Below are 72,089 nucleotides of genomic sequence, written 5' to 3' on the forward strand. Positions count from 1 at the left end.
TGTGCGCAGTGCCCCAAGGGGGACCTGTCCATGGTCCTACACAGATCGGACACATTCCCATTCTGTCGCCCCCGAAATAAACCCATGACCTACTTCTCCATCTAACCTCACAAACCGGGGCCATTTACTGCCAGTGACTCATTCCTATCTCCAGATCCCTCTGCCCTATTTAAGGACATATTTCCAAAGAGGAAGTGGTCTCTTTAGTCTTTTGACCACAGTGTACTACCTCACACATGGGTGGAGGTTAATCTTCCACAGCTTTGACTGCAATATTCCCTTAACCAAATCTTCCCAACAGTAAGTCTTCCTAAAAACAAAACTCCAATATATTAATGTACTTAATCTCATCAACTCTTTCTTATTTGAAAAGCACTAACTGTCCAGCTCAGTTTTGAACCAACATCCTCTGCCACAGTTATTAAAATGTCACAAGCTGAACTACAAACACTATTTCCATTCATATTCATTGGAGCCCAAGAATGAGAGGTGGTATCATTGAGGGTCTATAAAATGGTCAAGGGATTGACCAAGTAGATGCAGAGAAGCTGATTCAATCTACAATGAGTCGTTGTAAGTTTACAATAAAGGGAAAGTTGGAGGCATTACTTCTGTCAGAGAATGGTGAATCTTGGGAATTCACTACCTCAGAATAATGTGGATTCTGGGACATGAAGTAAATTTAAATGAGAGACACACAGGTTTTTAATTAGTAATGGGTTGAAGAGTTAAGGAGAGCTGGCAGGAAAGTGGTGTTCAAGCCAAGATGAAATTCACCATGTCTGTATCAAATGGCAGAGCAGGTACAAGGGGCTGGATTAATACTCTTGCTCCTAATTCTGATGCTCTAATGTTCTTATTTCAAAAGGAGGAAGTAAGAGGAATGGACTAATACAAGGTGTTTAATGGGCATGGTATTGGAAAGACTATGGTGAGAGGCTGTTTGATTTGGTGAGGTGAGGCACAATATCTCTACTGTAGTGTCAGCAGACCAGCTGGGCCCAGCACAGAGAAAAGACCGTGATGTCTCCTTTGCAGAATCTTTCCCCACCTATCCGTTTCTAGCCTCTACCTTACTCCCCCCTCCCTAGCTTTCAGCCTGAAGCTCCTTCACCAAAAACCTTGCAGCCTCTTTCTTCAAACCCACCATCACTGAATCCCCCACCATCAACATTCTGGGGGTTTACTATTGACTAGAAGTTGAAGTGGACTTTCCATATAACTACGGTAAGTAAACCACCCTCCAAATCTCTGAAGCCTGTCCACCATCTACAAGAATCAACTCAGGAGTACAATAGGATATTCACTACTTGGCTAGGTTTGGGTGCAGCTCCAAGGACACTCAAGAAGCTTGACAGTGTCAGGAAAAAGCAGACTGTTTGATTGGCACCACATTCACTCCTTCCTCCACTGATGCCCAGAGCAGCACTATGTACTATCTACAAGGTACATTACATCAATTCATAACACTTCAATAGCATCTTCCAAACCTATGACCAATATCAAATAAAAGGAAAAGGGAAGCAGATTCATGGGAACATCACCTACTGCAGGTTCCCTTCCAAGCCACTACCATCTGGAGTTGAAAATCTTTCAGCAGTCCTGAAGTGTCATTGAGCCAAAATTCTGGAATTCCCTCCCAACAGCACTACCGATAGGTCTACAACCCACACGGACTGCAGTGATTCAAAAAGGGCCCTCACAACCACCTTCTCAAGGGCATTAGAATGAGGCAATAAATGTTCGCACAGCCAGTGACACCCATATTCCATAAATTCATTAATTCCTTCATGCCTCCTCCTTCCTTCCACAACACCCCCACCCATAGACAGCTGCGCTGCGCAAACACAAAGCCTTGAGCAGCATGTGGTAACCCACAAGGAGGCCCAAGCTCCATTCAAGCTGTGCTCAGACAGGGGTGGTCTTGAACGAACAATCATCCCTAGCGATTCACACACCGTAGTCAACAGTGAAACTATCAGTTGCTAACATTTTCACAAAGAGATTGGTTGGGACATGGGATGAACGGCCAGAGGAAGTGGTAGATGCAAGTACAGTTACAACATTTAAAAGACATTTGCAGAGGTACATGAATAGGAAAGGTTGAGGAATATGAGCCAAATGCAGGCAAACTGCACTGGCATAGTTTGGGAAATTTGGTTGACATGGATGAGTTGGACCGAAGGGTTCATTTCCATGTTGGTGACTATGATTCTATTTTTTTCAGCCACAGTGGCTTTTTGCAATTGTCCTAAACTTTGGTGTAATTGAACAAGTTAATGGAGGCTTTTGACACCAGAGCCACAGTACTTTGTAGCTAAGGTGTTGAGTAGTAGCTGCAATTTAGTGGACATTTAATAAACAACATAATGAAGAAGTAGAGAAGGAAATTACTACAGATGGTGGCATCTGTACTGAAAACAGCAAATGCTGGAGCTGACAGCAGGTCAGAAAGCATCCATGGAGACCAAGCAAGCTAACGATGTGTCTCGATGACACGATCAGAGATCTGATGTAGAATCATCTGGACTCAAAATGTTAGCTTGGTCTCTCCATCGATTTTTTTCTTTTAAAAGGAAGTTCATTGGATGAGGGTGTCATTGGCTCAGCAGCATTCATTGCTCATCCCTAATTGCCCAATGGGCAGTTAAAAGTCAAGCTCATCGCTGTGTGTCTGGAGTCACATGTAGGACAACTAGGTAAGGATGGTAGCTACTTACTTCAAGCAAATGAGTGAACCAGATGGGTTTTTTGTAACCCAACAAAGGATTCATGGTCATGAGATTCTTAATTCCAGATATTCACTGAATTCAAATTCCACCAATTCCTGTGACACAATTCGAACCTGGTTCTCCAGAATGCAACCTGGATCTTTGGATAAACAGTCTAGCTGTAATACCACTCAGCCATCGGCTCCCTCCTGTGAGCTTCAGTATTTGTTGTTTTCAGTTCTCAAGAAATATGTTATGCATTAATTTTGAACGCTGTAAAAGCATCTACAGTGAACACAAAAAGCCCACCTCCAGTCATGATGGTTGAGTCTGGATGACTCAGACAGACTGGCTAATGAAGCAGAGTTACGCATTTTAATATCTGGCAGTTTCTCCGCAGTTTCGGCTGGCGTTGGGCTGGCGTTTGTTCCTTCTGCGATGAAACAAACAAAGAGATAACAGTCGATACTCCCCACTAAATCTCTAAATTCAATTGCACCGCAACCAAAGTAATTTATTTTAATTCAAAAATGTTTCAGTGAAAGACATTCCAGCAAGCTCACTACCACCTGTCTCAGTTTAATGGGAACTGGGATCAATTCTGTAGCGCCTACTGTCCCAGTGGAAAAGGCCACTGGTTTAAGCCCTTGAACAGGCTATCAGCTGATCTGAGTTTTCAATCTTGTTCTTTGACAGCTTGCAACATGTTTTGCACAAGGGGGCATGCAGACAGGACAAACTTCAACTATATTCAACACAAGAAAAGGGAATTCCATTTAAATGAGGCATATTAATTGAGATCAGGCCTCAGGTGAGGATACAAAACAGTCAAGTTTGGAATTTCCAGAGACCCTCAAGATTGTCCATTCAATTACTGAAGTTTGTCTCAGTATTGCTTTCCCAATCAACCTATTGCAATGCATTATGACACCTCTGGAGCAGGTGGGACAGTTCCAGGCCTTCTGGCTCAAAGTTAGAGACACTACCACAGCATCACAAGAGCACTGTGTTTTAGGCTGAATAACTGGTGGGTTAATTTGCACAATTATCTTACTAATCTGGAAGATACTGTTACCATCCTAATGCTGGGAAATAAGCAAGGTATTAATGGGAGCAAAGATGTTACAACAGTCTCTCTGACAAGGGACAAAATATCTTCCATCTGTTGTTTTGTTCATCCTTCGATAGTTTGAAATTTTTAAACCTCCTGGTCTACCATCATCTTTGCAGTTTTGTACATCTTTTCTTTCAATTTGATGTCACTCATAATTCCCTCAGCTATGCACCACTGTTCATCGTCCATTTTTTTTACAAGTTTATATATAATGTTGAGAATAATAAAATAACTGAATATATTCTTCTGCTTTAACATTCTAACTATAGTCCCATTCCAGTTTAGTGAACTACTACCTTATCCCCTTGTGACTGCCTTTAAGTTTAGATACTCGTTGAAGAACCAAATTCCTCACCCTCAAGCTAGATTCTATCATGCTGCATTGCATCTTACCAAAAGGGTCTTTTACATTGAGCTCATTAATGAATCATATTATCATGTCTAAAATAACTGTTCCATGATTGGTTCCAGAGCATCTGTTCTGTGAAATTGCACAGAGCAGTCTACCTCAAACTGCTTCAGAAGGTAATGTAAGCTGAATGTACAATACTATTTTAACTAACAGAGAACCCTCTGAATACCAGGATTCTGTTAGATCCCCAAAATTACTCAGAGCATGGAATCCCTACGTTGTGGAAACAGGCCCTTCAGCCCAACAAATCCACACCAACCCTCCAAAGAGTATCCCAACTAAACCTATTCCTCAATGTTTACCCCTGATTAATGCACCGAAACTGTGCATCGCTGGACACTATGGCAATTTAGCATGACCAATTCACCGAACCTGCAGTTCTTCGGATTGTGGGTTTGCAGACCTGGTTCGCAGTTGCTTCGTGAAGTCTGAATGTTGTTGCCTCTATTAGTCCAACAACACTGTCACTGACACAGGAGCTGTTCCCCCAAATCGGTTTGTGGCAGTCAGAGATCCTGCTACAACCTGCGCTCATGCCAACCCAGTCATCTCGATCAGAAAGAATTAGTACAGCACAGATTAGAAGACAAATTGGATCACATTGTCCTTTTGAAATCCGAGGCTTTTGAAATGTTACAACAGTCTTTGTTACAAGGGACAAAGTATTGACCAACGAATAGGACTGAAGGCAGACAGGACCTAATGGCCTGGATCAAACACTTTTAAGGCAACTGACTGCAGAGATATTCAAGGCATCGATTGGAATATTCCAGAATCAGGGGATACAGGAAGCATCCAGTGGATTGATGCGCCTGTTCAAGAAGGGAAGGGAGACAGAAATCAGGAAACTATAGACTAGTTAGTTTAATATCTGTTTTTGTAATACGGCAGAGTCGAATATTAAAGTAATAAATAGCAGGACATTGAGAAAAGCTTATCATTAAACATGGTAGACTGGATTTTGTGAAAGAGACACTATGACAAATTTGCGACAGTTCATTGAGGAGATAACAAGCAGGGCTGATAAAGGGCAATCCAATGATGTTCTGTATTTGGATTTTAGAAATGCAAATGATAAGGTGCTACAGAAAAGTTAATTGCATAATACAGGAGCTCACTGTTTCAGGGGTGACGTATTTGCATGGAGTGAGGATTGGTTAACCACACTGGCTGTTGCTGAGGCCTCACTTGGAGTACTGTACGCAATGTTAGCTCCCATATTTAATAAGGGATAAACCAGTATTGGAGACCATTCAAAAAAAGATTCAGCTAGCTGCTTCAAGGACAAAAAGGTTGACCTATCAAGAATAGCTAAACAGGTTAGGTCATTATCCAATAGAATCTCAACAAACAGATTACATACAGTGTGGAAACAGGCCCTTGGCCCAACAAGCCCACACCGATCCGCCGAAGTACAACCCACCCAGACCCATTCCCCTACATTTACCCCTTCACCTAACACTACAGGCAATTTAGCATTGCCAATTCACCTAACCTGCACTGTTTTTTGGATTGTGGGAGGATACCGGAGCACCCAGAGGAAAGCTACGCAAACAACGTGCAAACTCCACACAGAGAGTCACTTGAGGCAGGAATTAAACACAGGTCTCTGGCACTGTGAGACATCAGTGCTAACCACTGTGCCACCCACATAATATAATAGATGATCTTATAAAAACAAGATTCTGAGGAGCTTGACAGGGTAGATGTTGACTAGATCTTCGAGCACCAATGAAGTCTCAAACCAGGGGACATTACATAAGGGAACATTCATTTTGTAAAAAATGTAAAGAATTATTTTCTCTCAGTGAATGGCTAGAATTTTCTAACCCAAACAATTGTGAAATTTAAATGTGGTAGGGGAATGGATCTGGTTGGGTTACTCTTCAGAGGGTTGTGTGGCTTGTTGGGCCGAAGGGCCTGTTTCCACACAGTAGGGAATTTATGATTCTATCTCAAATTATTCTAAAAGAGGGCAGATAGATTTTTGAAGTATTGAGCAGTTGAGGGCTATGCAGATCAAGCATAAAAGAGGTGTTGAGGTCTGGGTTGGCCCACCCATGATCTGATAGAATGGGGGGAACAAGCTGGAGGAGATGAATGCCCTCCTCCTGCTCCAATACCTTGAGGCTCCATTTCATGCTTTTTTTAATCTCCAAAGAAGAGCGTGATACAATGTGCTAAAAATCTCAGATGTTGTGAAAATGGTGTGTTTATGTACTGGTTCATTCGGCATTGTTTCATCAATCACAGCTATACAGTCATGAGTAGGAAGGCAATTCCCTCCATGAATAAAGGAAATCTACTGCAGAGCTCACACAAAGGGATCCTTCCCCTCAGTAAACTCTCCCAACATATCAACAAAAGCAGGACGCACTGCGCATGTTCTAGCCAACAAGGGGACCCTGGGTGATTGATGTCGCACCGGACCAATGAAAGGACGGTGGGCGGAGCTGGAGGACCTTTTGGGAGGTTGGTCCTCCAACCAATCAAAGTGAACGAGGGGCAGAACTAGACTAAGCACGTGATCACCCTCGCGCGCGGCCTCCAGTTGCTGTAATGAATGATCGGGAAGTTATGGAGCGAAAGGATATGGTAAGGAAATAAATAAACAAACAAACAGAAGGAAACGAGAGATAAACTGTTGCTATGAGCGGAGAGTTTTTACAAACATGTTGTGCACGTCGGAAAACACAAATTTGAACAACCCAGTCCCGTGTTTGTAGTAAACGGGGCTGCAGGCCTGAGTGAGTGCTAGCATCTTTATTTGGGGCAACGATTCAGTGGACACGTGTGCGGCCGCCATCTTTGTAGGGGGCAAGGTGCAGCCAGGTGCATGTGCAGCCTTTCTCTGGGACAGAGTCATTGGGCAGGATTTACACAAATGTTTAAAGGATAATACATTTCTGCAAGCTTAAAAAATTGTTGCTTGAGAAAAGGAAGTGGGTGGTAGCATCTTAATCAACACCAATGAGGTAGCCTTGATGCTGCTTTTGCATAGATCAAAAATATTAAAAACTTAATAAATAAGCACTGCAGTTCAGTTTTTAAAAAATCTTTCCAATTAAGACAATTGGGAAAAGATGTTGAGAAGGTGATTTATGCTTCCATTATCATCTCTTAATTTGCATTGGTATCTGGTCCATGATCTTAACTTCTGATCATGAAATGATTAATATGTCATTGATTCTATGCCGCTCCACATTGCTTTGTCTTTATCCTTTTCTGGAGTTTTCTGAATTGAATTCCAGTTAGCCTTTCCCTCTTTGCCATTGTCAATAATGTATGACTTTGAACATAGAACATTGAAAATAGAACAGGACAGCACAGTACAGGGACTTTGGCCTTCAATGTTGTGCCAATCTTTTATTCTACTCTAAGGTCAAACTACATTGTACTATCATCCATGTGCCTATCCAAGAGTCACTTGAATGTCTCGAATGCATCTGATTTTACTCCCACTGCTAGCAGTGCATTCCATGCACCCATCTACCTCTGATGTCTCCCTAAACTTTCCTCCAATCACCTTAAAATTATGCCCCCTCATGATAGCCATTTCCATCTTGGGAAAAAGTCTCCAGCTGTCCACTCTTCTTATGCCTCTCAACATCTTCTATACTTCTATCAAGTCACATTCCATCCTTCTTCACTCCAATAAGAAACACAGAGCACGTTCAAACTCAGAGTAATGGATGTTTATTTCTGGATTTGTTTCATCATTCATTTAAATGACTTGCTATCGTAATTAATTTGCAGGTCATTCAAAATTGGAGGTATTGTGCATAGTGAAGAAGGTTACCTCAGGTTACAGTGAGATATTGATCAGATAGGGATTAATTTAGATAAATGTGAGGTGCTGCATTTTGGAAAAGCAAGTCAGGGCAGGACTTATACACTAGGGGAAAGTGAAGACTGCAGATGCTGGAGATCAGAGTTGAAAAACGTGTTGCTGGAAAATCACAGTAGGTCAAGCAGCATCCAAAGATCAGGAGAATCGACATTTCGGGCATGGCCGAAACGTCGATTCTCCTGATCTTTGGATGCTGCTTGACCTGCTGTGCCTTTCCAGCAACACGTTTTTCAGCCCAGGACTTATACACTGAATGGCAAGGACCTGGAGACGCTTGCGGAACAAAGAGACCTTGGACTGCAGGTTCATAGTCCTTGCGAGTCAAGTTGCAGGTAGATAGGATGATGAAGAAGGTGTTCAGTGTATTTTCCTTTATTGGTTAGAGCATTGAGTATAGGATGTGGGAGGTCATGTTGCTGTACAGGACATTCGTTAGGCCACTTTTGGAATATTGTGTGCAGTTCTGGCCTGCCTCCTATCAGAAGGGAGCTGTGAAACTTGAAAGTTTTCAAAAAAGACTTACAAGGATGTTGTTAGGGTTGGAGGATTTGAGCTACAGGGTGAGGCATAAAAGGCTGGGGCTGTTTTCCCTGGAGTACCATAGGCTGAGCGGTGATGTTATGGAGGTTTATACAATCATGAGGGGTATGAACAGGGTAAATGAACAAGGTGTTTTCCCTGGAGTAGTGGTGTCCAAAAGTAGAGGACATTGCTTTAGGGTAAACGGGGCAAAAATTCAAAGGGGCCTAAAGGAAAACTCTTTCATGTACTGAGTGGAATGAGCTGCCAGAGGAAGTGGTGGAGGCTAGTACAATTAAAACTTGTTGAAGGCATCTAACTAGACACATGATCTGATTAGGAAGCGTTTACAGGAATATGGGCCAAGTGTTGGCAAATGGGAATAGATTAGGTTCGGATACCAGGTTGGCATTGATGACTTAAACCGAAGGGTCTGTGTCGGTGCTATACGTCTCGATGACTGTGGGATCATAACAGCTTATACAGCTCTGCTTCATCCCTGGGCTCCCTAATGACCACTTTGTCAATATCTAGCTTGCTCAGTATCGAACAATGTGTGTATTTTTGGTGTGTTTAGTATTTTACGATTACTTTTACAGACATTTTTGGAAGTTAATTTTTCACTGCCGCCCAGCCCCGACCATGTGCTGCTTATTAATTTTTTTCTGAAAAATCTTTGACAGTCAAGAATTCTTTTTTCCAATAAGCAAGTGTATTTTCCTTCCATTTTGAACTATCACATTCTGCACCATTTTTATTCCCTGTAATCCGTTTTGCACTCCCTGAAACATCAACTGTGTTTCTCCTTCCACAGTTACCAGTGATTAATGCCAAAGCCCTGTTGCCTGTGGAGAGGGTGATGTTTGACTTTCTTGTACAGCAACAGTTTGTGTTGTGAAGGTGCTTTCACAATGTGGTTGGGTAAGAGACATTACAGAGTATTCATTACAGCAACAGTGATGATTTGAAGGTAATGTCCAAATCAAGAACAGTTTGTAGTTTTATCATCATGCTTATAATTTCACAAAAATATTATTGGGAACTTTAGACATAAGGTCAGAGACTGAAGATATTAGGTCAGGTGACCAAAAGCATTGCCAAATAAGCAGGTTTTGAGGAATGTCTTCAAGGAGGAAAGCAGACCTGTGAGGTTTTGGCTGCGAATTTCAGAAAATGTTGCTTTGACAACTGTAAAAGCAGCCACACAGGTGAAGTAATGAATTAACAGATCATTGGGAGTCTCGAACAGAATGGGTTGTCGAGATCTTCAAGGATGTGTGATGCGGTGAGCTAGGGATGATCACAACCAGGAATTAAATCAAGGGTGAGAACTTTAAATTGAGGGATGTGGGCCGGATGCTGGCAGGTGGGACGGAATTGGGTTGGAATATCTGGTTGGCATGGACGGGTTGGATTGAAGGGTCTGTTTCCATAATGTACATCTCTGTGGCTCTATGTTGTTGATTATGAATATGATGGATCAACAAGTTTTGGTACGAGGGAGTACTTGGGCAGCAGAGATTTAGTTTTTCTTAAGATTACAGGGAGATTGAATGTGGGAAGCTGGCCCTGAGTGTGTTTGGATACTGAAGTCTGGAGATAACACAAGGTGGATGAGAGTATATGAGCTGAGACAAGGGTGGACACAGCTAGAAATAGTGATCTTGGAGTGGGACTGGGCTGTCACCCTCACCTCACCTCTGGGATTCAGCTGGTTGTCAGGTTGTGAATCAGGGCGGTAACACAATCGGGAGCTGAGTGGCCCTGGTGGAGCCTAAAATGAGTGTCGCTCAGCTGGCTGTTGCTGAGCAGCTGCTGCTTGGTAGCCCTGTTGATGACATCTTCCATCACTTTACTGCTGATCGAGTGTGGACTGATAGATGGAAATTGCCTGGGTTGGGTTGCCCTGTGTTTTTGTGTTGAACATCCCTGGGCAATGTTCCACATTGTCGGTAGATGCCAGTGCTGGAGTGGTACTTGGCTTGGTGGGTGGCAAGTTCTGGAGCACAAACCATCAGTATTATTGCCAGAATATTGGTAGGGCCCGTAGCCTTTGCACGACTTAAGCATTTCTTGATGTTATTCAAACTGAGTCAAACTGGCTTAAAACTCGCATCTGTGATGTTAGAAACCACTGGAGAAGGCTGAGATGGATCATCCCACTTTGTACTTCTGGCTGCAGATTGCTGCAAATGCTGTTGTCTTATCTGGTGCGTGGATGTGTGAGGCTCCTCCATCAGTAAGGGTGGGGATATCTGTGATGTTTCCTCCAGTGAGCTGTTATTATCCATCACCGTTCACAACTAGGTGTGGCAGAACTGCAGAGCTCCGATCTGTTCCATTGGTTGTTGGATCGTTTAGCTCTGTTGCTTGCTGCTGATGCTGTTTGACATGAAATAGCTTCAGGAAATGGTTTAAGTAGACTCCAAAGAGATTAAACAAATATATCATAGACAAAAGATGAACTGGACCAGAGAATAGGACCCCTTAAAGATTAACGAGGCTGTCTATGGAACCACCGGGGGGTGGGAAAGATATGCGAATATTTCACGTCCTTTTTACTGGAGAAAGATATGGAAGCTCGAGAGTTTGGAGAAATAAACAGAGAGAACTTGAAACGTATCCATGTTACAGTGGAGGTGTTACTGGACGTCTTGAATCGCATCAAAGTGGATAAAGCCCTGGGACCTGATCAGATGTATCCCAGAACTTTCTGGAAATCTAGGGAAGTGATTGTTGGGGCCTCTCCTGAGGTATTTGTATCGATGATAGTGACAGGTGAGGTGCCATTATTTTAAAAAGGTGGTAAGGAGAGGCCGTGGAACAAGAGAATAGTGAGCCTGAAGTCAGTGGCAGGCAAGTTGTTGGAAGGGATTCTGAGGGACAGGATATCCATCTATTTGGAAAAGTAAGGAATAATCATTGAGTGTTGTCACTGTGGCTTTGTACGTGCACAATCGTGTCTCACTAACTTGACTGAATGTTTTGAAGTGACAAAGAAAATTGATTAAACCAGGCTGTGAACATTGGTTATATGGACATTCAACAAGGTTCCACAAAGCAGACTGGTTCGCAGGGTTAGATAACATGGAATAAAGGGAGAACAAGCCATTTGGGTACAAAGCTGTCTGAATGGTAGGAGACAGAGGATGATGATGGAGGTTTGCTTTGTGGACTGGAGGACTGTGAGCAGCAGTGTGCTACAAGGATCGATTATTGGGTCCTTAAATAAATGACTTGGATGTGAATATGAGGTATGGTTAGTAGCTTTACACAAGACACCAAAATTGGAGGTGTAGTGGACAGCGAAGAAGGTTAGTTCAGAATAGAACAGGATCTTGATCAGATGGGCCAGTGGAGCAAGGAATAGCAGATGGAGTTCAATTTAGATAAATGTTAGCTGTTGGATTTTGGAAACGCAAATCAGGGCAGGACTTATACACTGACTGGTAAGGTCCTGGGGAGTGTTGCTGAACAAAGAGACCTTGGAGTGCAGGTTCATAGTTCCTTGAAAGTAGAGTCACAGGTAGGTAAGGGAGTGAATGCAGCGTTTGTTATGCTCTCCGTCATGTTGTGGCTGTACAGGACATTGATTAAGGCTGTTATGGAATTCTGTTTTCAGTTCCAATCTCCCTGTTCCAGGAATGATGTTGTGAAATTTGAAACGTTTCAAAAAAGGTTTGCAAGGACTTTGCCAGAGTTGGACAGTTTGAGGGCAGTGCATGTTTGGAGTGAGCTGTCAGAGGAATGGGTGGAGGCTAGTACAATTACAACATTTAAAAGACGTTGATTAAGCCACTTCTCGAATTCTGTTTTCAGTCTGATTTTCCCTGTTCAGGGAAGGATGTTGTGAAACGTGAAAAGGTTCAGGCAAGAGTTACAAAAATGTTGCCAGAATTGGAGAATTTGAGCTACAGGGAGCGGCTGAATAGGCTGGGGTTAATTTCCCTGGACAGTCAAAGATTGAGAGGTGACTTCATGGAGATTTATAAAATCACGAGGGTCTGAATAAGGTGAGCAGCCGGGGTTCTTTTTCCTGATGTTGGGTGGGTCCAAAACTAGAGCACATGGTTGAGAGGGCAAAGATTTAAAAGGAATCTAAGGGCAACGTTTTCAAGCTGACTGTGGTGTGTGTATGGAATGAGCTGCCAGATGCAGTAGTGGAGGCTGATAAAATCACAACATTTAAAAGGCATCCGATTGGGTACGTGAACAGTAAGGGTTTTGATGGATACAGGCCAATAGCTGGCAAATGGGACTCCAGTAGTTTAGGATTCCTAGTTGGCATGGACGAATTGGACCGAAGTTCTGTTTCTGTGCTGTACATGTCTATGACGTTAATAAACTAAGATGTGTTCCTCTTTTGTGGAGAGCAAGCTGAAGCACAGATCATTATCCTTGGAGCTGAGAAGGTGAAGCAGTGATTTCGATCTGGTGCAGATTTGGTTCCAAGGGCTTGAATTTGCAGAGAGAGAGAGAGGAATTGTTAACACTGTCACAACTTTTAGTAACTACTTTCAAGTAATTGTCATATAATACAAAGTGAAAATGTGAACATTATTGTACTCAGTAAGTTCTGAGCATCTGGAACAGTCTGAACGACACAGATTCAGCAGGTATTCTGAAACAGACTTGGAATTTTAATTTTTAAGGAAAGATTTGGGAGGCTGTGGGCAAATAGGATGGGAATTGGGACAGATTGGCAGCATCTCCAGAGGGAGAGAGTACAGCCCCAATGGGCTGAATAGCCCCCAGGCCCTGTGCTCTGTGATACTGCCCCATTCACTGTGAATGATGAAGCTCATCCCAGGGCAGAGAGAGGGATGAGCCCTCCACTCTTATCACAATGGGGCCCAGCTGATTGACAGCAGCTCCACACCAATGGGAGGAGAGTCTGTGTGGTACTGCAGCCAATAGGAGTGAATGAGGGGTGTGGCCAGCAAGGCAACACCTGTCCATGAGCTGTGCAGGTGCCGTGTCACTGGGTGGGGTTGGGAGAGACAGCAGAGACTGGGACAGAGGCGGTGGGACCTGAATTACAAACTCCCGGGAAATAAAAACCAAAAGAACTGCGGAAGATGTAAATCAGAAACAACAACCAGGAGATTCTGGAAAAGCTCAGCAGGTCAGGCAGGATCTGTGATGAGAAATCAGAGTTAACGTTTCAGATCCGGTGTCCCTTCCTCAGAACTGATACCGAGAGAAAAAATGTTGGTTTATATGCAGCAGGTAGGGTTTAGGGGAGGATGTAAGGAGTAAAGGATAGGTGGGGATAGAGCCAGAAGAAGGGAGTGGATAACAATCTGGCTGGGGGAGGGCGACTAGCTGTTAGTGGAGACTGTTAGTGGTTAACCATTGGGAGTGTGTAATGGCAGGCTGTGAGAACAAGGCCTGGTGTGTGGGGTAGGGGGGCTAGGACATGGGGTTGTTAAACTATGGTCAGCCACTAACTGTCTCCGTTGTAAGCTGTTTCCCACAGACATCACTCCATGATTGGAGCTGCAGAGGACAGCTGCAAATGGGCGGCACGGTGGTATAGTGGTTAGCACTGCCGCCTCTCAGCGCCAGAGACCTGGGTTCTATTCCTAACTCAGGCGACTGTCTGTGTGGAGTTTGCACATTCTCCCCGTACCTGCGTGGGTTTCCTCTGGGTGCTCCGGTTTCCTCCCACAGTCCAAAAATGTACAGGTTAGGTGAATTGGCCACGCTAAATTGCCCGTAGTGTTAGATGTAGGGAAATGGGTCTGGGTGGGTTGCTCTTTAGACGGTTTGTCTGATCTAAAAACCTCTTCAATATCCTTCCCAACCCCCTCTGGACTCCTCCTCAAAGATGTATCTTAAAGTTGTTCTCTTTAATCAATGTTTCCAGCATTCGTGAAGCACTTTAGCAGAATTGTCAGTGCAAAAGGCTCCATCCAATGCAGGTCGTTGTTGTTAATGTCTGACATGAGGAGAAACAGGAATGAACACTCTCTCTATTACCTGATGAACAGCAGCAAAAGCAGGAAGCACTGAGCATGCTCCAACCCACAAAGGGCCTCTGGTGATTGATCTCAGTGCAGGACCAATAAGAGGATGGGGATGGGGCTGGAAGACAAGGTCGTGCCGGTTGGTCTGAGTGAATGAGGGGCGTGGCTACACTCACCCACGTGATAAACTTCTGGATTAGTGATGCTGGAAGAGCACAGCAGTTCAGGCAGCATCCAAGGAGCAGCGAAATCGACGTTTCGGGCAAAAGCCCTTCATCAGGAATAAAGTGATACCACGTGATAAGCTTCACTGGCAGCACTGTGATGTTGTGACCAAGGTATTGGAAATGTGTGAAGGTGCAGGGCATGGTTAAGGAAAGACATATTGACCAGGAAGATAAGGAAATTTTAATGGAACGGGCTGAGATGTTTTACAGAACTTAGTGCACATCGGAAAACACAAATTAGAAAATCCCAGGCCCGTGTTTGTGGCAAATGGCAAAATGCTTCAAATGGTGAAAGGTGTGAGTGATCACCGCCATCTTTATTGGGGGCAGTGATCCACGGGACACGTGTGTGGCCGCCAACTTTGAGAGGGGCAAGCTGTCGGGGGACGCATGCGCAGCCTTCCTTGGTAGGGAGTGATAGGGCAGGATTTACACAGTGTCAGAGTCAGGATGTTTTCAATGTCAAAGAGTGTGATGCTGGAAAAGCACAGCAGGTCAGGCAGCAGCCGATTGGTGGGAAGGAAGATGGAAACGTAGGACAGCTCAAGAGGGCAGCGCCGAGTTGGAAGGCTGGATCTGGGATAAGGTGGGGGAGTGGAAATGAGGAAACTGGTGAAATCCACATTGATCCTATGTGGTTGGAGGATCTGAACACAGATGATGAGGCGTTCTTCGTCCAGGCATCAGATGCCTGGGATTTGGCGCTGGAGGTGGCCCAGGACCTGTATATCTTTGGTGGAGCGGGAAGGGGAGTTAACGTCTTTGGGCACAGGCAGTTTGGCTTGTTTAGTGTTTTACTGTTACTTTCACAGACCTTTTGTAAGTTAATTTTCCTCTGCTGCCCAACCCCTGACAATGTGCTGCTCTCTCAACGGAGTAAATTTTCCACAGTATCTTTGCCAGTGAATAATTCTTTTTTTCAACAAAAGAGTCCATTTTCCTTCCATTTCTGACCATCAAATTCTGCAACATTCTCATTTCCTGTAATGCATTTAGCACTCCCTGAAATATCAACTATGTGTTTCTCTCTCCACAGACACCAGTGATTAATGCCAGAGTCCCATTGCCTGTGGAGAGGGTGATGTTTGACTTCCTTGTACAGCTGCAGTTCGTGTGGTGAATGTGTTCCCACAATTAACTTGGGTAAGAGATGTTGCAGATTATTCACTCAGCGACAGTGAAGAGTTGACAATGTGTGTGCAAATCAACAACGGTTTGTATTTTTATAATTTCACAGAAATTGAGAATTTCTGACATGTCCCCATTCTGATGGGGATATTGGGTCAGGTGATCAAAAGTATTGCCAAATAAGCAGGTTTTCAGGAATACCTTAAAGGAGGAAAGCAAGTCTGAGAGGGTCAGGGTGCGAATTCCAGACAGTGTTCCCTTGACCGTGTCGAAACAGCCAGACCGGTGAAGCAATGAATAAATGCATCTTTGGGAGTCTGAAAGAAAATGAGTTATCGGGGTCTCTCAGGTTGTGTGGTGCAGGGAGACAGGGATGTTCACAGCCAGGAATTACATCAAGGGAGAGAATATTAAATTGTTGCTTGTTAATAGGAGCCTTTTGATGGATCAACAAGTTTTGGTACAAGTGAGCACTTGGGCAGGAGGGTTTTAGATACTCTTGAGCTTATATGTAAGTTGAATGTGGGAGGCTGGCCAGGACTGTGTTTGGATAACGAAGTCTGGAGATAACACAAGGCTGGATGAGTATTTCAGTAAATGAGCTGAGACTAGGGTGGAGTTGGGTGATGTCACTGATGTAGAAATAGCAGTTTTGGAGTCGGGCTCCTCCCCATCACTCCCCCTCACCGATTCACAAATATTGTTCCTTGTTCTGTCTGTCTTTTCTGGTTATGTCCTTCTCTCCAATTCTGCTCAGAACTAATATTTGACCTCAAGGTTGTTGGAAAATCCTGCTCCATCTCCACTCTCCCTTTCCTTTCTGAATTCCTCATATGTGGTGTCCATCCAGGATGTATCTTTGTCCCTTCCTGTATCTCCCCTACACACTGCCAGGAGGTGACATCGTATTGATTTCACATGTACACTGACAATGCCCAGCTCTCTCTCCCCATCATCCCTCTCCATTGCTCCACTGTTACTCATTCATCAAACTGCTTACCAAACGCCTACAACTCGATTGGCTGCAATTTCCTCCAATGAAACACTGCAATGGTTAAACCCATTGCCTTCAGTTGCTATTACAAATTCCTTTCCCTTACTGCTGAGCCCCTCCCTCTTACTGGGAAATGCCTGAGGCAGAACTTCGCAATATTGCTCTCATATTCTGACCCCAAAGTGACCTTCTAATCAGACATCTACATAATCGCAAACACCAGGAATTCCAATCTCTAAAATGTTGCTTTTCTCCACCTCACCCCAGCTCCATTGCTACTGAAACCCCTTACCCATGTCTGTGTTGCATTAATGTTGACAAATCTAAAACAGAACCCTTGATTCTGTAACTGACCCAGAGACTGGTTCCAGGTTCCCTCATGATGGGACACATCCTCTCAGTATTTACCCTGTCATACCCCTTAATAAGCCTATATGTTTCAATAAGATCCCCTCTCATTCTCCCCCAAATCCAATGAGTCAAGTCCCAACTTTTTCAGCCTTATATTCAAAGAGAGTCCCTGCAAACCAGGGATCATCCCAGTCAACCTTCTCTGAATGTTTCCGATGAAGTGATGTATTTCCTTAAATAAAGGGACCAAACCTTCTCTCATTACTCCATATGTGGTCTCACTCGCACTATATAATGTGGCTCTCAGGTATATACTCCAAACTCTTATACTGCAAATCCCCTGAAATCAGGAATAATATTCCATTCCCCTTCCTGATGACCTGTTGTAACTGTGTGCTAGCTTTCTGTGTTTCCTGCACAGTTACCCCCTGGTCCCTTTTGTGTTGCAGGTTCCTACAGTTTCCACTATTTAAATAGTCCTCTGTTCTTTTATTACCTCCTCCAAAATGAACAACTTCACATTATCCCAAGTTATGCTCCATTTACCAACTTGTCCACTTCTCCGAATCCCTCTCTGTAAACTGTTTATAATCCTTTTGGAAGTTTACTGTTCTACATTTTCTAGGAGATTCCCCCTCATTCTTCTAAATCTTTCCAGGGAGCACCGGACAGTGGGAAGCATGCTGAGTTGCTGTCTTTTCAGAGAGACTCTTTGGAGTGACTGGGAGGATCTTGCTGCCCATTGGTCAGAATGGAGACAACTTGCCCATCAAGCTGCATGAGCCTTTCACCCCCCATGTCTTATTGATGAGGCACAGTGGCAGCACGGAAGGTAAGAAAAGGAAGCAAATCCTGCTGTCCGCATCTCAATGACAACAACTCAGCATGCTTCCCACTGCCCGGTGCTCCCTGGAAAGATTTAGAAGAATGAGGGGGGAATCTCCTAGAAAACGTAGAACAGTAAACTTCCAAAAGGATTATAAACAGTTTGTCCCATGTCTCAAAGATCTGCCCTGTTCAGTCACATGAAGTCCCAAGGTGGAAACTCATAGAAACCCACACAGATTTCCCCCTGAACTGATTGCTGACCTCCACAAGGGGTAATGTGTCCAGTCATCCTGGACCAGGAGGAGGGGATGGTGTGAGTTTCTAACCTGACCTGACAGTGACAGATTTTATACACTTGTATTACAGGATACTACAGGTGGATATTCAGATGGGAATCTCAGTCATTGTAACGCCAAACTCTGATTGAATTACTCCATTCATCAGGACCTGGATATTTGCACTCTGTGTGGGTATTTTGTTCCAGCTTAATTCCATTTTCTGCATAAAAATTCTCCTTTGAATCAAACCGTCCTGTCAACAGATCTCCCCAAAATCTTCAATATATATCCAGTCATCCTTTTATGATGAGTTGATGAGTGTAAGGTTTAACATCCTGATGTATATGTTTTGTAAGCACTTGTCTCTCAGCTCCCCTCAATTTCCTTTGCTACAAGAACAATCTCAGTTTTCCCAAACCCCTGCTTCCCCAATGTCTGTTTGCTCTCTATAAGGCACACATCAGGATCGTGTTGGAACATTCTCCACTTGCCTTTATCAGTGCAGCCCTCAACAGTATTAAAGAAAGCGAACAAAGCACTGTGCCTGAGTGGTGTCCCATCCACCACCTTCAGCATTCCCTCTCTCCACCCCCGAACCACAGTGGCATCACTGTGTAAAAGGTAAAGTCAGCATTGTCCTACCAGACCATAGGGCTGCTCTCTTATTAGGGAGAGATGTCTGGTGGTGGTTTAACCTGAAGGTTACCACAGCCCAGGCAAGGGGAGAGATTGAGAATGAGAGTCCATCTATTCTAGATAGATATACTTGATATGTATTAACAAGAATATCGTTGTGGTAAATAGGCAAGGGCTGAATTTTGCTTGTTGTATTCTTTAGACCCAGTTTTGTTTTAAAATAAAGGTTAGCTTTAGAGGGATGGCAGTGAAGGCAGTGCAATGTTCCTCCTGCAACATGTATGAGGTGAGGGATGCCATGGACGTCCCTGCTGATTACACTTGCAGGAAGTGCACCCATCTCCAGCTCCTCCAAGACCGTGTTGGGGAACTGAGTTGGATGAACTTCGGATCATTCGGGAGGCAGAGGGGGGGTCATAGATCGGAGCTTTTGGGAAGTAGTCACTCCAAAGATGGCAGATAGATGGGTGACAGTGAGGGGGACTGGGAGGAAGCAGCCAGTGCAGGGACCCCCTGCGGCCATTCCCCTCAAGAACAAGTATACCGTTTTGGATGCTTGTGGGGGGGACGACTTACCAGGGGTAAGTGACGGGGCTCAGGCCTCTGGCACGGAGCCTGTCCCCGCTACTCAGAAGGGAAGGGTAGAGAAGAGCAGAGCAATAATAATTGGGTACTCGATAGTTCGGGGCACAGATAGGCGGTTTTGTGGGAACGAGAGAGACTCACGTTTGGTATGTTGCCTCCCAGGTGCAAGGGTACGTGATGTCTCTGATCGTGTTTTCCGGGTCCTTAAGGGGGAGGGGGAGCAGCCTGAAGTCGTGGTCCATATTGGCACCAATGACATAGGTAGGAGGAGTGCTGAGGATGTTAGACAGGCTTTTAGGGACCTAGGTTGGAAGCTCAGAGTTAGAACGAACAGAGTTGTTGTCTCTGGTTTGTTACCCGTGCCACGTGATAGAGAGTCGAGGAATAGGGAGAGAGAACAGTTAAATGCGTGGCTACAGGGATGGTGCAGGAGGGAGGGATTTCGGTACTTGGATAACTGGGGTTCTTTCTGGGGAAGGTGGGACCTCTATAAACAGGATGGTCTGCACCTGAACCTGAGGGGCACCAGTATCCTTGGGGGGAGGTTTGCTAGTGCTCTTGGGGGGGGTTTAAACTAACTCTGCAGGGGCATGGGAACCCAGATTGTAGCTTTAGGGTGCAGGACCTGGAGTGTAAGGAGGTTAGGAATATGGCATCAATCTTAAAGGAGGGTTCCTGTAAACAGAAGATTGGCTTGAAGTGTGTATACTTTAATGCCAGAAGTATACGAAATAAGGTAGGTGAACTGGCAGCGTGGGTTGGTACCTGGGACTTCGATGTTGTGGCTATTACGGAGACATGGCTAGATCAGGGACAGGATTGGCTGTTGCAGGTTCCAGGGTTTAAATGTTTTAGTAGGGTCAGAGGTGGGAGTAAAAGAGGGGGGTGTGTGGCTTTGCTTGTCAAAGATAGTATTACAGCGGTGGAAAGGAAGATGGACGAAGATTTGCCATCTGAGGTAGTTTGGGTTGAGGTTAGGAATAGGAGAGGTGAGGTCACCCTGTAAGGAGTCTTTTACAGGCCTCCTAATAGTCCTAGAATCGTTGAAGAAAGGATAGCGAAGATGATTCAGGAGAAGAGTGACAGTAATAGGGTGGTTGTTATGTGGGACTTTAACTTTCCTGATATTGATTGGGAAAGCTATAGCTCAAGTTCGTTAGATGGCTCAGTGTTTGTCCAATGTGTGCAGGAGGGTTTCCTGACACAATATGTAGATAAGCCAACAAGAGGTGAGGCCATACTGGATTTGGTTCTGGGTAACGAACCAGGCCAGGTATTAGAACTAGAGGTAGGTGAGCACTTTGGGGACAGTGACCACAATTCGGTGATTTTTACTCTAGTGATGGAGAGGGATAAGTGTGTACTACAGGGCAAGAGTTATAGCTGGAGGCAGGGAAATTATGATGCGGTGAGGCATGACTTAGGATGTGTGGATTGGAAAAGTAGATTCCAAGGCAAGAGCGTAATTGATATGTGGAACTTGTTCAAGGAGCAACTATTGAGTGTCCTTGATAAGTACGTACCTATCAGGCAGGGAGGAAAGGGTCGTGTGAGGGAGCCGTGGTTTAATAAGGAATTGGAATCCCTTGTTAAATGGAAGAGGGCGGCCTTTGTAAAGATGAGGCGTGAAGGTTCAATAGGGGCGTTTGGGAGTTATAAGGTAGCCCGGAAGGACCTGAAGAGAGAGCTAAGAGCAGCAAGGAGGGGACATGAAAGGTCCTTAGTTGGTAGGATTAGGGAAAACCCTAAGGCTTTCTATAGGTATGTTAGGAATAAAAGAATGACTAGGGTAGGAATAGGTCCAATCAAGGATAGTAATGGGAAGTTGCGTGTGGAGGCTGAAGAGATTGGGGAGGCATTGAATGAATACTTTTCGTCAGTATTCACTCAGGAACAGGACATTGTTGTCGATATGAATACTGCGGCACGAATAAGTAGAATGGATGGCTTTGAGATATGTAGAGAAGAGGTATTGGAAATTCTGGCAAGGGTGAAAATAGATAAGTCCCCTGGGCCTGATGGCATTTATCCTAGGATTCTCTGGGAAGCAAGGGAGGAGATTGCAGAGCCATTGGCCTTGATTTTTGTGTCCTCTTTGTCGACAGGAGCAGTGCCAGAGGACTGGAGGCTAGCAAACATGGTTCCCTTGTTCAAGAAGGGGAGTAGGGATAATCTTAGTAACTATAGGCCAGTGAGTCTCACTTCTATTGTGGGCAAAGTCTTAGAGAGAATTGTAAGGGATAGGATTTATGCACATCTGGATAAGAATAATGTCATCAAGGATAGTCAGCATGGTTTTGTGAAGGGCAGGTCGTGCCTCACAAACCTTATTGAATTCTTTGAGAAGGTGACTAAGGAGGTAGATGAGGGGAAAGCGGCAGATGTGGTATACATGGATTTTAGTAAGGCGTTTGATAAGGTCCCCCATGGTAGGCTACTGCAGAAAATACAGAGATATGGCATTGAGGGTGAGTTGGAGGTTTGGATTAGGAATTGGCTGGCTGGAAGAAGACAGAGGGTAGTAGTTGATGGCAAAGGTTCATCTTGGAGTGCCGTCACTAGCGGTGTTCCGCAAGGATCTGTTTTGGGACCATTGCTGTTTGTCATTTTTATAAATGACCTGGAGGAATGGTTAGAAGGTTGGGTGAGCAAGTTTGCGGATGATACGAAAGTCGGAGGAGTTGTAGACAGTGAGGAAGGATATGGCAGGTTACAGCGGGATATAGAGAAGCTGCAGAGCTGGGCAGAAAGGTGGCAAATGGAGTTCAATGTAGCTAAGTGTGAGGTGATTCACTTTGGTAAGAGTAACAAAAAGATGGGTACTGGGCTAATGGTCGGATACTTGGTAGTGTGGAAGAGCAGAGGGATCTTGGTGTCCATGTACACAGATCTCTGAAAGTTGCCACCCAGGTAAATAGTGCAGTGAAGAAGGCATATGGCGTACTGGCTTTTATTGGTAGAGGAATTGAGTTCCGGAGTCCTGAGGTCATGCTGCAGTTGTATAAGACTCTGGTGCGGCCGCATCTGGAATATTGTGTGCAGTTTTGGTCGCCATACTATAGGAAGGATGTGGAGGCACTGGAACGGGTGCAGAGGAAGTTTACCAGGATGTTGCCTGGAATGGTAGGAAGATCCTATGAGGAAAGGCTGAGGCACTTGGGGTTGTTTTCATTGGAGAAAAGAAGGTTTAGGGGTGACTTGATAGAGGTGTACAAGATGATTAGGGGGTTAGATCGGGTTGACAGTGAGAACCTTTTTCCACGTATGGAGTCAGCTATTACAAGGGGGCATAGCTTTAAATTAAGTGGGGGTAGATATAGGACTGATGTGAGGGGTAGGTTCTTCACTCAGCGAGTCGTAAGTTCATGGAATGCCCTGCCAGTAGCAGTAGTGGACTCTCCCTCTTTATGGGTATTTAAGCGGGCATTGGATAGGTATATGGAGGATAGTGGGTTAGTGTAGGTTAGGTGGGCTTGGATCGGCGCAACATCGAGGGCCGAAGGGCCTGTACTGCGCTGTATTGTTCTATGTTCTATGTTCTAACACCCATTTCCCTGCAACTAAAATCCCCCATTCCTTGAACCATCCTGGTAACTCTCCTGTGCCCCCTCTCAGGGATCCTGCCATCCTTCCCAATGTGTGGGCGATCTCTGGTTTGCACAGACCCAGCTGCTCTGTGTTCCTGTGGGTGATGTCATCATCGAGCAACAGTTGCACTAAACCTCACTGTCTGTGAAGGTGGGAGACACAAATCTCCAAAACATTTGAGATGTATTTAGTGTGCACTTGCTATGCCATGATAGTTGACACTTTTCCACAAGTACTGGAAAATAGATGAGGATAGTAGTATGGTGGTAGTTTTCGGTGATAATTTTCTTTCTCACAGACTCGATGGACCACCAGAGCGTTTTTCTGTTCTGTCGACCGCTGAGATGTTTATTATAGGAATACGACAGGCTCCATTGGATATCAGGTCAGAAGAGGTGATACTAGAATAGATGACACGTGATTGGTCGATTTTCTTGGGAGGAAAGTGAGACGCAGAGGTTTAAGAGGAAATTCAGAAGCTCAGCGCAGGAATTGTAAAGGGCAATCATCAAGTGAGAAATAAACATTGGGCATCCTGAAAGCTGCAAATACAGAAAGGCACATATAGCAGAGCTTTGAGAGACTGGAGGGGATTAGACATGGGGAGGATAATGAAGCTGGAGGAGATGCAAGTTGGAAAGGATTGTGAGGATGGAGGATGTTACAGAGATAGAGATATTTGTGATAGAGGTTTTTGGATTTTGAGGCTGGAGTGGAATTATAGAGATGAGGAGGATTTGTAAGGCTGGATGAGGTGGTACTGATAGGGAGAGTTCCAAACATAGAGGAATTTACAGAGATGACGAGTCATAAAGTTACACAGCATCGACACATACCCTGTGGTCCAACCAGTCCGTGTCGACCATAAATTCGAACTGAACTAATCGCACCTGCCTCCACTTGGTCCAAGTCCATCCTAGCATTCCCTATTGATATACGGGTCCAAATGTTTTTTTTTCCTATTAGAATCCCATTCCCCTCCCCTTTTGCTCTATATTTACACCTGACTAATTCACTCAACCCAATCATCCCTGAACACTATGGGCAATTGAGCACGGCCAGTTCACCTCCCCTGTACATCTGTGGATTGTGGGAGGAAACGGCAGCACCTGGAGGAACCCACGCTGTCATGGGGAAGAATATGCAAACTCCACATGGACAGTCACCCAATACAGGAATTGAGCCTGTGTCCCTGGCGCTGAGAGGTAGCATTGCTAACCGTTGAGCCACTGTGCCACCCTGAAATTGTAATTGCATTCACATCTACCACGTCCTCTGCATGTTTATTCCACATGTGAACCACTCTTTGTGCAAAAACAAAAAATAAAATCCCGAACTTCTTTTTAAAGCCATCCTTTTTAACGTGAGAAACGTATGTCCCCAATCTTGAATCGCGCCCCCTCCTGGAAAGGGCACCTGCTGTTCACATTACTGAAAGTCTTCAGGATTTTATAAACCTCTAATAAGGTCACCCCTCAGCCTCCTGTGCTCCAGTGAAAAAGGACCCAGCCGATCCAGACTCTGCTTATAACTCAAACCATCGATTCCCATCACCATCCTGGTAAATCTATTCTGAACCTGCTCCAATTTAATAATATCCTTCCTATCACAGCACAACCAGAACTAGACACAGTATTCCAGAAGAGGCCTCCCCAACATCCTGTACAACCTCAACATAACGTCCCAACTCCTATATTCAAAGATCTGAGCAATGAAGGCAAATGTGCTAAAGCCCTTCTGAACCACCCTGTCTGCATGTGACACATAGTTCAAAGACCTGAACCCCTCGGTCTCTTTGTTCCATATCACTATCCGAGGCCCAACTTTTAATCAGGGTAAGTTCAGCCTTCGTTTGTTTTATCAAGGTGTAATATTTCACATTTATTCCAATCCAAAAATCACAAACATCCTTTGAGTATAAAGGCAAGAGGAGTATACTTAAGAGTTAAATCAGTAAGGCAAAAAGGGGACAGGAGACCGCTTTGGCGAATAGGGAAAGGGTTTTTAGAAATACATTAAGAGCAAATGGGTCACTAGAGAGAGAATAGGCCACCTCAAAGGTCAACAAGGCAGCTTATGTGTGAAGACGCAGGAGATGGGGTTGTTGGGGGGATACTAAACGAGTGGCATCAGTGTTTACTGTGGAGAAGGACAGATTTGTGGAGGTTGTCAAGATTAGAGATCGTGAGGGTGATGAGACAGGAGGAGATTGGAGGATGTTACAGAGATTGAGATGTTTGTGATAACAGAGATAGTAATGGTTCTGAGGCTAGAGAGGATTTCTAGAGATAAGGAAGAGTTTAGTCTGGATGAGGTGACAGTGATCTGGGGAGTTGTGAGCATGGAGGAATTCACAGAGATAGCGTCATAAAGTGATACAGAACAGAGACAGACCCTGTGGTTAAACCACTCCGTGTCGACCATAATTCCCAACAAATCTAATCGCCCCTCCCTCCGCTTGGTCCACATTCATCCAAACATTTCCTGTTTATGGACTTGTCTAAATGTCTTTTAAACATTGTAATTTTATTCACAGCTGCCTCTTTTTCTGGGAGTTCACTTCACACATGTAAAAGTAAAAACAAATCCCCAATTTACTTTTTAAATCTTTCTCATCTATTTTCAAATTGTATGCACCCAGGTTTTGAATTCCACCCACCCCCGGCCATTCACCTTGTCTACACGCTTCATGGTTTTATAAACCTCTAAGGTCATCCCTCAACCTCCTACGCTCTAGTGAAAAAGCATCCCAGCCTATCCAGCTTCTCCTTGTGACACAATCCCTCCATTCATGGCAACATCCCGGTTAGTCTCTTCCGAATCTGCTCCAATTTAATAATATCCTTCCTATCACAGCACAACCAGAACTAGACACAGTATTCCAGAAGAGGCCTCCCCAACATCCTGTACAATCTCAACATAACGTCCTAACTCCGATATTCAAAGATCTGAGCAATGAAGGCAAATGTGCTAAAGCCCTTCTGAACCACCCTGTCTGCATGTGACACATAGCTCAAAGACCTGAACCCCTCGGTCTCTTTGTTCCATATCACTACTCAAAGCCTTACTTTTAATGAGTGTAACTCCTGCCCTTGTTTGTTTTATCAAGATGCAATATTTTGCATCAATATTTACTCTGGAGAAGGACATGGGAGATGTAGAATGTGGGGAAATAAATGGTGACATCTTGAAAATTGCCCATACTACAGAGTACTGGATATCTGGAAACGTATAAAGGTGGATCAATCTCCAGGCTTTGATCAGGTGTATCCAAAAATTCTGTAGGAAGCAAGGGAAGTGATTTCTGGGCCTCTTGCTGAGATTTTTGTATTATTGATAGTCATAGCTGAGATGCCAGAAGACTGCGAGTTGGTTAATATGGTGCTACTATTGAACGAAGGTGGTTTGGACAAGCTCGGGAGCTACAGATGCTGTGCTAGACTAGGTGTTGGAGGGAGCCCTGAGCGACAGGATTTGCGTGTATTTGGAAAAGCACGGACTGATTAGGGATAGTCAGCATAACTTTCTGCATGGGAAATCATGTCACGTACTTGATCTGGTTTTTAAGAAGTAACAAAGAGGATTGATGAGAGAAGAGTAGTAGATGTGATCTATGTGGACTTCAGTAAGGTGTTCGACAAGGTTCCCCATGGGAGACTGGTTAGCAATGTTAGATCTCCCGGAAGTAGCTATCTGGATATAGAGCTGGCTCAAAGGCAGAAGACAGAGGGTGGTGGTGATGGATGATTATTTTTCAGATTGGAGGCCTGTGACTAGTGGAGTGCCACAAGGATCGGTGCTGGGTCCACTACTTCTTATCATTTATATAAATTAATTGGATGTGAACACAGGAGGTATAGTTAGTAAGTTTGTAGATGGCACCAAAATTGGAGGTGTAGTGGACAGTGAAGAAGGTTACCTCAGATTTCAATAGGATTTTGATCAGACGGGCAAATGGGCTGAGGAGTGGCAGATGAAGTTTAATTCAGATAAGTACGAGGTGCTGCATTTTGGAAAAGCAAAGCTTAGTAGGACTGATACCTATCATGGTCAGGTCCTGGGGAGTGTTGCTGAAGAAAGAGACCTTGCTGTGCAGGTTCACAGCTTCTTGAAAGTAGAGGTGCAGGTAGATAGGATAGTGAAGGTGTTTGGTATGATTTCCTTTATTGGTCAGAGTATTGAGTAAGAAAGTTGGGAAGTCATGTGGCAGCTGTTCAGGACATTAGTTTGGCCACTCTTGCAATATTGTGCACAATTCTGTTCTCCACCTGTCACAAGGATGTTGTGTAACTTGAAAGGTTCACAAAAGATTTATAAGGATATTGCCAGGGTTGGAGGGTTTGAGATATAGGGAGAGGCTGTACAGGCTGGGGCTGTTTTCCCTGGAGTGTCAGAGGCTAAGGAGTGATCGCAGAGGTTTATCAAATCATGAGCATGGATCAGATAGATAGACAAGGTATCTTCACTGGAGTGGGGGAGTCTAGAACTAGAGGGTATAGATTTAGCACGAGAGGGGAAAGATATAAAAGGGGCCTAAGGGGCAACTTTTTCATGCGACGGTGTTGCGTTTATGGAACGAGCTGCCAGAGGGAGTTGTGAAGGCTGGTACAATTGCAACATTTATTAGGCATCTGGATGGGTATATGAATAGGAAGGGTTTAGAGGGATATCGACCAAGTGCTGGCAAATGGGATGAGATTAGGTTCGAATATCTGGTCGGTATGGACGAGTTTGACTGAAGGGTCTGTTTCCGTGCTGTATGTCTGTGACTCGCAGCCGGGGATCAGCTCAGTGGGTTTCAGTCTCTTAAAAGGTAAATCTTACTCTGTTTTACTTTTTAAAATCCGCAACATTCAGTAGGGTGAGTGTTTACTACTTTAAGTGCCTCTGTTATGATCTTTTGGTTGAATGTTTTAAATATAAATTACAGGCTCTAATGTATTCGAGAGTAGTCTTTTGTAAAGCTGTAAGACTCTGCCCTTTTCTGGGTCTACAGATTAAGGTGCAGAGATGGCCATTTGTACAGTGATGGGCACTTCCTGGAGGAGAGTAGGGGGAGTTTGAATGATCCTGATGATAGCCTGCAGGAAGTGATGCAAATCCTCTTGGATCACATGGATCAGATGGAGCGGTGCTTAATGGTAATGAAGAATTTACAAGAGTCAGGATGTGTGATAGGTGGCAGTTTCAGGCCGGAAACCTGCAGATACAGTCAGGTAGATGGGTTACCTCTCGGAAAGGTAGGAGAGGGAGGTAGGTAGAGCATGAGTCTCCTGTGGAGAAAGTGAGGACTGTAGATGCTGGAGATCAGAGCTGAAAAATGTTTTGCTAGAAAAGCGCAGCAGGTCAGGCAGCATCCAAGGAGCAGGAGAATCGACGTTTTGGGCATAAGAAGGACTTCTGCCCGAAACGTCGATTCTCCTGCTCCTTTCGTGCTGCCTGACCTGCTGCGCTTTTCCAAAAACACATTTTTTCAGCCATGAGTCTCCTGTGGCTTTCCCCATCTCATACAAGTTTACTGTTTTGGATAATGTAGGTTGTCATAGACTTTCAGGGAATGTTGCACTGACAGCCAAGTTACTGGTACTGAGATTGGCTCCACTATAATGTGAGGTCGATCAGATTCCAAACGCTAAAGGATGCCAAGGGACTTTCTAGTCGGGCACAGACTGCTGTTTCTGCAGCTGACAGTGAGACATCAGAATGGGGTGGTACCTCCCTGGTGCCAGGGTCAAGGATGTTTCGGACAGGTAGCAGAATATTCTCAAAGGAAAGAATGACCAGTGGGAGGTCATTGTACATTGGTACCAATGACATAAGAAAGGGAAAAGATCCTGATGAGAGAATATAGCAAATTAGCCTGGAATATAATAAACCAGGTCCTCGGTCATAATATGTGGATTACCCCAGGTGCTACATGCTCGTGAGACTAGGAATAGCAGGATGGAGGAGATGAATGATTGGCTAAGGAGCTGGTGTAGGGCAGAAGGATTCACATCTTTTGATCATTGTAATCTCCTCTTGAGTAGAGTTGATGTGCATAAGAAGGATGGATTGTACCTGAATTGGAAGGTGTCTGATATCCAGGCAGGGAGATTTGCTCGTGCTACTCAGGGTCATTAAACCAGTGAGGGAGTGTGGGTAAACTCAAAGAGATAGTGAGAAAAGAGGTAAGTCTGAGGCTGGTACAGTTCAGAAGTCAGACAGTCAAGGCAGGCAAGGGCAAGGCACAGAACCAGGTAGAACTGACAAGTTACACTGCATTTACTTCAATGCAAGAGGCCTGACAGGGAAGGCAGATGGGCTCAGGGTATGGTTTTGAATGTGGCACTGGGATATCATGAGTATTACAGAAACGTTGCTCAGAGATGGGTAGGACTGGCAGCGTAATGTTCCAGGGTATCGATGCAAGAGGAAGGATAGAAAGGGGGACATGAGAGGAGGCGGAGTGGTCTTTTTGATTAGGGGTAGCATTCCAGTTGTGCTGAGGGAGGATATTCTGAGATTACGTCCAGCGAAGTTATTTAGGTTGACCTGGGAAATAAGAAAGGGATGATCACCTTGTTGTTATTACCTGTGTGGGTTTCGTCTGTTTGCTGTGGTTTCCTCCCACTATCTAAAGATATGCAGGTTGGGTGGATATTCCAGGCTGAATTGCCCATATTGTTCAGGGATGTGCAGGCGAGGTGGATTAGCCATGGGAAATGCAGCGTTACAGGTTTAAGGTAGGAGGCTTTGAGGGTCAGGGTGGATTTGATGGGCCGAATGGCCTGCTTCCACACTCTCAGGATTCTCTGATAATTCTACTAGTTTTAAAATAGTTACAGAAAAAAATAAACCAGATCTAAACGGTGTTCTAAATTGGACAAAGGCAAATTTTGACAGTACAAGGCGAGAACTTTCAATATTTCTTTGCTATTCCCAGGTAAAGGGACAGCTGGAAAGTGGGAACATAAGAACAGAAGGAATAGGAGCAGGAGTAGGCTACCTGGCCCCTCAAGCCTGCTCTGCCATTCAATAAGGTCAGGCCTGATCTTTTCATGGCCTCAGCTCCACTTTCCTGTTCTCTCACCATAACCCTTAATTCCTTTCCTGTTCACAAATCTACCTTTTGACCTAACGATAGTCAAGTTGATAACGTCAACTGCTGCACTCAGCAGCAAATTCCACAGATTCACAGATTTATCTGAAGAAGTCCATCCTGAACTCAGTCCTAAATCTGATATCCCCTTATTTTGACTCTCTGCTCCCTAGTTTGCTCCATCCCCAGTGGAAATCACCTCCCTGCTTCTAGTTTATCGACTGCCTTCATAATTTCAATTGTTTTCCTATCCAACCCCCCATACTTCGAAATTCCAATGAGTATAGAACTAGTTTTCTCAATCTCTCCGCATACGTCAACCCTCTGAAATCCTGACTCAAACTAGTGATCCTCCACTGCACCCTCTCCAGTGCCAGTACATCCTTCCTGAAGTAAGGAGACCAAACCTGTACACAGTACTCCAGGTGTGGCCCCTCCAGCACCCTGTACAGCTGCAGCATAACCATCCCTCTAGCAATGAAGGACAATATTCCCTTCACTGTCTTATTTACCTGCTGCACCTGCAAACCAACCTCCTATGATTTATGCACAAGGAAACCCAGCTCCCTCTGTACAGCAGCCTGCTGCAAGTTTTCACCATTTCATCAGTTAGCTGTTAGTCCGACCAAAATGGATGACCTCACATTTCCCAACATTGTCCTCCATCTGTTCGACCCTGACCCACTCACTTAACCTATCCGAATCCCTCTGCAGACTTACTTTGGCCTCTGCACACATTGCTCTACCACTCAGCTTAGTGTTGTCTACCTTTCATGAATCGATGCTGTGTCTGCTCTGAGACAATTTCGACCCAGACAGCTCACTATTTCTTCCTTGAGAGATCGAGCATTTCCCCCACTACAGAAGTTATGCTAACAGGTCCATTTTAAAATATTGGCATCACATTTGCAGCTATCTAATCTGTCAGAACCGTCCCAGAGTCCAGCACATTTTAGTGAATTATCACGAGTGCGTTTGCTATTTAGCCTCTGCCACCTGTTATAGTCCCCTGGGATGCACTCCATCACGGCCAGATGACCCATCTACCTTTAGGCTGTTATCTTTCCCAACACCACCTCTTACTGAGAATGATTGCTTCTCTGTCCTCATCTGCCATTGCATCCACAGGTCTGCAACAACGAGAGTACACAGACAGTATGTTCCTGTTAAGGCCAAGGCTGGGAGGGGTAAGGAATGCTGCCTGTCGAGAGAAATTGAGGGCCTGGTCAAGAAAATGAAGGAGGGATATGGCAGGTACAGACAGCTGGGTTTGCGTGAATCCCTCCAGGAGTAAAAGGGCAGTGGGAGTATAGTCGAGGGAAACCATGAGGGCTAAAAGGGGACATGAGATAGCTTTGGGAAATAGGTTTAAGGGAGAACCCAAAGGGATTCGACAAATATACCTAGGACAAAAGAGTAACCAGGCAGAGATTAGGGACCCTCAAAGCTCAGCAAGGCTGTCTGTGGGACCATCGGAGGTGGGAGGATTTCATGTCAGCTTTTACTTAGAGGATGTGGAAGTGAGACAGTTTGGAAAAATAAATAGTGATAACTTGACAAGTGTCCATATTACAGAGAATGAGGTACTGGATATCTTATAATACATAAAGCTGAATAAATCCCTGGGACCTGATCAGGTGTGTCCCAGAACTTTGTGGGAAGTTCGGGAAGTGATTGCCGGGCCCCTCGCTGAGATATTTGTATCACCAATAGCCACAGGTGAGGTGCTGTAAGACGGGTGCCATTATTTGAGAAAGGTGGTGAGGAAAGTCCAGGCAACAATACACCAGTGAGCCTGAAGTCAGGCAAGTTGTTGGAAGGGCTTCTCAGGGACAGGATTTGGATGGAATTGGAAAGGCAAGAAATAATTAGGGATAGTCAGCATGGCTTTGTGCATGGAAATCACTAACTTGGTCTTCAGAAAGACGTTCAACAATGTTCAACATAACAGACTGGTTAACAAAATTGGCTGGAAAATTAGAGACAGAGGATAGTGGTGAAGGGTTGCTTTTCGGACTGGAGGCCTGTGATGAGCAATATGGTGTAAGGATTGGTGTTGGGTCCACTGCTTTTCATCATTTATATAAATGATTTCTATGTGAATATAGGAGCTATGATTAGTGACTTTACATCGACACCAAAATTGGAGATGCAGTGGACAGGGAAGAAAGTTACCTCCGAGTACAATGAGACTTCAATCAACTGGGCTGAGGAGTGGCAGATGGAGTGGAATTCAGATAAATGTGAGGTGCTGCATTTTGGAAAAACAAATCAGGGAAGGGCCTGGGGAGTGTTGCTGAACAAAGAGACGTTGAGGTGCAGGTTCATAGTTCTTTGAAAGTGAAATAGGCAGGGTGGTGAAGAAGGCGTTTGGTTAACTTGCCTTTATTGGCTTATGCATTGAGTATAGGAGTTGAGACGTTATTTTGCAGCTGTACAGGACATTGATTCAGCCATTTCTGGAATTCTGCTTTCAGTCCTGGTCTCCCTGCTATCGGAATGATATTATAAACATGAAAGGATTCAGAAAAGATGTGCAAAGGTGTTTCCAGGGTTGAGGGTTTGACCCATACAGAGAGGCTGAATAGGCTCGGGCTGTTTTCACTGGAGCATCGGATGCTGAGAGGTGACCTTCGAGGTTGATAAATCGTGAAGGACATGGTTAGGGTGAACAGCCAGGGTCTTATTCCCAGGTTAGGGGAGTCCAAAACCAGAGAGCACAGACGGGAGGTGTGAGGGAAAAGATTTAAATGCGATCTAAAGAGCAATGTTTTCAAGCTGAATATGGTACGTGTATGGAATGAGCTGCCAGAGGAAGTGTGGAGGCTGGTACAATTTACATTTAAAAGGCATCTGATTGGGTACGTGTTTAGGAAACTTCGAAGGATATGGGCCAAGTGTTGGCAAATGGGACAAGATTAATTTAGGATATCTGGGCGGCATGGACGAGTTGGACCGAAGTGTCTGTTTCTGTGCTGTGCATCTCTATGACACTAATAAATTCAAATTAAGATAGATTTCTCTTTTATGGAGAGTTCGCAAAAGACCTGACAATTCTCCTTGGAGCTGAGAAGCTTAAGCAGTGATTTCAACCAGAAACAGATTTGTTTCCAGGATATTTAATTTACAGAGACACTGAGAGAAATTATTGTCACAATTTTTAGGAACTACTTTCAGGTAATTGGCAAATGATGCAGGTTAAAAATGTGAAGGGTAATTTACTCAGTAGGTTCTCAGCATCTGGAACAGTTTGAATCACAGCTGGATGCAGCTTTTGTTATTGTCAAAACAGATTTGGAATTTAACTATTTGAGGATAAATGTGGAGGGCTACTGGTAAATGGGAGTGGAGTAAGGGCAGATTGGCAGCATCTCCAGAGGAAGAAAGTACAGCCCCAATGGGCTGAATAGCCCCCAGCCCCTGTGCTCTGTGATACTGCCCCATTCGCTGAATGATGAAGCTCATCCCAGGGCAGAGACACAGTTTTGTACAGCAAGGAAACAGACCCTTTAGTCAAACCCATCCACACCGACCAGATATCCCAACCTAATCTAGTCCTATCTGACAGCAGTTGGGCCATATCACTCTACGCCCTTCCCATTCATATACCCATCCAGCTGCCTTTCAGATGGTGATAGCTTGTATAGTTACACCACTTCCCAAACAGTAGATTCCATACACACACATGAAAATAGTTGCCCCTTGGGTCTCTTTTATATCATTCTCCTCTCCCCTTAAACCTATGCCCCCTCGTTCTGGACTTCCTAACCCCAGGGAAAAGGCCTTGTCTCTGTATCCCATCCACGCCCCTCATGATTTTATAAACCTCTGAGGTCACCCCTCAGCCTCCGACCACTCAAGTCACAATGGGACCTGGCTGATTGATGGCAGCTTCAGACCAATAGGGGAGTTGGTGTAATCCTCCCGCCAATGGGACTGAATGAGGGGTGTGGCCAGCAGGCCAACACGTGACCATGAGCTGTGCAGGAGCAATGTCACTGTGAGGGGGGACCCAGTGAGTGTGAAGGGAGTGGGAGAGACAGCAGAGACTGGGAGAGAAATTGAGTTTGTGTACTGGGTGGGTTGATAAACACACGCTGTTGGCTGCTGGACCTGAATTACCAACTCCCAGTAAATGAAAACCAAAGGAATTGCGGATGCTGTAAATCAGAAATAACAACCAGAAGATCCTGAAAATACTCAGCAGGTCTGGCAGCATCTGTGAAGAGAAGTCAAAGTGAACATTTCTGATCCAATGACCCTTCGTCAGAACTGATGTTCCTGAGAAACAATGTTGGTTTATATGCAGAAGGTAGGGGTTAAGCAGTAAATGATAGGTGGTGATAGATTCCAAAGAACGCGATGGGAGCACTTGGACAAAGGAGTGGATAACGATCTGGCTGGGGGAGGGTGAATAGCTGTTTATGGAGACTGTTAGTGACTAACCATAGGTGGTTGTAATTGCAGGCGATATAATAACAGGGCCTGGTCTATGGGATGGGGGCTAGGACATTAGTACGTAGGAGAATTAGGACCTAAAATTATGGAATCCAATATTGAGGCCAGAGGGCTGAAGGGTCCCCAGGTACAAGATGAGGTGATGTTCTTCCAGCTTGTGTTAAAGTGTGGCGCTGGATGTGCACAGCAGGTCAGGCAGTATGCAAGGAGCAGGCCAATTGACATATTGGGCCTAAGCACTTCTTCAGGAATGTGAGGGTGGGGAAGAGGACAGATAATAGGATGGGTGTGTAGGGCTGGTGGGAAGGTAGTTGGGAAGGCGATAGGAAAATGCAGGTGGGGGTAATGGTGAGAGGGTGGAGTGGATAATTGGGAAGGAAGATGGACAGATGGGACAGTTTGAGGGCGGTGCTGAGTTGGAGGGTTGGATCTGAGATAAGGTCAGGGAGAGGAGATGAGTAAATGTTGCCATGTTGTGGAAGGGTCGCTCCATCCCACCTATTATTTACTCTTTTACCCCTATCTCCTGCAGTCCAAAGATGTGTAGGTTAGGTGAATTGGCCAAGCTAAATTTCCCGTCGTGTTCAGGGATGTGTAGGTGAGGTGCGTTGTTCAGGAGAAATTTAGAATAACAGAGTTGCGGAATAGGTCTGGGTGGGATACCCTTCGGAGTGTCAGTGTGGATTTGTTGGACCGATTAGCCTGGTTCCACACTGTCAGGAGTCTAATTTTCCCAGCTGCCATCGGTTCTGAGGAAGGGTCAATGGACCCGGAATGGCCCTTGGTGTGTGCAGGAGACGGAAACTGGGAAGAGGGAGTGGCAGCGGAAACCGGGAGAAAATGATTCAGTTTAGACTGGGAGGTTTTATTTACACGTCTGTATATGGTGTTAGTCCTGAATTAGAAACTCTGGGTCCCATGTTTACAGCAAATGGGAAAACGGCTGTGGGCCTCAGTCAGTGATAGGTCCTGGGTTATGGCCGCCATTTTTACTGGGGGCACGGTACAGCGAGGTGCATGGACATGTCCTCTTCCTGGGTGGGGGAGGGGTGATTTGAAAGAGGAGCATTTACACACCAGACACATACCAGAGAAATATTTGTCTTTCCAATTCATCCTGCACTTGTTTTGTGAATTCTTTTTATTGGATATTAATTGAGAATAATTGAGGACGGGATCTCAAAAAAGCAGATTTCTGCACTCAGCGGAGTCATCAGGATCTGAATATCATTAGCATTTTACTGTGGAAGGAGAAAGGTTTGTCTGTTCTGTCTCTGGGAAAATATCTCCAATGCTTTTGTGAAGCAAAATGCAGAAAGATGTTCAAATTTGTGGTTGAATCCCCCATGGGCGATTTGGCCTGAGTTGGACCACAGATTTATCCAGATTATACCTAGTCTCTTTGCAGGAACTGTCAGATTTAGTCCCAATCACTCACTTCATGATGTTAACCTGTAAACTCCTAATTTTCAACTCCCTGCAAAATTCTCATTAAAATTCTTTGTGAACTCAAATTCCAGCACATTTTCAGGTGGAATGTTTCAGGTTCTGACAACTGTCTGTTCATCCAGAAACTGCTGAGGTCCATGTTGACTCTGGGGTTACAAAGGGCTGAGCTGAAAGATGAGATGCAGTTCCTGAGATCCCATTGAGATGCATTGGAACAGGACAGGAGGCTGAGGGCAGTGTAGGTGTGACCAGACAATGAAAATGACAGGGCTGCACTGAGTGTTGCTTGACTCAATGAGTGCGTTTTGGAGTTAGGTGAAAACAGAGGGAAGTGAGACAGGGAGAAGTTGAAGCTGAAACTCCGGTTTAATTCAGGCCATTGAGAAATTCATATGGTCCCAATGGGAACAGCCAATTTGTAAGTGATACCTGCAGTGTATTTGTTAAGTTTTTAAAATATAACGTATCAGCTTAAATGAAGATTGGGGCTTTTGATATATAATGGAAATGTTTGAAGTGAAGGAAGGTTGAAAGCTCTTTTAAATTCTCTGAATGGGATTAATTAGCTGAATCTAGAGAGACGTTGTGACAGGAGCCCTCAGACCCGTGGGGTGCTCCTCTTGTACAATGTGGGAAAGAAGGGATACTTTCATTGTCCCTGACGGCTATGTGTGCAGGAAGTGAGCCCACCTGCATCTGCTGGGAAACTGCTTTTCAGACCTGGAGTTTTGAGTGGACTCAGGGATACAGTAAAATGTAGCTCCTGAAATAAAATAATGTCAGACTTACTCACAGTGCCATGTGCTAGTGAGAGCAGGAATAAGAGGATAGATCAGCTGGACGTGTGACTGGCGAAATGGTGGACCAGAGAAGGGTTTAGATTCTTCAGGCACTGGGACCGTTTCTGGGTGGGTCCTGTACCAGTGTAGACTTAGATGGGTCAGATTCAGGACAGGGAATGGGAGGTAGAATATTAGTGATGTAGTCAGCGGCTCAGAAAGCCAAAGAGAAGGAGGATGAAATGAGGATTGAGTCCCTCTTCATCCATCAGTCCTGCCATCACAGGAATTATAGTCAGCACAATATGGAGCTGTACAGCTCTCTGACTCTAAGTGCTTGAGCAAAATGGGGGAAATCCACAATAAAAACAAAAAGTGCTGGAGATCCTCAGCAGGTCGGGCAGCATCTGAAATGGTGACAGATGCAGGAAACATTGCAGCCTTGAAGAAGTGTTTAGATGATCACACCAGGTACTACAATATCGGTTACACGCTGATTGCCAGAACGTGGGACTAGAATTAATAGGTGCTTGATGACCAGCATGAATACGATGGGACTGGAAAGGTGACGTTTCGGGTCAGGACTATTCATCAGGGCTGACAAAGGGTTCCGACCCAAAACATCAGCCTTCCTGCTCCTGTGATGCAGCCTGACCTGCTGCACTTCCCCAGATCCACATTGTATGGACTCTGACTTCCAGCATCTACAGCCCATAACTATCTCCACATCCCAGGACTCAGGCTGGTGACCTTCCTTTACTCTCTCAATAACCAGGAGAGCCTTCCTTGGGAAAGGGGAACAAAGGTGTCCACAGTACTCCAGGTGTGGTCTCACCAAGGCCCTTCCAGAAAGGGATCCCTGCTCCTGTACACGAATCCTCTCACGAGGAAGGTCACCCATCATTTACATTCTCCACTGCTTCCCACTCCTACATGCTTCCGAAAAAGAGGGAATCGCAGAGAAACATGGAACCAAATGAGGTCAGAGTCTCTGTTATAAAACTGTTGAACACAATGCCCCCATCTTCTACATACTGGCCATCAAGCGCACATGCCTGGTGTGATAATCTAACCACTTCTTCAAGGCTGCAATGTTTCCTGCATCCGTCAGCACTTCAGATGCTGCCAGACCTGCTGAGGATCTCCAGCACTTTCTGTTTTCTCTGTTGTGTAGTTCTGAAAGGGGGGATTTGCAGTTAAGAAATTCAAATTGAACTTCATGTTCAGTTTTGATAGTTACTTGATCCTTGCCGATCTGAATGTCGTTGGCCTTATCTGGATGGAAAGGTGTGTATTCTGCCCGTGGACGAATATTTCAAATGTCAGTGTGACTGGGAAAAAAGTACTGAGACAGTGAAGTCCATGTTAGCGTGAGGACTGTGGAGAGAGATTTCATTGGTTTTTGAAAGTCTAAAAAATCATGGCACATTTCCCAGGAACAGTTAAGCCACTGGGTTTGTATGAGGGCAATTAACCATGAAACCAGAAGACAAAAGGATTCCTGCATCATGGAAAAAGCTATGAGAATGGGATTGTTGTAATGGGGTAAATTATCGATCATTGATTGTAATCCATTGGTGTTGTCATGTCTGTTCCAACGCCGTGGGGAAACACTGGAAATGTGATGAATGCAGTGTAGGTTTCAGTTATTAAACTGGAAAAGGTGCAGAAGAAATTTACAAGGATGATGTCAGGGCTCAGGGGTCTGAGTTACAGGGAGAGGTTGGACAAGTGAGGGCTTTTTTGTTTAGAGCAGAGGAAACGGAGGGGGAATATTTTATAGAAGTGTATAAGATCATGAGAGGCATGGGTAAGGTGAATTCACTCAGTCTTTTTCCCAGGGAACCAAGGACTGGAGGGCATCAGTTTAAGGTTAGAGGAGAAAGAATAAAAGGGAAGCTGAGGGGTAACTGTTTTACACAGAGGGTGTATGTATATGGAATGAGCTGCCAGTGGAAGTGGTTGAGGCGGGTGCACTAACAACATGTAAAAGGCATTTGGACAAATACATGGATAGGAAAGGGTCAGAGGAAGATGAGCCAAGTGCAGGGAAATGGGGTCAGCGTGGATGGACATTCTGATCAGCATGGGCCATTTTGGGCCAAAGGGCCTGTCTCTGCTGTAGGATGCTATAACTAAGTGCATTTGCTATTTCTCCCATGAACTCTGTTGGTATCCTGGGATGTATTCCATCAGGGCAATGAGACTTGTGTAACTTTAACTCCATTACCTTGCCCAGCTCTAACTCTTTCACGATAATGGTTATTATCTAGGTCCTCACCTTCCTCAGTCTCCTTATCAATTACTGGCATGTTCTTCGTATACTCCACTGTGAAGACTGACTGCTGTGTGCTCATCTTCCTGAACCCTGCTGGATAGGAATTACAAGGCACAGAACTCTGAGAGGTCTTCTTTGAGTCTTTATTGATGAGACATGGTAGTTACCTGGGTATTTTACGTGCAAAACGCCTTTAGGCAGCATCAGGTCCGATGTACAGCTGCCATTCTTCTACCTTTGTGATTTCTGACTTTGCATAGAGACTGTCTCTCATGATTATCTCCATGGCAACAACAGTTTAAAAAGTCTAGTTCAGTTCAACTCTGTGGTTAAACCACACACCCCTCCCCCACACCCCCGTGGCTCCCTCAAGTACCTGACCGGCGCTTCAGTTTCAGTGGGGCTGTCTATCAGGATTCTGATGTGGAGGAGCCGGAGTTGGGGTTGGGTGGACAAAGTTTAAAAACCACACAACACCAGGTTATAGTCCGACAGGTTTATTTGGAAGTACAAGCTTTTGGAGTGTGCTGTGATTTTTAACTTGATCGGGATTATCTCTCTGGTAACTGTTAAATGCTTCAACAATAACAGAGGCCATATGTTCCCCAAACAATAGGTTTCCCTCTAACAGTGTAAACTGCTATTCTGGCCCTGGGCATTGCTATCCATCACTATTTATACCCAATCCCATCAAGGTTTCAGTTGACTTTTGAAGTTTTTCTAATCTCCGAATTTCTCCTTGGTCTTTGCCAACTTGTATGCCTTCTATTTCAATTTGATAGACTCCCTTATTTCCTTAGACACCCATGGCAGATTACTCCTTTTCCGACAGTCCTTCCTTTTCACTGATATATACGTTTGCTGAGCACTTCGAAAAATTGCTCTGATATTCCTCCACTATCTGTAAACTATCCCACAGTAAAGTCTTTGCTCCCAGTCTACATTACCAACTCCTGCCTCATCCTATTGTAGTCTTCTTTGTTTTAGCACAGGATCTTCGGACTGGATTTAATCTCCCCGCTTTCCATCTGTGTTCTAAATTCAACCAGATTTATCACGCGGCTTTTGTCAGATTACGAGGTGAGGCGATGTATCCTGGGTGTTTTGGTTTTCATTATCAGTGACCTTGGCTTTGTAATAAATTACAGAATAGATATTCACAACAGAGTATTCTGGACAGTGTGAATGTACCACACAGTCTATAACCATAAATCACTGTTCCCCCTCAGTTTAAAATTGCAAAATCATTATCTTCTACACACTTCCTCACTATCTCAGTTTTGAATACTATTCCACTTGACTATCCTACATTTTCCGAAAATCTCCTTTGGTGAAGGTGGTGAGTTTTGGATTCCGCTTTCCAGTTATTACCGTAAGAAGATAAGCCCTGGGCACAGGAGAGGCAATGCAGCCCTTCGAACCAGCTCCACCATTTAATACTATGATGATTGAGCTCACCTCGGTCTCAGCTGGATTTTCCCGACTGCTCTCTCTCTCTCTCTCACCCTTCAGCTCATTGCAAATTAAAAATCTGTATCTGTCCATTAAATTTGCTCATTGTCCTGGCATCCACTTTGTTTTGAATAGGGAATTCCTCAGATGCACAACACGTCGAGATAGGTACATTCTTCTTCATGAGAATAGAATAGAATCCCTACAGTACAGAAGCAGGGTATTCATCCATCGAGTCCACACCAATCCTATAATGAGCAGCCCATTCAGACTCACCCATTCCCAGTATTTCCCATGGTTAATGGCTTAACCTACACATGCATGGACACTGTGGTTTAGCATGGCGAATCCACAGAACCTGCACATCTTTGGACTTTGGGAAGAAACTGGCACACAGAACAAAACCATGCAGCCACTGGGAGAACGTGTATACTCCACACGGTCACCTAAGGCTTGAATCAAACCAGCGTCTCTGAAGATGTGAGGCAGAGGGGCGAGCCACTGAGCCAGCTGTGCCTAAAACTGCTTCCCCTTATTGATCCCTCCACCCCGCAATTGACTGAATCTATATTCCTTACGTCAAAAATTGGGTTGTCTAACCAGATGTCTCAGTCAAACCCAGTGACAAGCCATATGTCCTGTCTGTCTGAATGGGGATCCTATACATAAGACCCTTCCACCCAACACGTTTCATTCACTTTCCAGAGACAGGGCTCCAGTGACTTCATGGGGACTGCAACTCCCATAATTCCTGAGGCAGGAACCACGGGTGTACTGGGAAACCCAGCACTGTATATGTACAGAATGTGGGCGGGTTTTGGAGCACATGTTTTGGGGTAATTAGGGGAAAGTATTTCACACTGTGATTGGCTAGAGGAGGAACGTATCTGCTTGTATTATTGATCAGTTGGGGGGTCAAAGTGTCACTACACCCTTTGTGGGACCACTCTCCATCCCCAGTTCATTGTAATGCTGGGAATAAACTAATGGGAAACAAGGAAGAATCTGACCCATTCTCCCAGACTGAAGGTTCCTCTTGATGTCCAGGATCTGCCACCTCCCTTTCTGTTTCCATCTGTTTCATTCTGCTCTTACATTATTGACTTGCAGCAACTGAAGGGAAAGGAAGTGAACCCAGAAAGGGTGCAGAGTCTAACCAGGATGGGAAGTGGTGGCATGGATCTGTTTATCAGTTACTCCATGAGAATGAGGAGGGTGTACATTAGGGGTAGCAGAGTCAGAATGGTAGGAGAGAGTAAGTGGGCTGGAGGGTTACAGCTTTGGGGGAAGAAAGGGGAAAAAGATATTCCAGAGAAACTAGAATAGTCTGTTCTGAATTTCTAATCGAGACATATTCCTTTACACAGGGTGCTAGATGGTGAAGATTTGCAGACTGAAATCTCAAAATCATGTGCAGATTGTGATTAAGTTAACCAGCATTTGAAGAACCAAAGATGGAGAATCACTCGGCCAAAATCCTGCAACAATCTCCCTCCCAGCATTGTCGGTCTATCTGCGCCAAATGGACTGTGAATGGTTAAAGACAGCAGCTCACGACCATCTTCTCAATGGTACCGAGTGATGGGGTATAAATGCTGGCTGAGCCAGTGATGCCCATATCCTGGAAATGGGTTCTATCTCTAGTTGCTGAAACCCAGTTGATGTTCCTGCAGGATGATGAGGGACGCTGAGTGTGTCCTCCAGGAAGAGCACCATCACATTACCCCTGCCTACACCCACACAGTAACACAGCAACATCGCTGGTATAAAAGGCAGTGAAGCCCAAGGAGGACTGAAATATAGTTCTTCAAGGTAAAGTCATGAAAGGTGATTGGAACAGAGCAGGAACAGGAGACTGAGCTGGATGGTCAGCTGTTTCCCATTGAATGGTGGAGCCAGATTCAAAGGCCGAATGGCCTTCTCCTGCTGCTATCTCCCAGGTATGTATATAGCCATGGAGCCCGGGTAGGAAGAAGGAGTCAGGGCTGGGATTCTGCAGGAGATTGCACTTCCACCTCTGTTTTCAGTGAGGGATGGTTTGATGGATTTTATTTAACATTTATCTTTAACGCAAGGTTTGTGAATTTGTTTTTTTTTAAAGTACAAGTTTATTCCACAATAAATAAAACTTAAAGAATCGAAACTATCTGCATATAACAGTTTTTAAAATTTCAAATGCCCTTTAAACAAAACCCTGTCTACTCCCGGACCCCATCACTTTTCAGTTACTCAAACTCCAGGGAAATATTCCTTGCCTCTCTGAACCTTTGGTTTGATTGAACTACTTTCAGTTCTTGTTCTGTGAGCTGTGAAGCATTTTTCTCCCATTTCTCTTACCCTGAAGTGTTATCTCACACAGCTGAGCAACCTTCCCAGCACCAACATCATTATTCCATTATTTTGCTTTTTGTTAACGTAAAATCACCAGCAGTAGTACACCAGTGTCATCAGTTGAATATTTACAAACAAAACCCATTATGGGCAAAGCAAACCATTACAAGTGACAGAGTGGGAAGGGACTAAATCAAAGTAGAGTTGGGGGTGAGGGGGTGGCGGTGGAGATAAAGCACTGTATCCCCTGCGGTGCCCACCTCGATCTAATGGCATAGAGAGCATTTATACACCCACATGCTCCTCCTCCAAGGAGACCCTGAGAATATTCTTTATCCTCAATCATAGAATATAATCCCTACAGTGTGGAAGGAGAGCGTTGGTCCATCAAATCCCACCAACCATCTTTGAATTGTGGGAGAAAACCAGCGCACATGGAGGGGACTCGCACTATTATGGGGAGAATGTGGATATCCCACATAGGCCGTTGACCAAGGCTGGACTCTAACCTTTTACCTGAGACAGCAGTGCTATGATCACAATTTAAATCAATACAGATGAACCCTGCTCCTTTTCACATTGTTGTTTGTGGAGACTTACTGCCCAGAGTTACATCCTGAGGTTCAGAAAGTGGCAATATAAATTCAGTCAACTCCAGCCCAGTTAATGTGGTTAACAACAACAACATCAATACTCCAGCAGTGTCATCATGTACAAGGTCCACTCCTGACTCTGATGGACAGTAACTGCAGAATCAGAGTCCTGCAGTGATGTGTGAACTCTACCCCACACGGAGCAAGGGGATGACCACTTCCCTGTGTGCACTCACTGGGCTCTCAGTCGTGTTGAGTCTCAGCAAATCCCTTGTCACACAGAGAGGGAAACAGCTCCTACCCAGTGTGAACCTGCTGGTGTCTCAGGGGGTCAGGATGAATCACTGAATCCCCTTCTCACACACTGACCATCTGAATGGCCTCTCCCCTGTGTGGGCTCACTGGGGTCTCAGCAGGTGGTGCATTTGAGTGAATCTCTCCCCACATTGGGAGCAAGTGAATGGTCATTCTCCAGAGTGAGCTCGCTGGTGTTTCAGCAGATCAGAGGACTGAGTGAATCCTTTCCCACACATGGAGCAGGTGAAGGATCTAAATCCATTGTGCCCCCTCTGGTGCCTCAGCAGATTGTAAGATCGAGTAAATCCCTTCCCATATGTGAGGCAGGTGAACAGCCTCTCCCCAGTGTGACTGTGTCAGTGAGTGTCCCACTGGGAGGGGTAAGTAAATTTCTTCACATTTACACAGCTTCGCCCTGGTCCCATTACATTGGTGTCTTCCCAGATCACATGACCGGTTCAATATTCAACCAGCTGCCTCACATGGGAATGAATTCTCTGAGCTAGGAATGCTGCTTTCCCCTTTTATATTACTGATAAGGGTCAGGACCTGCAGAATTGGACGACTCTGCAGTTGATGTGATGTTAAAGCTGAGTTTTTCATCTGTGAACTCTCTCTCTGTGAAACAAGTTTTTTCCTATCATTACTTCAACTCCAACACCAGCTCTCCCTTCAGCTCTCCTGAATGTCTAAATTTGGACTAATGCAAAGACCTCAGTAATGTGCTTTTCTCTCACTTGTTTCTGGAAGTAAGTTGGTGCCATTTTGAATAAATTTATACACTTTACCAGCAGAACCCATGCCTACTCTGTCATTTACGATTTGTAACCTCTGGGAAATTTGTTACCATCTTCGATGACCGTTATAATGCTCTGCTCACTTCTCTGGAGCCAGGAGAAGTCAATTCTAACAATTACCAATAGATTGTATCTAAACAGAATGTCCCAACAACAGTAGGAGCTCTGACACTCAGTGCCCATCATTGAAGTTCTTTTTCTTAAAGCCCCTCATGTGTCTGGCAATCTGGCAATACAATTGAAGATATTTTATACAGTAACCTTTCAGTCTCAATTGCCAGTTCCAGTCCATGAAGCAGCCAGTAACACGCCATAGTGACTTGAATTCTAACAGCAGCATTGCCTTGGTAGGAGAGATTGAGGAGAATGAAGCTGTCTTCTCTGGACTATCTAAACATGAAACACTTCAAATGAACAAAAATCTTAAAGAGATCAATATGGTAGGCACAGCAAGGATGTGTGCCCTGGCTGGTGTGTCTGGAATGAAATCAGCACTAACTGTGGTATCTTTACCCAGCATCCCCTACATAAATGTTTAAGATTTATTTGCTGCTCTAATTCCACTCTGTTGATCACTCCCCTTTGTAACTTCTGTAATGTTGGCAGCCGTGCAAATTTATAACATTTGATTCAATCCATCCCAAAAACTCTCTGTATCTGTGTCTCACTTTTGTTCACTGAGACCCTCATTCAATCTGACCTCTTTACAAACCCTGCCCTGATATTCCCTTAGAGGGCTCAATGAAATGTTCACAGAATTGTTAATGCTGAAAGGAGGCTGCTTAACTCATCAGCTCTCCAAAGGTAAGAGGGCTGAGAGGTAAATAAGTGGGGTGTGTGGGGTTGGTGGGATGGGAACTCGGAAGGCAATAGGTAGATGTAGATGGGAGGTAATGATAAGAGGTTGGGGTGGATAATTGGGAAGGAAGATGGACAGGTGGGACAGTTCAAGAGGCCAGTGTCGAGTTGGAGGATTGGATCTGAGATAAGGTGGGGGGGAGGGGAGATGAGCAAACCTTGATGCCGTGTGGTTGAAGGGTCCCAAAGTGGAAGATAAGGCGTCGGGTGGCTGGGATTTGGCGATGGAGGCAGCCCAGAACCTGCATGTCCTTGGTGGAGTGGGAGAGGGCGTTGAAGTGGTCGGCCACAGGGTTGTTTGGTGCATGTGTTCCAGAAATGTTCTCTGAATCAAGTTGGCATCCTGATTCCCCAACATAGAGGAGACCACATCGAGACCAAAGGATAAAATAGGTGAGGTATCTGGACGTGCAGGGAAATCTCTGCTGGATATGGGAGGATCCTTTGGTGCTGTGGATTGACGTGAGGGGAAGGTGTGGGCACAGGTTTTACACCTCTTGAACTGGCAATCAAAGGTGCTGGGAGTGGAGGGTGGGTTGGTGGGGAGCATGGATCTAATGAGGGAGTCGCAGAGGAAATGGTGTTTGTGGAATGCTGAAGGGGTGGGAAGGGAAATATATCTCTGATGATGCGGTCTGATTGTAGGTGGTGGAACTGGCAGAGGATGATGTGTTGTATCTGGGGTGGAAAGTGAGGACGGGGGGGTTCTACCCTTGTTGCAGTTGGAGGTGTGGGGTTCAAGAGTAGAGGTGCAGGAAGTGGAGGAGATACACTGGAGGGCATTGTTGACCACATGGGAGGGGAAATTGTGAATCCTTGAAAGAGGAGGCAATTTGGTATGTTCTGGAGGGTTCTGCCAGCTTGCATCAAGTTTCACTGGAACACTGCAGTAAGCTTGAGACAGAGATGTTGGCCAGGGAGCAGGCTCGTGTGTTAAAGTGGCAGGCAATTGGAAGCTCAGGGTCTTTTTTTCAGCAGAACGTAGATCTTCAGTCACCATTTCCACTACCGCCACTGAGATGCTGCCAGACACAGGTTCCTGTCCCCTCCATTCACAGCTATGCACCCTCCCAGCAAGATCATTATCCTCTCCCTTGTCTTTCCAAATGTTCCTGTCTCTCTTTGCACTCCATCTCAACCTATTATTAACTCTTTATCCCCTATCTCCTGCAGTCCAAAGATATGCAGGTTCGGTAAATTGGCCAAGCTACATTTTCCGTAGTGTTCTGGAATGCATAGTTTAGGTGCATTAGTCAGGGGAAATGTAGAGTAATAGGGTCGGGGAATGGGTTTGGGTGGGATAATCATCAGAGGGTGGGTGTGAGCTTGTTGGGCCAATGGCCCTGTTTCCACACGGTGCCTGGGAAAATGTAGAATTCCTGCAATTGGATCTAAGGAAGGGTCACAGGTACCGGAATGACCCTTGGTGTGTGAAGGAGATGGAAACGGGAAAGGGGAAGTAGCAACGGAAACCGAATGAAATGTATCAGTTTAGACTGGGAGGGGTTTAATTACACTCTGTACAGGTCGCTCGTCCTGAATTAGAAACTCCTGCTCCCACGTTTGCAGCAAATGGGAAAATGTCTGTGGCCCTCAGGCAATGATAGGTCCTGGGTTATAGCCGCCATTTTTATTGGGGGCAACGTACAGCGAGGCGCATGGACATGTCCTCTTCCTGGGTGGGGGCAGGGCGATTTGAAGAGGAGCATTTACACATCAGACACATACCAGGGAAGTATTTGTCTTTAATATTCATCTTGCACTGACTGTGAGCTTTGTCTTGTGAATTTTTTATCAGATATTAATTGAGAATAATTGAGACCGGGATCTCAAAAGCATGTTTCTACAGTCAGCAGAGTCATCAGGATCTGAATATCATTTGGCATTTAACTGTGGAACGAGAAGGGTTTGTCTGTTCTGTCCGTCGAAAAGTAGCTCATATGTTTAGGTAAAAACAATGTCCTGTGGCCCAACATTTCACCTCCCCTCCCACTCAGCAAGGACATGGAGGTCCTTGGTCTCCTTCACCGCCGCTACCTCACCACCCGACGCTTGGAGGAAGAACGCCTCATCTTCCGCCTTTGAACACTTCAAACCCAGGGCATCAATGTGGACTTCACCAGTTTCCTCATTTCGCCTTCCCTCACCTCACCCCAGTTCCAAACTTCCAGCTCAGCACTGTATCATGACTTGTCCTACCTGCCTATCTTCCTTTCCACCGATCCACTCCACCCTCCTCTCTGACCCACCATCTTCATCATCACCCCACTCACCTATTTCCTACGTTCTCCCCAGCCCCACCCTCCTCTCATTTATCTCTGCACCCTTCAGGCACCCTGTCTCTATTCCTGATGAAGGGCTTTTGCCCGAAACGTCGATTTTACTGCTCCTCGGATGCTGCCTGAACTGCTGTGCTTTTCCAGAACCACCCTATTCCAGACTCTCATATTTTTGTGAAGCAAATAGCAGAACGATGTACAAATTCACGGTTGGATCACCCTTGGGTTATGTGCTCTGTTCTGGGCCGTGCAGCCCGAGAAGGAGATATTGGTCTGAGAGGGAACATAGATTTATCCAAACTACACCTCGACTCTTTGCAGGAACTGTCATGTTTAACCCAGTCAACCACTTCATGACTTTAACCTGTGAACACTTTATTTTCAATTCCCTGTAAATTTCCCATTAAAATTTCTTATGGACTCAATATCCAGTAACTTTTCAGGTGGAATTTTACAGATTCTGACAATTATCTGTTCATCCAGAAATTGCTGAAGGCCATGTTGATGCTGAGTGATGCTTGGCTCAATGAGAATGTTTTGGAGTTGGGTGAAAACAGAGGGAGATGAGACAGGGAGAAGGTGAAGCTGAAACTCAGTTTTATTTCAGGCCATTCAGAACTTCGCATGGTCCCAATGGGAACAGTCAATTTGTAAGCGACACTGCGGAGTATTTGTTAACAGTTTTTAAAGTATAATATATCAGCTTAAGTAAAGATTCGGGCTATTGATTATAATGGACATGTTTGAAGTGAAGGAAGGTTGAAAGCTCTTTTAAATTCTCTTAATGGGAGTAACTAGCCTAATCTAGAGAGACATTGAGACAGGAACCCTCAGACCCATGGTGGGGTCCTCTTGTACAATGTGGGAAACAAGGGACGCTTCTAGTGTCCCTGACGGCTATGTGTGTAGGAAGTGTGTCCATCTGCGCTAATGGGAAACTGCTTTTCAGACCTGGAGCTGTGAGTGGACTCACTGTGGACCATCTATGACATTGAGAATATTATGGACAGCACGTTTAGTGAGTTCGTCACACTGCAGGTGAGGGTTACACAGGCACAAAGGGAATGGGTGACCATCACATCAAGTTAAAGGCTCAGCAAGGGAGTGCAGGAGTCCCCATTGATCATCCCCTTCTCAAACAGATACTGTATACCGGTTGGAATTCTGTTGGGGCTGAATGGGTGGGGTAACCTCTCGGGGAAATCAGTAACAGCCAGAGTCATGACATCACAGATAGCTCTGCTGCACCGAACAGGAGGAAAGACAGTCACAGGGCTATAGTGATATGGGATCAATCGTCAGAGTAAGGGCAGGTACTTCTGTGGCCACAGACATGAATCAAGGATGGCATGTTACCTCCCTGGTGCTAGGATCTGTGATAGCATGGCGTGACTACAGTGAGTTCTGCAGCTAGAGGTTAAATAACCAATGGTTGTGGAACACACAGATACCAACAACATTGCAAAACAAAGGGATGAGGGCCTGAAATATGTATAAAGGAAAATCAGAGATATATTAAAATGAAAAGTAATAATGTCAGACTTACACCCAGTGCCATGTGCTAGTGAGAGCAGGAACAAGAGGATAGATCAGCTGGAAATGTGGCTGGACAAATGGTGTCCCAGAGAAGGGTTTCGATTTTCCAGGCACTACAACCGTTTCTGGGCTTGGTGAGACTTGTACCAGCCTGACTGGTTACCCCTGGGCAGTGCTGGGAGAAATCTCCTGGTGGGGTGGTTGCCAGTTCGATTGGTGAGATTGTAACTCGTCTGGCAAGGGGTTGGGAGCTAAAGAGTGGCTTACATGGGCCAGATTCAGGTCAGGGAATGGGAAATAGAGTATTCGTGATGCAGGCAACAGCTCGGAAAGACAACGGAAAGGAGAATTAAACGAGGATTGAGTCCTCTTCATCCATCAGTCCTGCCATCCCAGGGGTGAGAGTCAACAAAATATGAAGCCTTTTAAATGTCTATGACTCTAAGTGCCTCAGCAAAATCGTGGAAATCTGCAATAAAAACAAACAAAAATAAAATTGCTGGAGATCCTCAGCAAGTCTGGCAGCATCTGAAATGGGGACAGTTGCAGGAAACATTGCAGTTTAGAAGACGTTGTATAATGCCATCCCACAATGTCCACTACTCCAGGCAAAATGTCCTCAGCCCCTCCTTATGGTTCACATGTTTCAATACTGGCAGCACCCTTATAAATCTTTTCTGGACTTTTTCAGGTTTCCCAACATCTTTCCTATAGCAGGGATACTAGAATGTAAAGTAGTCTGGGCATTGCAAAAGTGGCTGAGCCGATAAACTGTACAACCGAACCATGATCTCCCAACTCCTATACTCAGTGAATTGTCCAAAAACAGCTTGCATAGCAAACAGCACCTTCACCGACCTGTCTACCTTCAGCCCCACTTTCAAGGAACTATCAAACCACTCTGCACAGTGTATTTGTTCGTCAACACTTCCCAGGAACTTGTTATTATGGGGCTGAGTCCTATCTTCCTGATATCAGGGAGACTAGAATTGAATGTAGTATTCTAAAACTGGCCTCACCAATGCCCTGTACATCCACAACGTGACCTCCTAACTCTTATACTCAGTGACAGAATCCATACAGTGTGGAAGCAGCTCATTCAGCCCATGAGACCTTACCAACCATCGGAATACCATCCCACCTGAACCATGTAACCCAGCATTACCCCCAGTTAATCCACCTAACCTGCACGTCTTTGGATTTTGTGAGGAAACCAGAGCGCCCAGAGGATGCCCGTGCAAACACACAGAGGGAGAATGTGCAAACATGACACAGAGTGGAATCGAACCGAGGTCCCTTTATTGATGAGTGCACAGACCAATAAAGGTCAGCGTCTCAAATGCAGTCTACAGCACCCAGTCTCCCTGAAACTCGACTTTCCAGGAACTATGCAGTTCTGAGCTCTTCAGAGGGATTGAAAGTGAGGAGGAGAAAACAAGAACAGGGTTGAGTTGTAGATCCATAAAATAACTCTCTGTTCCCCCCTCTCTGTTTCCCTCCCCCTCTGTTCCACTCCCCGTTCTCTGATTCTCCCCTGCCTCTGCCTGTCCTCCCCTGCCCCCATCTCTGTCCTCACCTGTGTGACCACTCTCAATCCCCACATCCTCTCTTTCCCCCCACCCTCAGCCCACCCTCTCTGCCTACTCTCCCCTCCCTCTCCCCTAGTTCTGTATACCCCAACCACAGGGAAAGGACCTTGTCTATTTGCCCTACCCATGACTGGCTGATTTTATAAATCTCTATCAGGTCACCCCTCAGCCTCCGACGCTGCCGGGAAAACACCCTATCCAACGCTGGCAACATCCTTGTAATTCTTTTCTGACCCCTTTCAAGTTTGAGAACATCCTTCCGATAAGAAGGAGACCAGAATTGCTGGAATATTTCAAAAAGTACCTAATCAATGTCCTGTACAGCCACAATATGACATCCCAACACCTATACTACATTCTCTGACCAATAAAGGAAAGCATACCAACTGCCTTCTTCACTATCCTATCCACCTGTGACTCTACTTTCGAGGAACTATGAACCTGCACTCCAAGTTCTCTTTGTTTCGCAGCACTCCCCAGGAACTTGCTATTAACTGTAAAAGTCCTGCTCAGGTTTGCTTTCCTAAAATGCAGCATCTCATATTTTTGTAAATTGAATGCCTCAGCCCATTCGCCCATCTGATCCAGATCCCGTTGTACTCTGAGGTAATCTTTTTCACTGTCCACTACACTGCCAATTTTGGTGTCATCTGCAAACATGCTAACAATACATCTTATGTTCTCATCCAAACTATTGATATAAATTGCAAACAGTAGTGGATTCAGCACCGATCTTTGTGACATTCCATTAGTCACAGGCCTCCAGCCTGAAAAGCATCACTCTACCACCACTCTCTGTCTTCGACCTTTGAACCAGTTCTATATTCAAATGGCTAGTTCTCCCAGTATTCCATGAGATCTAACCTTGCCAACCAATCTCCCATGAGGAACCTTGTCGAACGCCTTACTGAAGTCCATGAAGATCATGTTCACCGCTCTGCCCTCATCAATCTGCTTTGTTACTTCTTCAGTAAACTCAGTCCAGTTCACAAGACATGATTTCTCACACACAAAGCCGTGATTAATATCCAGGACTTAAACTCTGTACATTGGGGTCTGCGTCACCCAGTTAAAGGAGTTAATATTCTGGATAACGTTCACGTACACCAGCTTTGTGTTTGTGACTGTGTATTGAGTCTTGTTAATAACACCAACACAGGTGAGTTCCTTTTGAAAGGCAGTCCCTATATCCCTACCCCCTCCCACCTGCTCTGTCTCCTCAATCCCCACCGTAGACAGGAAGTACGAGGAGCTCATGGAGTTTCCATGTGAGTGAGGTTGAGTAAATCTTCCTTTCTTTCCACTAGCCCACTATGAAATGATGGTAGTGTCCTTTCCTCTGGACCAAGAGGATCGGGTTCAGAATTTGGTAACAGCGGCTGTGAAGACGATGATTAGAAAACATGCCCAAGCCACCAGGCCATACTGTCTCCCAGCTGTCCCTGCCTGAGCCTCCAAACAGAACCTTCCTGTAGTTTCTCTCCTGTCAGACTCCCCCATTACTCAGTTTGTCCAGGATCCCCTCCTGCTGCTGCACTGATCCTGTCCCTCACTGACTTGTCCATCCCCCAGTGTCCTCCACATTCATTAATTGTTTACAATCCCATTGTCCCAGTCCTCCAGCCCCGCCCCCTCCAGTCTATTGGGCAGCAGCTGACATCAATCCTCCAGGCTCCTGTGTGATCGAGAGCATGTTCCGTAGGAATGGAGATCAGTGCATGGGCGCAGTGCTGGCCAGTTGGTGAATGTGCAGGGCGGGTCAGTGCCAGGGAGGGAGGCTGTGGATGTGTGGGATTAATCTGTCATTAGCATTCCTTCTTTCCTCTGAGGACACGACCCAGGGGAATAGCCCTTTGCCTGGTATCCTGACGAGTGGTCAACGTATCAATGGGGGAGCATTTTGCAGCAAGTTGTCAGAACTCTTATGAATAGTCAGGATTGTTATGGAAAATGACAAGGATGGGCCTCCAATTAGAGTTCTAATTTGGTTAATTTTAGTTCAATCAGATAAAATTTGGCCAGTGTGTGCAGAATGGTTCTCATCAGAGAATGGGGGTTCTGGGAGATGGGGGGAGGATTCACCAACACCCTGGAGGCTCCATGTCAAACTCATTGATTTGGTTCTTAGTCTGTAGACAGCAGCTCGGAAACTGAATTCAAGGCGAGGAGAGAGATTGTGAGAACTGGGTGTGGAGGAAAGGAGGAATGAGATTGGTTTGGATTTCAGTTAACAAGAGAGAGAAATTGTGAGACAGAGATTTAAAGCTTTGGGGGAACAAGGAATCTACAATTTAATACTATCATTGTCTGATAAATTTCCATCCTGTATTAACAATGGTGACTTGTTTTCTCTGTTGTAGGGTATGGAAAGGGTGGATTTGCAGATGAGAAATTCAAATTGAACTTCCTGTTCAGATCTGATAGTTACTTGATCCGTGCCGATCTGAATATCATTGGCCTTTTCATCTGGAAGGAGAGGTGTGCATTCTGTCCGTGGGCGAATATTTCAAATGTCAGTGTGATTGGAAAAAGTACCGAGACACAGCCAAGTCCATGTTAGAGTGCTTTGTGGCTTTGAATGGAGGCTGGTTGTCAGGATTATCTCCGTGGCAACGGCCGTTTAAAAAGTCGAGTTCAATTCAGCACTTTGTGTTTAAACAACACACCCCTCCCCAACACCTCCGTGGCTCAGTCAAGTACTTGACAGGTGCTGCAGTTTCGGTGGGGTTGTCTGTCAGGATTCTCATGTGGAGGAGCCGAGGTTGGAATGGGGTAGACAAAGTTAAACATCACACGACACTAGGTTATAGTCCAACAGGTTTATTAGGAAGCACTAGCTTTCCAAGCACGATGTAATTTTTAACTTTATCAGGTTCATCACTATGCTGACAGACTTCTTCAGATAAGTACTTCAACAATTAAATAAGCCATATGTTCCCCACGCAATAGGTTTCCTCGTGCAGTGTAAACTGCTATTCTTGCCCTGGGGATAGCTACTCATTTGTAGACCCAGTCAAAATCCCATCAAGCTTTTTGTTGATCTTTAAAGTTTTTCTAATCTCCTAGTTTCTCCTTGGTCTTTGCCAATTTGTATGCCTTCTATTTCAATTTGATAGACTCCCTTATTTCCTTAGACACAAATGGCAGATTACCCCTTTTCCTACAGTCCCTCCTTTTCACTGATATATATAATTTTGCTGTGCACTTTGAAAAATTACTGCCTCATCCTGTTGTAGTCTATTTTGTTTAAGCACAGGATCTTGAGATTGGACTTAATCTTCCAGCTTGCTATCTGTGTTATAAATTCAACCAGACTTCTCACATATCCTTAAAGTGCCTCTTTGGATTTATCCTAATCTTCTCAGCCAAGGTTCTTTCATGTCCACTTTGTCGCCCTCCTGATTTCCATCAAAGGTAAACTCCTATATCCCTTATTGTGCGCCAGGGACTCCCTTGATCCCAGTTGCCTGTGTCTGAGCCACGTATCCCTCTTTTTTCCAGTCAATGCCTATATATCTCTTGTCATCCTGGGTTCCCCATTCCTGCCAACCTTGCCCTTCACCGTCACAGAAACATATAGACCTTGAACTCTAGCTACCTCACGTTTAAAGGCTTCCCACTAGCCAGCGGGCCATTTACCTGCAAGCAAATTACTCCAGTCGACCCCTGCAAGATCCTGTCCAATCCCATCAACATTCCCCTTGTCCCAATTTAAAACTTGACCTGTGGACCAGCTTTGTCCCTCTCCATTGCTATTTGAAAATTAATAGGAAGATGGTCACTAGTCCCAAAGTGCTCCCCACTGTCACCTCAGTCACCTGTCCTGCTCTGTTTCCCAAGAGTTGATCGAGTTTTGCCCCTTCCCAAGTAGGACCCTCTACATACTGCTGGAGGAAACTTTCCTGAATTCACTTATCGGATTCCACTCCATCAAATCCCTTCCCGTTCTGGCAGTCTCAGTCTGTTACAAAAATTAAAATCCACTCTGATGACAACCATATTGCTCCTGCATGTCTCCCTTCTCCCTGCATATTTGTTACTCAAATTCACGTTGACTATTTGGAGGCCGAGAGTACAACCACAGTGACATCATCATCCACTTACTACTTCTTAGCTCCACCCACGAAGCCTCACTGGATGATTGGTCAGTTATTTTATCTCTGATTACTGCTGTGATAATCCCCTCAATCAGAATTTCAACTCCTCCTCCCCTCCTTCCACAATCCCTGTCCCGCCTAAAGCACCTGTACCTGATGCGTGAAGCTGCCAGTCCTGACCCTCGCTTAGCCATGTTTCTATAAAGGCTACATTATCCCAATCCCCTGTTCCTATACACGCCATTAGTTTATTGGTCTTACCTGCCAACCCTCTTGCACAGAAATAAAAGTAGGTTAATCCAACAGGCATTCCTTAGAGATAGGAGAGTCGTGTTCCAGCCTGACCTGTCTCTTCACTTTATTGTTTCTGATTACTGTATCTCCTTCCAGCCTCGTTCTTGCCTCTCTGATCATGACGGTATTGTTCCTCACCAATATAGTTTAAATCCTCCCTTGTAGCATGAACAAAATTTGCCAACAAGATACTGGTCCCCTTCCCAGTGCATGCACCACCTGTCCCTCCTGATCAGGTCAACTCTGTCACAGAAAAGACGACAATGTAAAAATCTGAATCTCTCTGCCCCCCCACCCCCGCACCAATTCTTTCGTTACTTATTTATCTGCCATATCCTCCTGTTCTTACTTTCAGTAGCACATTACAATGGAAGTAATTAGGAGATTACCACCGTCAAGGTCCTGGTTTTTAACGTTTCTCCCAGCTCTCACTAATCACTCTGTAAGACCTCATTCCTACATCTACGCGTGTCATTTGTGCCAACGGGAATAATGATTTCTGGCTGCTCCCCATCCCTCTTGAGAATGTTCTGCATCCGCTCAGAGACATCCTGGACCCTGGCACCTGGGCGGTAACTCAACATTCTGGATTCCCATTTGAGGCCACAGAATCTCCGATCTGTCCCTCTAACAATCGACTCTCCTATCTCTAAGGTTCTGTTAACCGTTACCCTTTCCCACTGTGCCCCAGAGTCAATGGTAGTGCCACCAACCTGGCTAATGCTGCTTTCCCCTGGAATGTATTTCCCCTGAACAGTATCCAAAACGGTGTGCTTGTTTTCGTGGGGAATTGCCACAGGGGATTCCTGCATTCTCTGCCTACTCCGTTCGCCATTCCAGGTGGTCGCCTACTTCCTCTCTGTCTTGAACACAACAGGGAGCAAGGACTCCTGTTGGATTAAAGTGCCCTTATTTAAATGCAACAGGACAGATAGGTCAACCTGATGTACTCACAGCATGGATCTTAACGCGGGACTGGGATATTATAGTCATTACAGAAACATGACTGGGGCAAGTCTTGGATGTGACCACAACACGAAAGCTCTTATCTATGAAGTTCTCAATATCTCAGATGATCCTGAGTGCATCCAGCTCCAGCTCCCGAACATGGTCTCCCAGGAGTTGCAGCTGGGTGTATTTTCCACACGTGTAGTTACCAGGGATTGTGGGAATTACCCTGAGCTCCCCACATCCCGTATCAACAGTCCTAACTGCCATCTCCATTGCTGCAAGACTAAAGTTGAAAGGACTTTATTTGAGCTTGCCTGTAGTTTTCGCTGAGCTGCTGCTGTCCAAAACCTCTTGAGCCAAATATTGCTACCAACCGCATGTCTCTCTACCTCTTAACATTTAGTTTTGATTAGGGAAGGAAGGAGACACTGCAGTGATGTCGTACTTGGGCATTAAGCACTTCTTGACACCTGGCCACTGACGACCTGCTCTCCTTCCAAGATCACTGATTGGCCTTGGAAGATGTCTTACTGAGATTTTCCTTCTGGTAGTGCTAACTGCACTGCTGCTAATCTTCACCCCGACAGCCAATCTGCATTGTCACAGTACCTTGGTCCTTTCTGTCTAAGAGTACTGCATTTATTAATTCCTTGAATCCATCGACTGCATTCCAAACTGTGTCTCAGTCCACAGCGAGAGAGGTTGATGTTCCAGTGAATACAAGGCTATTGTAAAAATGATACAATTCGACATAGGGACAACAGTACGTCCATCCGCTCACTGAGTCTGCTTTTCCACTCAATTAGGTGAGATCGATTTTGATAAACCCCCATTCCAGTTGTCTATATTTTCCCCATAACCTTGTATGAAAATCAGTCTGCCTCAATCCTAACGATATTTAATGAGCCAGCCTCAACAGCCCGAAGAATTTTCGAAAATGATTTCCCTCTCACTGATGTGAGACTTGGTGGTCTTTAACCCCATGCGGTATTTCTAGCACTCTGTTTGAAACTTGTATCAATATTAGATGTTATCCTGTCCTATCACACCTTCTCTGTGGCCAGAGGCAAAACAAAAATGAAAAGTTAAGAGACTGTAATCTCCTCACGTCAGCCAAAGATACAGCTCATCCTGGTCTGTGCATTTGCCTACTCTCTATCCCGCACAAACTTCCAATTCATTGTCAGCTTCTGTGTCAATTCACTCAAAGATCACACAGTCACTCTCCTTGAATCCAGGAACTCCTTCTTCAAACTGAAGATCGGAAGAAAGCCAGTGTTTCACATATTCTCTGGCTCCGTGCTTAGGCTGCCCCCTTGGTTCCGAAAACTCCCCATTCTCTCCCGCGTTATCCTCTTCCCCTTAATAACCTGAAAGAATGTCTTTGAATTCTTGCTAATCTGTACCCTCGAATGTTTTAACTCCCCGCCACCACTTCTGCTCTTCTACTGACTTGTTAAGTTTTGCCCTACACTTTCTATATTCTTTTTGGACCTCCGTTGACCTGCTCACTTTGTAACCGCTTTAAGCTTCTTTTTCCTTTTTAATTCTGTTCAGAAATGTGTCGACACCCAAGGTTCTCTGGGCTTGTATTCCTAACATGCTGGGCCGACGCTGTCATCAATTACATTTTGCTCAAGTGACCCCCTAACTCGTGCCCCACGCTGTTCTGCTACAGTTGCACCTAGAAGCATCTGCACTTTGGCCAGATTCTGTCATATCTTTTCATAAAATCGGTCTCCCAAATGCAAAAAGCTTTTAATTTTCAAACATTTTTGGGTCTTTTCCTTAGCAAACTCAAGACGTAGGAGTCACTGTCACTGGTCCTTTCATGCTCAACCCAACCCTGCCTGCAACATCTGACTGGCTTCGTTCCCCACGGTGAGGCCCAGCACAGCCCCGCCCATTGTTGTATCTGCTACAGGTTGATATCACAAGCTCCCAGGAATAAATTTCAAGGCATCTGTCCCATCTTAAAAATGTTATCACTGTCCAAATGAATGTTTGGAATCGAAATGCCTGAATATAATGATCCTATTGTTGTATTAGCACATCTCAGTAAATTGGTTCTATATCAGCTCCTGTACTTTCTTTTGTTTGGGAGTCTATAATATATCCCCAGCGGTGTGTCTTCATGGTTTTGATCCTGAGCTCTAACCAACAAGCCTCATTAGATCATTCTTACTGCAGTAACTAACTCCACAATTAGTAATGCAACCCCACTTCCTCTTTTACCACCTCTCCTGTCGTGCCTTTAGATCTTGTATCACAGGATATTGAGTTGTCAGCTCTGACCTCCCTCAAACACATCTCTGTGAAGGCAAAAATGTCACACTTCCCCACTTCACCTCATTCCGTTATCACATCTGTTTATCCGATATTCCCAGCATTAAGGTAAACGACATCCAGCCTGGAATATAACACCTAGAATACTCTATAGCGGGGAGTTCTTTAGTCATTCATTGTTCTCACGCTGCACAATTCATGAACCAAAACTGTAACTCTGGGAATGAATGAATATTTGTTGAACTGTAATTTCTCTTTTAATAACTGTATTCATCAAATGCAACTTTCCAGAACTAAACAGTCAGCTCCACATGCAATGGGTTTCTGCTGATTAAGTCCCTGTTCAGTGTGCAGAAGGGAGAGCTCTAAGTAATGGAGAAAGTGAGAACTACAGGTACTGGGGATCAGAGTCGAAACGTGTGGCGCTGGCAAAGCACAGCCATTGGGGCAGCATCTGAGGAGCAGGAGAGTCAAAGCTTTGGGCATCAGCAGTTCATCAGGATCTGCAGTTCTTACTTTCTCCATTACTTAGTTCTGGAAAGTTGCATTTGATGAATTCAAAGGAGGATGAGAGGTGACTTGAGAGAGGTGTATAAGATGATGAGAGGCAAATATAGAGTGGATAGCCAGATACTTTTTCCCATGGTGCAAATATCTATCATCAGGGAGAAAAACCTAAAGGTAAGTGGAGGAAGATTGAATGGAGATGTCAGAGGTAGGTTCCTTTCACAGAGAATGGTGGATGGTTGGAATGTACTGCTGGCAACTGTAGTAGAGTCAGCTGCATTGGGGATATATTAAGAGACCATTGGATAGGCAATTGAATGATAGCATAATGAAGGGTATGTAGGTTAGTCTGATGTTAGAGTAGGATAAAGAGTCGGCAGGACATCAAGGCCAAAGGGTCTGCACTGTACTGTTCTATGTTTCACTCAGCATGTGGATTCTTTTCAATTGTTGAATGTGTGAGGGAGTGATGTGTGTGAGATCAGGACGCTCTGTAGGGGCGTTAGGCCAAGACGTCCACTTCTGGGGTGCATTCTTACAATCACCTGAGTACCAGTACAATATGTGTGTGATGACCTACACCAGACAGAATCCGTCAAGGTCTGTTATTAAGGTGATTCTGGACTTGTCATTTGCTGCTGTGTTCTTAAGATAGATTTTGTTGGTTGACCCATGTATTAATTTTTGTCCATCAACAGAGATGTACAATTTTATTTGTATACTGGTGAATGTGAAGGTAACATTTATTAGACACGGTTTTGGAGCTTTCTTTGAGAGACACAATGTGCTGCAGAATACTGTCACCTTGTTAACACCTTTACCCCGTGTCTGGTCTAGATAGCAGATCCTTGGAGCCTGGGAGGCAGGCCAGATATCATCACCATAATTAACTTGTGCGATGTGATTCTGACACTCCATATCCATTTATCTGCCCCCAGTCAAGGCTCACACCGAAGATGGAGTCGAAATAATTTGTTGTGAAATAATGTTTGAATGACTGCCGTGACCCAGGTGGAAGCTCTTTGGATTCATTTAAGAGCAGACAAATGTCTTACCCAGTATCACAGGCAGCTGTGACTGAATTCAAATCTTTTAAAGACTTTTTTCAATGTAGGTTACGATTGCAATCTGATCTGAAAAAATGAGATATTAGCTATGTTCGTGAATTGTGATTCACAAAAGTGTGAAATATAATTATTCAACCAAACAATAATTGCATAACCTCTGAAAACAATTAGGTTGATGTTATATTTATGGAACTAAAATATACTTTCCTGCCAACATTTTATGATACAAAAATAAAGATTGTATGTTTTATTTAATACCGAACAAAGAACATGTTATCTGACGTTAGTGCTGATCACAATTACATGCGTTTGCATACATGAACATCAAGTAACCACAAAAATACATCATCCTCCCTCTAGTATTCTTACATACGGATGAGGAAGGACATCACTTCAACTGGGACAACACATCCATCCTAGGAAAAACCAAATAGAGGCACGCACGAGAATTCCTAGAAGCATGGCATTTCCACCTGAAGTCTATCAACAAAAACACCGATTTAGACCTCAACTATCACCCCTGAGAAAAGGAGCAGGATGTGACTTCACCACAGGAAATAACATCACCACAGGAAATGACATCACCAACCCAAAGAAACTCAAACATATAAATAGAAAGCAGGAATATTCAGCGTTGGTTCCCCTGAGGCCCACTGAAGATGAAGATGGTAAAACATCTCGAAATGAACCTCCCAGCTCAGCAAAGAAGCCTACATCCAAAACTTCAACCTGAGCTCCAAATCTTCTCAAAACTCGCTACAATTACATACTCATTGTCAGTATTCAAATGAATACATAGTTGCTCCAACATTTGGAAAGTCGTTTGCGTCTGAATGATTGTACTTTTCGAGTGAGAAAACGATTGAACAGTCATATAGAAATTGTGTTCTTACATATTTATACATAATCGATCAGTTTAATTTCTCACTAAATGTGCGAGCTTCAGTTCTTTTCCAACAATTGAAAAATGACAATAATTCAATATGAACAGAGAATATTAGATTAAATAAATAATTTGTATTATTAAATTGAAGTGAACAACAATTTGAAACCTTGCAATTTTCAGAATGAATGGCGTTAATGTGAAATGTGAAAAAGAATGAAGAACATTTATCCGTGTGAGTGAACAGTCAGACATTTTCGAAAGAGTTTTGTGGCAAAGCAAAGGAAATATTTGTTTTATTTGTTGGGATACAAAATTTAAAGTATTCGTGTGCTAAGTACTAATTAGACTTCATCATCAAGCTGAACTTGCAATACTTGCATTATAAATGATTATGCTGCGTTGACTTGCATCTGTACATGATAGACTACAGAACTTTAATGTACACAAGGAAGCTATTTGGCCACTGTGTATGCATCAGCTTGTGAAGTGTCTCCCAAATCCTCCCATTTGCCACCTCTATCACTGTTGCCCTTAAATTTCTGAACGTTCAATTATATATCCAGTTCCCACTTGAGTCTTCATTCACAAATCTTCCAGGTAGGACATTCCAAATCCTAACAACTCTCTCAATAAAGAGCTTTTGCCTTATCTCACTCCAAGGTCTTGTGCCGATGATCTTGAAACTGGGATGCTGTAATGCCAGCTAAGAGAAACGAAGTATTCTTATTTTACCATTTTTTTTCATAATTTTGATTACTGCAATAAGTTCACATCTTCGTCTGTTCTGATCAATCAGGAGTAATTTCATTACTCTAATTTCTCGCATCCTACCTTTAACTAATTTCTTCACTCCACTTATCATTCTGATTAATTATAAGGTTCCAGGTATTCTTCTTCAAAGTAATGAAGTGTGTGTGTGTGTGTGTGTGTGTGTGTGTGTGTGTGTGTGTGTGTGTGTGAGAGAGAGAGAGAGAGAGAGAGAGAGAGAGAGACAAAAAAAATTCTCTGTAATGTCTGAATTACACCCAGTGCCTCGTATAAAAGAGGTAAGGATTAGGTAACGATTAACATATGGTAAAAGAGCTAGTTCAGGGGCGATGGTTTCAGATTTCAGGATCATTGGGCCCTCTTCCGGGACAGGTGGGGTCTTTAAGAAATGGAGAGATTGCATCTTAACTGGACGAGCACCAACATCCTAGTGGGGAGGCTTTCTCGTGCAAATTAGGTGGATTTAAACTAATAAACCAGGAGGCTGGGAAACAAAGCAGCAGGTCTGAAATTGAGCAGAAGATAGAAATGAATAGGACATCAGGCACGGCCAGTCTCATAACCATGCTGCGAGAAGGAATCAAATCAGTCCAAACTGTGAGTTGGAGATTGGAATAAATGATAGAAATGTCAGCAATTAACAAATGAAGATGGGATTCGTGAAGGAGTGAGGTGTGTGAGATCAGGAAGCTCGTACTCAAGAAACAATTAACGGGGAAAAATAATTCGAAAAAAACTTATTTAAAATCCTTAGGCCTAAAAGCACACAGTATTTGGATTAAAATTGATGAGCTGCCAGTAGGTACTGAGATAAATGGGTATGGCCTGATAAGGATGATTGTAACATGGTTACAGGAAGATCAGGACTGGACAGTGAACTGTCCATGGGTACTCCGTATTCCGAAAGGATCGACATGAAGGTAAAGGAGGTGGAATTGGTGTGTTGGTTAAGGATGATATCAAGGCTATATTAAGAAATGATATTGGCACGAGGGAACAAATTAAAATCAGTCCTGGTGCAAATAAAAAGCAACTGAAGAAACCTCTTTGGAAGAGTAATTTTCAGCCACCGTCTCCCCAAAGTACATCTGAGGTCGGAAATAATGAGGGTTCGTGACAAGGGAACAACGGTGGGATAAACGGGCATATTGAATCAATTAATCAACTTGGCAAAGAGTAGGCTCCAAGTACAAATAGTAGAGTATATGAAGGATTGTTTCTAAGAACACATGTCATGGAGCGAACCAGAGAGCAGGGTACTTTAGATTTGATATAAGCAAGGAATGAAAAACGATCTTTCAGGAAAGGATCCTCTTGGAAGAATGACCACAACATACTGGTGAGAACAGAGTCGTATACGAGAGCCTTAGTGTTGGGTAATAATACTTACAGTGGCCTAAGGAAGGTGTTGGTGGGGGGCGGAACAGTCAAAGGCAGGACAGATGAAGAAATTTTGCAAATACTTAAGGGGATGCTAAATACATCTCAAGTAAAGTATATTTGTGAGAGAAGAGGAATTGCATGACAGAGAAAATTTATCCATGTCTAGATACGGAATTCAATGACAGCATGACGGCAAAAACTAGGGCAAATCATACTGCACAAGTTAGTCATGCTCTGGGAGATTGGGTAAGGCAGTGGCCAAGTGTATTACAGCTGAACTGCTCATCGAGAGACCCAGATAATGTTCTGGGGAGCTGGATTCGAATCTTGCTATGGCAGATGGTGGAATTTGAATTCAAATTTGGGATTAACAAACTGATGGTGAACATGAATAGATTGTCAGGAGAAGCTAATGTCTGTTTCACTAATGTCCGATGGGGAAGGAAACTGCCATCCTTCGCTGGTCTGGCCGATATGTGACTCCAGACCTACATCAATGTAGATAACTCCTAACTGCCCTCTGGGAAATCAAGGATGGGCAATAAATACCGGCCGACGCAGCAATGCCCTCTTTCTGTGAATTAATGAAAACAAAAAAAAAAAATCAGGAAAGGGTTAACACACAACATTAAAAGAAGCTATGAAGGAAATGAACGGAAACATAAATACTGATACCGTTAGCTTTCACTAGTACATAAAAAAGAATCGCAGAGTGAAACTAAGTGATGGCTCTTTGCAGGATGAAACTGAGAAGATAACGATGAAAAACTCAAAAACGGCAGAGGCACAAAAGCAATGTTTTCTGTTTTCACAGACTACACTAAAAACTGTAGTTCCTATAGAGGAACTTTTTGGGATTACTGCTGTTTGTCATTTTAATAAATTACCTCGATGAGGGCATAAAATGATGTGTTAGTAAATTTAATGATGATACTAAGGTTGGTGAAGTGTGGATAGTGCTGAAGGATGTTGCATGTTACAGAGGGACATAGATAAGCTACAGAGCTGGGCTGAGAGGTGGCAACTTCAGTTTAATGTGCAAGACTGTGAGGTGATTCATTTTGGAAGTAACAAAATGAATAAAGAGTTCTGGGCCAATGGTAAGATGCTTGGCAGTGTCCATGAGAAGAGAGATCTCAGTGTCAATGTACGTAGATCACTCAATGTTGCCAATCTGTTTAATAGGCTTGTTAAGAAGGCGTACAGTATGTTAGCTTTTATTGGAAGAGGGATAGAATTTTGGAGCCACATGATCATACTGCAGGTGCACAAAACTCCGATGTGGCCGCACTTGGAGTACTGTATATTTCTGCTTGCTATATTACAGGAAGGACGTGGAACGTTTGAAAAGGGATCAAAAGAGATTTACAAGAATGTTACCTGATTTTGAGAGAAGGTCTTATCAGGAAAGTCTGAGGTCGTTGTCGCTGTTTTCATTCGAGAGAAGAAGGATGAGAACTGTCTAAATTGATCTATATAAGATAATCAGAGGGTTAGATAGGGTGGACAGTGTTATGAATTTTTAAGTTTACTATACCTTCAAGAGAGTTGAAAGGCTGGCCAGAGTACTGGAAAAATTAAAAATGTAATATTTATTCAAACTGCTAGCAGGATCTGGGTTGCTATGAGACAAATTCAAATTCAAATTCAGCCAATCAGTTTAAAGAATGTGCCAAGATGCCAAATGCTTATCAAGTTTGTATTTAGTGTTTTGACAATATTAAGACCTATGAAACAATCCAATCTTTTGGGGTATAAATATCAAACATTTTGAACAGTTGGCCAGAGCGGCAAAGAACAGCAAGCCGCCAACAAGTCCAGCCTGGCAGCAGAAAGATCTGCTCTCTGACAGGGACCTTTATCAACCAAAGACCTGGGAAGCAGAATCCGCAAGAATAAGAAATGAAGACAGGAATATGGAGAAGAATCGACAGCTGTCCGGTTATGAAATAAGAGTTTTTAAAAAAATCTTCATCAGGATTTTTTGATCGGACTATTATTTTCGAGGTGGAGGTATCCGTGTGCATATCAGTCTATTGGTGCGTAAAAACGGCGAACTTGCAAATTTTTGGGCAATACCATGATGACCTTTGACAAGGTAAGGGGCTTTTCGGTGATTAAACAGAAGAACGAATGTCTGTGGGTAAACAGTTTACAGGTGCCCAAATTGACAGAATGGATCAAACCCGTTCAGTTATCAGGCCCAAGCAGCATTTTTATCCAGGCAACAGTTCAAATGCTGCCAATTAACTTAAAACGGCACTTGGAGATTAAAGATCCATTTTAGCGTTAACAATATGAAACCAATCATATACTAAGAATTTCTTGTGTCAAGGAGATATATATAACAGAGAGGCAATTGGACAGAGGGGGAGAGTCCACTGCCAGCTGAAAAAACGATGACAGGGAAGTGTCATCTGTGAAAGAAATATTGGGGTCTCACAAAAAATCTCCATGCTCTGCCTAAAAAGCTCTATCCATCAATAAAGGTACACAACACGCTGAGCAAATATTCTTGAAACCAGAAAACAACTGAGAAGGCATTTCAGACAGAGAAAGACGAGGGAATAAGATACAGAAATTTTAAGACAGTCCATACTGGATGAACTTTGAGAGACTAAGTTTTAATTTTACTTTTAGTAACAATGGATTTATGAGTGGAATCTGCATTAATGAAACCGCAGATCAGGAAAATCTTGTTTTTTTTCGGAAATCGTAATTAGTTACAGACTGACCGTTCAGTTTGTTAGTGACTTGTTCACTGTTAAAGTTAGAATCATAGAATACGTAGAGTAGGGATACAGGTCCTTCGGACGAACAAGGATCACACTGACCCTCCAAAGAGTAAACCACTCAGATGCATTCCTCTACACTATTGACTATATTTACCCCTGACTAACGCACCTAACTTACACATCCGTGAACACTATGGGCAATTTGGCATGCCCAATTTAAGTAACCTGCACATCATTGGATAGTGAGAGGAAACTGGAGCACGTGTTTGAGCCCATGCAGACACGAGTAGAATGTGATAACTCCACATAGACAGTTACCCAAGGGTGGAATCAAGCCTGGGTCTTTGGCACTATGAGGCAGCAGTGCTAGCCCCTGAGCCACGGTGTCACTCCTAGACAAGCAAATAGTACTTGTTAATTACAGAATGCGGGAAAGGATTTCATTTCATTGAACCATTCCTTTATAACAAACTGGGTTGTCAAAAAGGAGGTGGGTTACATCACTTGTCACACTCTCTTCTCTGGGTGCATTGCTTTTAATTATCAGATGGATGTTGACCTCCACTTCGTTATATTAAAGAGAGTTCGAAGTGGGTCAAGTGAATGATATATTGGTATATGGGGCATAGCAGGAAACATGTGTCTGTGTTTGAATAGATTGGTGATTTGAATGAAAAACAGTGCATTAATCAAATGGAGAGATTGCAAAGCTGAGGCACAGAGGAATCAGACATCTGGATAAAAAAAAAAACACGTTGCGTGCACATCATAGGGAGGCGATATAAATTTTCAAACCTTTTGAAAGAGAATACATTCAGGAGTAGGGAAGATATCCTACAGTATTGTAGGGTACGGTGAGAACACATTAGGAGAGCTGAGGGCCCAATGACATAAAAAGCAGTCCAGAGAAGATTCACTCAACTGATTCCTGTGAGGAGCATTTATCTCTGGACGAACATTGTCAGATTGGCTTTGGATCAGTTAGGGTTTAGGCAAATGACACATGATCCCTTTTAAACCCATAATATTCTGAGCAGTCTATTCAAGTTGAATGCTGAAACAATATTTCAATTTGTGCCAGAGATTTCCAGAAATGGATGGATCATAGAAACTGGAGAATATTCCAGTGAAGGAGTTGGTGATTGTTGAAACCATCTCAAAGGGTTCTGCGTCTGTGGGAACTTCCCTCCCAGAGAGTGATGAAAGGTAAGACAATGAATATTCTTAAGACACAGTCAGACAGTTTATCAGCTGTGAATTATGAATTAAAGTTATAGGGCATAGCCACAATCAAATCATCCATGATCTTATCACATGGCAGACTTGGTTCAAGTTGTCCAATCACTTACTCCTGATCTTAGTTTCTTTGTTGCTATTGCCTTCAGACACTGACAAATAATGAAAGCATTCTCAAATGCAAAAAGGCTCTCCCTTTCAGAATGATAAGCACAACTTGCAAATGTGATTTTTAATCAGCATTGCAAAGCACTCGTGGAAGTTTCATGGAGTTACAGAAAGATCAGATGCTTCGGTCAAAGCAAAAGCCTCATTAAAACTGCGTTAGAAATCAGATAGGTTAGAATGGATGCCGTTAAATGAGCAGATTCCTGTCAGTTGTTCTTGTAAGGTGAATTCCGTTAGCAAGACCAGCATTTATTGCCTATGTCTAAATTCCATTCTGAATATGGTGGTGAACCCCAGTGATCCTCGTGGTGCAGGGACACTAACTGATATGTTTCAAACAGAGCCACAGAATTCTAAACAAGTGACAGTGAAGGGACAATGATATTGATTCAAGCCAGGATTCTGTGTAACCTTGGAGATTGTATTCCTCCCCACATGATGCTCACAGCGATGGAAATAGTGGGACAATCTCTTGCTGTTCTTATTTTGAGGAATGTACAGAGTGATGTAGTTAAGGTCATTTCTGAGGGAGCCTGAAGTAGCATTTTAAACACAGAGCTGAACTCTCCTTTTACGTACGCTCTGCCAGCTCTGCATGTTTTATTTATAAACCTTGTGAATAATTTAGGATGAAAATATGTTGCTGAAAAAGCGCAGCAGGTCAGGCAGCATCCAAGGAGCAAGAGAACCGCCGTTTCGGGCATACGCCCTTCTTCAGGAATGAGGAAAGTGTGCCAATCAGGCGAAGGTAAAAGGTAGGGAGGAGGGACTTGCGGGAGGGGCGTTAGAAATGCGATAGGTGGAAGGAGGTTAAGGTAAGGGTGATAGACCAGAGTGGGGGTGGGGGCGGAGAGGTCAGGAAGAAGGTTGCAGGTGAGGAAGGTGGTGCTGAGTTCGAGGGTTGGGACGGAAACAAGGTGGGGTGAGGGGAAATGAGGAAACTGGAGAAATCTGAGTTCATCACTTGTGGTTGGAGGGTTCCTATGCGGAAGGTGAGGCGCTCTTCCTCCAGCCGTCGTGTTGCTATGGTCTGGCGATGGAGGAGTCCAAGGACCTGCATGTCCTTGGTGGAGTGGGAGGGGTAGTTGAATTGTTGAGCCACGGGATGGTTGGGTTGGTTGGTCCGGGTGTCCCAGAGGTGTTCTGTGAAACGTTCCTCAAGTAGGCGGCCTGTCTCCCCAATATAGAGGAAGCCACATCGGGTGCAGCGGATGCAGTTAATGATATGTGTGGAGGTGCAGGTGAATTTGTGGCGGATATGGAAGGATCCCTTGGGGCCTAGCAATTAGACTTTCTCATTGCTAGGACTAAATCTAAAGTTCCCCAATCTCTGATGGATTGTGCTATGTTAAATTTAAACTGAGTAGTTGTGGGTGGTATTAATTGCACATTTTGTCATTGTACATTCCCACTTTTGAACTTATGATGGAGGGAAGGACATTGATGAAGCAGCTGGAGATGGCTTGGCCTGGGATATTTTGCTGCAGTACTGGGCCCTTGTCATGCAGTACTTGGAGGTGCATAGTAAAATAGGTCTGAGTCAGTATGACTTCGTCAAGGAGAGGTCTCGCTGACCAGTCTGGCAGAATTCTTTCAGATGATAATGTGCAAGTTTGACAAGGAAGGATGTGATTTGATTGGCTAATTGGGACTCTGCGAAATATGAATCTGCCTTAAATTGAATTTTGTTCATCTATTGGTTATAAGTTGCATAAGTAGAGATATAAAACATTTAAAAATTTAAAGAAAACACAAATTCAGCACTGGCTAAATACAATAACGATGGTGGGTCGGGGGATGGTGGTATTTCTGCATCATGTGGTAGCTGGAGACATTCACTGTCTCGCTCAGCAATCCTAACCTGCGGTTTGACCAGTTCACTAAATGTGCTATCCACTCCCTCCTCAGCATCGCGGATGCTCCACAGTGAGTCTATCCGCAGCTCCAGAGCCGTCATGCGGTCAAACAACAGCTGCAGCTGGACACATTTCCTGCAAGTGTAAGAGTCAGGAACGACAGACACGTTCCTAAGCTCCCATATCAAGCAATAGTCACATGGCACGCGTCTAAGGTCCCCTGCCATTGTAAGCTTAACTTTATATGAACTAACTAAAACCAAACAATGCACTTAAATAAATGAAAAAGATTGATAAGATATAAAAGCCTTACCTTACAGGATCGTTTTCTTCTGGTTAGTGGAGGGGGGCGTTAGGGAGATATACATGTAGTATCTCGGTATAACAACAGCCCAGATATAAATTAAGCCCTAACCTTCCCAGCAGCCCTCGCTTCACTCCTCCTCCTCTCCCCGCTGATCTGGAAACATGGAGGTCGTTGTCAAGCAGGTTTGGTGGAGGTGATAGATATCAACTCCTGTCATCACTGGACTGATTCAGAGGACTCCTCTTGCCCAGTTAATGAACTCACTCTTAAGTAATTATTGTCAAGTCTGTCCATTTTAAAGACAACGTAATTTCCGGAGTAGTGCTGAAATTATATTTACATTTTCATGAGACAAGATTATTCAATGTGCCAATGAGGTTAGGAATAGGATGGAGGTAGAGTTAAATACATGGGCAAAGAACTGGTAGAGGAGGCAGCACTTCCGATATGTTTATCATTGGGATTCCCGAGTCCCTCTCTCAAACAAATCTCTATAATATTAACATAGCAGTGATATATACTCACCCAAGCTCCAAGTTCATCCGTCTTGCCTGTCATACTCCTCACATTATAATCAGTGTACTTCAGACTGCCAGGCTCATTGTGTTCAGTAAACTCTGTCTGTTTGTTGTTGGTCTAAGCTGAACTGGGATTAGTCACCAACCCCGCCTCAGTCGTGTACTTGTGGACCTACTGCTCTGGTTCCAACTGTTCCCCCCTCCCCCCAACGACCACACTAGCTTAAACCCTCCTGTTTGACAACAGCAAACCTGCCTGCCAGGAGATTGCTGCCAGTTCAGGTCCATCCCGTTCTTCTTGCGAACATCCTACCGAACTGCATATCCCAATGATCCCCATATCGGAGATTGTTGCCAATTAAGGTCCATCCCGTCCTTCTTGTGTATATTCTATCGACTCAGGATCTGATGGCATTGGGCTGAAGTGCGTTTATGTCAACGCAATGATTATTATGGGTAAGGCAGATGAGCTTACAGCCTGATTCAATACGTGGAACCATGATGTTGCAGCTATTACAGGCATTTAGTTTGGAGAGGGATAGGACTGGGCGTTCAACATTCCAGGGTATTGTTGTGTTAGATGAAATATAAAGGAAGGTAAAAGAGGTGGAGGAGCTGTTTAATAAAAAGGGATCATGTTGCATTTGCACTCAGAGAGGTCGTACTGGAGGCTCATCAACTGAGGCAATATGAGTAGAGCACAAAAATAAGATTGATGCAATTACTGTGTTCGGATGATACTATAGTCCGTTCAACAGCCACCGAGGCTTTGAGAACAAATGTGTGGACCAGTTATGGAAACGTGTAATAAAAACAGAGTTGTCATAGTGAGTGACTTCAAAATCCCCAATATTAACTGGGACTCCCTTAGAGCAATTTGCTTAGATGGGCCAGAATTTGGTGCATCCAAGCAGGTTACTTGAATCGGTATGTGGGTAGTCCACCACAGGAAGGGGCATACTGTATCTCTTATTGGCTAATGAGCCTGGACAGTTGACTGACATTTCAGGGACAGCATTGTGGAATCATTTTGGAAACTCCTTCAGTTTTAAGATAGCTAAGAACATGCATAAGTCAGGACCTTTTGAGAAGCTATGGAATTGGAGTAAGGCAAGTTATGTCAGTATCAGGCAGGAGCTAGGGAGTGTTAATTGGGAGGAGTAGCTATCAGGCAAATCCACATTTTGTATGTGGCAACTGTTTATTAAATCCTGATTGCAATATCACCTGGCGAACGTCCTCTCGACTGTTCGAATTTCAATCTATTTTATTTGAACAGATATTTCGAAGTCGCTGTATACCAGAGAACAGAAAGAGATAATGGATGATTGTGACCTGTGTCCTTCACTGAATCAGATTATCTCTACAGGCACCGAATATTTTTATTGTGGGTCAGAGCACAACAGAATTAATAGAGCACAGATGGAAGCCATTCAGTCCTTCGTACATTCACGAGCTCTCCAACTATTCAATCAGAAAGCAGAGAGGGTTATTGGAGATAGACAGAGAGAGAGAGAGAGAGGGAGAGAATGAAATAGAAAGAAAGAATGTGAAGGGAAATGAACAGAGGAGAGAATACAGAGTGACAGAGTGAGTGAGAAATGAAGGGGTGTGAAATGGGGATGAAATTAGGTAGATCACGAGACAGCATGAGGAGAAATAGACAGAACATGGAAGTTTTATTTAAACACTTCCCCTGAACCAAAAGGTCTTTGTTTGGGAGCCATACCCTGTGAGCACCATGGTGATACTGGTTGTGATCCCAGATCATTTATCTCCAATAATATCACAGAGCTGAGTGGCTGACAGCTAAACAGAATCCAATAGACCAATTGATTGGCTCCAGAGACAAGGTGGATTAATTTAAATAGACTGTACCAAAGGTAGCAGAACTGATAACCCCCTGAGACACTGTGCGAGTGACTGAGCCAGAGAATCTCAGTGAGGGGGATCACTGTCAGAGGGGAAATCAGCATCTCAGCTGGAGGTCAAGTAATGACTGAAAAGGTTTGCACACCACTTCCATGGTTTAGTAATCCACATTTCACTTCATATAGCTCGAT

General features: G+C 44.3%; 1 long non-coding RNA gene across 1 annotated transcript; it reads left to right on the forward strand.

Annotated features, from left to right (window-relative positions):
* Positions 1 to 6,760: 6,760 nt before the first annotated feature.
* LOC140454325 (uncharacterized) lies at positions 6,761 to 47,417 on the forward strand. The gene is made up of 4 exons (XR_011952660.1): positions 6,761 to 6,832; positions 15,839 to 15,945; positions 42,055 to 42,627; positions 47,362 to 47,417. It is a non-coding gene; the product is annotated as an uncharacterized lncRNA (long non-coding RNA).
* Positions 47,418 to 72,089: the final 24,672 nt, after the last annotated feature.

The sequence above is a fragment of the Chiloscyllium punctatum genome, chromosome 29 (genome assembly GCF_047496795.1).
Source record: "Chiloscyllium punctatum isolate Juve2018m chromosome 29, sChiPun1.3, whole genome shotgun sequence".
Taxonomy (NCBI): Eukaryota; Metazoa; Chordata; class Chondrichthyes; order Orectolobiformes; family Hemiscylliidae; genus Chiloscyllium; species Chiloscyllium punctatum.